This window comes from Gordionus sp. m RMFG-2023, chromosome 5 (assembly GCF_954871325.1).
Source record: "Gordionus sp. m RMFG-2023 chromosome 5, tfGorSpeb1-WG-v2, whole genome shotgun sequence".
Lineage (NCBI taxonomy): Eukaryota > Metazoa > Nematomorpha > Gordioida > Chordodea > Parachordodidae > Gordionus > Gordionus sp. m RMFG-2023.
In genome coordinates, this window is record NC_088779.1 from 20,270,423 (window position 1) to 20,342,511 (window position 72,089).

At 26.1% G+C, this 72,089-nt stretch overlaps 1 protein-coding gene across 1 annotated transcript; it reads left to right on the forward strand.

Moving 5' to 3' along the window:
• The first annotated feature begins 6,192 nt into the window (after positions 1–6,192).
• Positions 6,193–54,718, forward strand: LOC135930233 (probable serine/threonine-protein kinase clkA). The gene is made up of 4 exons (XM_065467016.1): positions 6,193–6,312; positions 51,123–52,301; positions 52,397–52,566; positions 53,647–54,718. Exons 2-4 carry the CDS (start codon positions 51,185–51,187, stop codon positions 54,613–54,615), a joined length of 2,256 nt encoding a protein of 751 aa, XP_065323088.1. The 5' UTR covers positions 6,193–6,312; positions 51,123–51,184; the 3' UTR covers positions 54,616–54,718.
• Positions 54,719–72,089: the final 17,371 nt, after the last annotated feature.

The window sequence follows — 72,089 nt, forward strand, 5'->3', positions numbered from 1 at the left end:
CTTCACTCACGATATTAGCCCAACTATTATATTATAACAATCCTGTGATTTTAAAAAATCTTAATTGAGTCACCATTTATAATAACCCCATAAAATTCTAATAAAAACTCTTTCAGGCATAATGATTTCGGTTATAACAAATAAATATTAGTTAGTAATAATTAACTAGTTGTTATTTTAAAAATTCTAATAATATTTAATAATGGCTAGACTGACGATGCATTCATTAAAAACTACATCAATAGAATCAGCCGAGGGCGCCATTATGACGCCATTTTGATTATGCATAGCATATGTTTAAAATGTTTAAGCGAAATAAATTAATATCCTACCTCACTATTTCAACAAACTATTATCAAAAATTGGCATTTAGCAGACCAGATTCAAATAATTTAATGTATTCTAGATCCTATAAAATAAATATATATATTAATTAAACTATTTTTATCAGTTATTTTTATCTTTAAACTACAAATATTGTTTATTTTTACTTTATCCTTCAACCCAGAGAAAAAAGAATTCACATAAGGGTGTCTCTTAAAGATTGTAAAATTTTTTTTATAGAAGCAAAATATTATTTAATATAATGTTCGAGATAAAAGCACCTCCTAACGAGAAAAATTAATCACCAAAGCTAAGACAATATTAAAGACATGAATTTATAGTATTATCACGAGTGTGTGTATATATCTAAATTTATATAAAAGCATATTAAAATTTACTCCAAAGTTTCTCTTTTTATCATCATTTTAAGTATTAACAAAATACTTTCATTTCCCCCCCTCATATTTCTTTAAAAAAATGGTTTTATAAATATGATATTATAGTTGATTTTTGATTTATGGGATCTTCTAATAACAATATTGATACAATTATTCTTAAGTAAAGATGATTATCTAAAAAAATACTACATTTGAAAAAGTTGGACGAAAAACACAACACCTTACTTAACAAATTATGTGACTTAAAAATGAAACAAAACAGATTATAATTTTTTCATCACAATTATTAAACCCGTTAATTATATTTATAGTATATATAATCTAGGATTTTTCGAATATAATATAATATAAATAATTTAATTATATTGCAATTGAATATTAGAAATTATAGTATGTAATTTGGAACCTAGATAACTTTAAAAAAATGTATAATCATTTTTTTATAAGGTATAAAGACTATTTAAAAAAAAGTTTAAAGGCCTATTTTTGGAAGTTATGTATTTTTAGTGCCTGCAAACATTTTTAAAACGAAAATATCTTTCTTTATAGACCAATGGAGTGGAAGTTAGAAATTTTTTTTAAAAAAAACTTATATTCAAATTATGATAAATATGATATAAAGATAAAGACATATATGGTAGATCACTTTAAGTTTACAATTTACTTTAAATTTAGTTAGGTATAAACAAAGACATGATTTCAAAAATACTTATGTTAAATTAAAAAAAAAATTAATAGCGAGATAATCTTTAGTTACCCTAAACTTAAGGCGGGACTATTAATATGTTAGATTTAGACGTGCATCTTTAAGCGTATAGAACACGATTCTGAATTGTACACTAAGAAGTAAGAACCATGCATTGCAAGAAGTATAAATTTTCTTTTTTTAAATATTAAAGAGAGGTATCATATTAAAGCATTTTAATATTTTAAAAATAGGGTTGAATAAATTGTTGTTCTTCGAACCTAGACTCTTTATAATCCACTCCACGTACTTAATAATTTATATTATGAGTTTATTAATAAAATAGACATTTTTTTTTTGAAAAAAATTAATAATTTTATTATGACCCTAAATTTATATATTTTTTAAACTCCTTATAAACCATAAATAATAATATATTATATAATATATTAAATAAATGAATACAGTAAATTTTTCTTAAACGATCATTTATTAAGATAGCCTTATTCACACACAAAGAACCCCATATTTCCATTCGTTTCACATTATTCTATAGATATATTATTATTAATGAAATAGTATGTTTTTTTAAAAAATAAATTTTCAAATATAAATTTTACCGTTTTTTTCGTGACTGTATAAATTTTCATTAATTATTCATTATCGTTTAATGATATTCTTCATGATAATTTCTTCGTGTGTAGAAATTATAGTATATAGAATACCATTATTTAAAGAATATACTATTGGCATAACTAGGGGGGGGGGTTCCTTAGTAAATTTGGCAGTTCAATTTTAGCTAATAAAAAAAGGTTCCCCTAATATTCTCCCCTCCAGACTTTCTTCCCAAAAAATATATAATATGGCATTCATATAAAGAAAGTTTAAAAATATATATAAGTTAAACAATATTATGACTAATAAAATTTTTAGAGAAAATGTTTTGAGTAACCCCATTATTACTTTCTCCACAATCCAAAGGCCTTTAAATAAGGGCCTAAAGCTTTCCAATGAAACTTGTAGAAAACGACAGCCACTCTGGATATGCCTAATGGAATAAAAAATGTGAATTTTAATATCAACTAAAATTATAATGAACAGTATTTATAACACCTTATATAATGTAGCACATAAATAAATTATAACCTCTAGAAGAATGAAAAATTAATAAAACAAATTTCTATATTTTTTGTTAAATTGGCATTTATAAGCAAGGTAATAAAAGAATGCACCGTTCAGCAAGTTTTTCGGAAATTTAATTAACTTCCCAACTTTTGGAAGAGGGTTAGGGGCTTAGCGAAAAATTTTAACTTATGGAGGCTTACTTTTTAACAAATTTTTAAAGCATATTTTATATAAAATCAACAAAAAAATTATGAAAATCTAATCTAAAATGAGAAAGAGAAAAGTAACTCCAGATCTAAAATATTTAAGTTCTCCATAGTTTTCAGGGGACTTGTGATAGGTTTCAGCATTAAAGTACTGTTTATTTCCCTATGGGATAGAAATTCATCGTCAAGGAAAATGGACACTATTTTAAAATAACTTCATAAGGGTATACTTGGACTTTTATTTCACGAATGAAAATATGATTATCATGTAAAAGTTAATTAAGAAAATAGGAAATTAATTCATAAAACCAATAAAATAATTAATTAACACAATCCTAAAAGAATTTTTATGTTGGATCATCAATTAGACAGGAATATTTAATTGTTTTGGCACTATGACGCTATTATAAATTCATTATCTTATTGCTATAATTCGAATTTCTAAACCATGCAAAATTATAAAAATGATGTAACAGGCATGCATGACATGAAGAATATATGTAAAATTCTATCCAATTCCAGTGAAAATAAATTTTATAAAACGTCACAATGACACGTAACGATGGCATGTGACGTGGCAATCGGAAAAGCATAATATAGAAATGGATCTTTTAAATTAATTTTGGCATAATTTCAGTGACAATTAAATTCAGAATGGTAAAAGTATTTATTAGCAATGCTATTAAAAGTATTTTTATTGGCTTTTATTAGATGCTCAGCCAAAAAATTAAAATTTTTCAAAATGAAGACAATGACTATTAAAATATATGAGAAATATTCATTCAAAATAATTTTAAAACGTTTTAAAATGATGATTGTGACATTTTGAATTTCATTATCTGTGAAATAATACCAAAGTTTATTTAAAATTCCCAATTTAATTGTAAATCACAAAAAAAGTTTATAAGTATATATTTTTTAAAGAATATCATTATCATTTTCATGGCCCGGCTAGGATTTGAAAAAATTTTCGGGGTATGTAAATTTTTCTACGACCTTAGTTTTTAAAAAAAAATTAAAATATACCATTCGACATTTTACGGATCATTTTTTTAACGAATACGAAATCCATATATAATAACTTTTCCAATTATCATCTCCCCAATTGTCGTAAACGTGATTTTAAATTACCACACTTTCAATTTAAATGGTCGATTGTTTCTATCATTTCCTGTTACTCTTGTAACTTTATATAGTCTTTTATATAAGTAACAGTCAATACTCTCTTTCTGGCAACATACGTAATTGCCTGAATTTAGGATAGAGAAAAAGAGATAAAATTATGTTTATCTAAAATAAATTTTTTCCTTAAAAAGTGTATTATATTTTAAATATTGAGTGTATCTTTGTTTCTTTTAATTTGATTGAACAAGATACCGATTTCGGTGGGTAGCATTTCCGTTCTGCCATAATTGGAGCAATCGCGAAGTGGTGGAAAAAGAGCTCACACCTTGGGACTCAAAAGATGTTGAATTATGCCTGGGCAGGATGAAGTCAGAGGAAACTCTGGCGGAGGTCCGTGACGTGCAAATCGATCGTCAGACCTGGGTATAGGGGCAAAACACTAATCTTAACATCTGATTCTCTCCGAAGTTTCCCTCACGATAGCTGACGTTCGGAATAAAACAGTTTTATCCTGATTAGTTGAATAATAAATTTTGATATATTTTACTAGAAATATTTTCTAAGGATCGAAAATATGGAAATAGGAAATATGATAAATGAATGAATGTGATATGTTGTTACATGATACACAATTTTAAAATATATTTTATTTGTTTTTAATTTTTATTTAATAATGGAGATCTAAAATATTCAGCCCGGCTTGGGTATATTTTAAAAAAAATACTGCAGGTCTCTGATTTATTTTAATAATTTTTATCTTCATTTAAAATTTAATATCTAACTATTTTGAAATTTAATATTTTATATATCTGAATTTGTATTTAAAATAAATTATTGACTATTGGATTATAAAAATTGATAATTATAATGATATTCAAATACAAATTCAAATTGCAGCTATAAGATTTCAAATGTAAAAAATCGGTATAATTGACTAATTTGTAAAATTTATACCATTCTAAATCAATAATTTTTTTTGAAAGTGATTGAATAAAATAAATATAATTAAATTATTTGTTAATACATTCTAATGCAAAGAAAATATCGATTTCAATAAGGGGTTTTCTACTGAAAGGAAGTTTTTTCTAATTTACCATTTCACTATGAGCATGGGCCTATAAAATCAGAGACTTAATGTAGAAGAATTTATTAATATATTTAAATAATATAAATTTTTTTGGTCTGCCCCCTTATTCATCCCTGAAATTTGTGATGTGTTTATATTTTATAACCATTGCAAGTATTTAATAAATAATATTTTTCATCAGAATTATATTAAACTTGCTGATGCACAGAGTATGATGGTCAAGTTATTAAAATTTTACATTTCCATACATAAATTTTTTGCAACCCCCTCCCCCCTCCCTTCCCTTGATTTTGATATAATTATACCAGAATTTTCCCTTAATTTCTTTTCAGTGTAATAAGTTATAAATCTAATTTATAGAATAATATTTTTACTATATTTATATATAATTACATAATTTATCTTCCAATTATTTTTCAAACTTAAATTTTAATTATTTATAATTATAAATAATTGTTATTTAATCTGAGGGATGTTGGTAATTAACTTCTTTATTTAAAATTTAATTTTAAGGGGGAAAAATTATTAAAAATGGAAGGATGTTTCAAAAAATAAAAATATATAAAATGGGTTGGTAATGTAATAAGCTAAGGTAACAACTAACAAGATTTTAATAAATACTCAATATTTTTTTTATGAATATTATATACTTATAAGAATCTAAAAAAAATTTAAAAATTTAATATAAATTTTAAATGTTTTTATATTTAGTTTCTATAAGAAAAAAATTTTAAATTATATAATATTAAATAAATTACGGATAATTTGATAATATCCTTTAATGATAGTGTTGTTATAATGATAAAGATGAAAAATATAATGCACACAAGTTATATAATTTATGCTTCCCTCAGAGACAGAGATAATGATATATAATTTAAAAAGAAGTCCCCTTTAATAAATTATTATATAGAGAATATTATACGGAAAATTAAAAAAAAATATATAGGATAATTAATAGTAATTATTTGATAGCAATTAATATAAAAATACTAGATGTGGATTTAATTGCTTATACAATACGAAGTTATATTACAGTAATATAGATAGTCATAGTGGAGTATATATATTGTATTTTATTTAAAATAAAAATAATATTGAAAAAATTGAATAAATTTTATATTTTTTTGAAATAAAAAGAAGAATTTTTTTTTATTATAACTAAAAATAAATTTCATCAAGTTTCTATACAAAATTTAAAATCAATTTTAAAATATTTAAGATTAAACAAAAACGATTATGGAATTTTTAAGCACAAAAAAAGCTTATCCAAAATATCAGACAATATTATATTTCAGACGACTTTACCTATTCAAATCAAAGAAAAAGGTTCTATATTCTCTTTCCAAATTCCGGAAAAAGGTACACTTATTATAAATAACGCTTTCTACAATAAAAAATATTTTAAATTATATTTTTCAATATTTGGTCGTGTGAAAATGATGATAAAATATCATTTAATTTATATATTTATTTTTTATTTTTTTACAACGCAAAAAAAAAATATGTATACATATTTTTCGCTGTCATCGTAATTTTATTAGCATTTAGCTTAAAATTTTTGATGGGATAAAAAAAAATATTAATTTTCAAATTTTGCCAAAGCTGCAACCTTTTTTTCTCATTGGTAAATTTGATATAATAAAAAATAAAAAATTTTAATATCAGAATGCAGACTTTAAATAATACAAATTTAATCTTAAACTAGTAAAATCTTATCATTTTAGTAGAAGGCAGATGGTTGAAACAAGAGCATCTACTGGTAAAGTGAAGGGGCAGGAACTAAATACTCAGATAGGAGTGAAATTAAGATCTATCATAAAATTATTTGTTAAAATATAGGCCGCCAAATAAATATATTATCAAATTTTTTTAAGCAATTTTTTTTAGCTATTATTAATTTGATTTCTTTGAATAAGAACTGCGTGTTAAATACATTAATAATATGATTTGTTGAAAAACATTTCCATATATGTTAAAAAACATTATATCCGTAATTATTGTAAAAACTTGTTGAGAAAACCCCATCCTTTTTTAAAAAACTTTTAAAAACTTGAAAGAAAATGTTGAGAAAAACATTATTATTTTTAAAAACTTCCAGTAATTTTTTTACAACTTAAATTAAAACTTCTAATATTTCTTTTTTAAATTTGTGACATTTATTTTAAACTTCTAATAATTTTTTTTCCGATTAAAAAACTATATTTCTATTTTTTTTAATTGTCAAATTTTACTATCGCTAGTATTTTGAATATATCTCCAGTTTCAGGTTTGTTATTTACTAACTTTATATACATAATTTTAGAAACATCTAATAAAACTTCATGTTCTCTCGGGGGATTAACTGAAATAACAAATAGATACCAAAGTGATTCACTATCCCATCAAATTCCCTTAGATGTCAAACTGATATTACAAACCGATGTCAATATTTGAATATTCAAAGCAATCAAATTTTGATCCTATTTGTTTGCGGAAAAAAATGGTAATTAGAGCGATGATAAAATGGAATTTGCTAAAATATTGCTGAGCAAACCAATTGATGATCAGCACAATGCAGAGATAATTGCCCATGATCTAAATTCCATTGGTTCAGTTTCTCGTTTCAAGGCAAACTTTCTAATATTACTACGGCCTTTTATCTAATAATAAAGCAACGATCGGAAGAAAAAAAAATAAAACAGAACTTCAATCGAATATAGCTGAATTGTTTGGTAAATTAAATAATGATCATACCATCAAAAACATATATCTAAAGGTGAGAGAGTCGGCTATATCAAAATGTATTAAATCAGGGTTAAAGCCAGGAAAGGGTTAGAAAAGAATCCAATAGGAAAAATGCTCCAGGTGTATTTCAAATTAGAAAGGAATATTGTGACAAGATGACAAATTTTTCTTTGGAAATTGTATTCTTCCTGGACGAGACAGGGCTTAATACCCATATTATTTCTCACTACGGTTGTGCCCCCTTGGGGAAAAGGCCATCGGTTAAGTTACCTCTCTCCAAGGAAAAATATATCTCTATGCACAATAGGAATTGGATTGAAAAAATTCACAATTATAGATGGGACTTCACTGCCATAAAATTAAAAATATACCTCAATGAATTATATACAATTTTACCATTGTATTCAATGCTAATAATGAATAATGCTTAAATTCATCGAATGAGGATAATTAGTGAAATTATCCAAATATAATATTTTTGCCACCCTATTCGCTACAATTAAATCCTAACTAAAAAAAATTTGGAGTTCTTAAAAATCAATACTTATCAAATTACAGTTATTGCTACTGTTAAACGTATTTTGAGCAGTTATTTTACATATAATTTTTCAAATTTTTATTCTTACATCACAAAATTCATTGAAGATGGAATTCAATGCATTCCTTTATGATTGAATTTATAATTGATTGGTATTGTATAATATTTTATATACATAGAATAAATAAATAATAAATAGATTTTATTTATTTTGGTGTCTCGAATTGATCATACAAATAAGAATGAACTAACCTTAAATTCGAATTTTCATTCATGTTTATTAAGAAAATATCCTGATTTCCAATCTTAAGATAATTAAAATTAAAATTAAAATGAATAATACTTTAAATTAAAAAAAAAATTATAATGTATTTTTTTTTAAAAAGTTATTGTAAGAATACAAGAAATATTTTTTTAAATTCATTTTCCCACTTAAACCTGTTTCAAAACATATATTCGAACTTTTTCACATTTTGAAAATTTTCATAACTTTGACCTTAGCTTCATTAAAGTTTTTAAACTTTCATTATTAATATTTTTTTAAAAAAATTATATTAGAATGTTTTTACAATATTTACGGAAAGTTATTTAACAATATAAGAATTTTTTTCACATTATGGAAATGTGTTACAACAAATTATATTATTACTGCTTACTTTTCTCTCTTTTATTGTAAATTCTATCAAATATTTTGCCCCCCTCCCCTTATAAAAAATCTAAATTTTATCCAACTGGTCCCTCCTACCAATACAAAATTAGCAGCAAAACAATAAAATCCAAATTAGCACAAAAAAAGGAAATCAAACCCCCCCCCCCCCCCACCAATTACTATTCAAATGATGATAGCTTCTTCATACTACCTAGCCTTTCCAATTTTAATAAAAATTTTGAGTCATAACCTCTCTGTCTCCACGGTTGAAGTCTCTAATTCATCCATCTTCAATGAATTTTATAGTGTAAAAAAATTTAAAAATTATAAGTAAAGTAACTGCTTAAAATACGCTTAACTAGCAATAACTTCAATTTGGTTAATTGGTTTAGGATAATTTAATCGGTAATGATTTTTAAGAATTCCAAAAAAAATTTCGATCGGATTTCATTATGGCGAATAGGGTGGTCAAAATATGATATTTAGATAATTTACACTCATCCTCGCTCGATGCATAGGAGCATTATCCATTATTAGGCAATGAATTCGATGGTAAAATTGCTTATAATTTATTGAGGTATATTTTGAATTTTATGGCAGTGAAAGCCTACTATAATTGTAAATTTTTTCAATCCACTTATTCCTATTGTGCATAGGACTGATATATTTTTTCCCTTGGAGGGAGGTAAGATGGCCTTTATCTCAAAGCCCCCCCACCCCCCAATAAACGAAATAATATGGGTTTTAAACCCTCTTTGGTCCAGGAAAAATACATTTTCAAAAGAAATATTTTTTATGTCACAATATTCCTTTCAAACTTCACAAGAAATATGATACAGTATTAATATGATTTATTGTAACACATTTCCGTAATGTGAAAAACATTCTTATAAGGTTAAATAACCTTCCCTAATTATTGTAAAAAACAATTTGATATAATTTTTCTAAAAAAATTTATTAATAATAATAGTTGTAAAACTATGAAAACTAACGTCAAAAAGTTATGAAAAATTTTCGAAATCTGAAAAAGTTCGAGATATTTTTTTTTATGTTTAGGACAAAAGTTTAAGTGGAAAATGAGAATAAAATAAAATTCTATAAAAAAAATTTAGAATTTTACAATAACTTTTTTTAAAAAATATATTCTAAATTTTTTTAAATTTAAAGTTAATTTTACTTTTAATTAACTAAAGATTGGAAATCCAGGATAAAAAATTAGAATAATTTCTTAATAAACAAGAATGAAAATTCGAATTTAGGGTTAGTTCATTCTTATTTGTATGATCAATTCGAGACACCAAAATAAATATAATCTATTTATTATTTATTTAGACGTATATAAAATATTATACAAAATTATAAATCCAATCATTAAAGGAATGCACTGAATTCCATCTTCAATAAATTTTGTGTTGTGAGAATAAAAATTTAAAAAATTATTTGTAAAACAACTGCTCAATATACGCGTAACAATAGCTATATTCGGTTAATTGGTTTAAGATAATTTGATCGGTATTGATTTTTAAGAACTCCGGAAAAATTTTCGATCGTATTTAATTATGGCGAATAGGGTGGTAAAAATATCATATTTGGATAATTTTCCCTAATTAACCTCGCTTGATAAATAGGAACATTATCCATTATTAGCAATGAATTTGATGTAAAATTGAGGTATATTTTAAATTTTATGGCAGTGAAAGCCCCATCTATAATTATGAATTTTCTCAATTCACCTATTTCTATTGTGGATAAGAAGATATATTTTTTCACAATATTTCTTTTAAATTTGAATTATATCTGGAGCTTTTCTTCTATCGGGTTCTTTTTTTAACCCTTTCCCGGCTTTAACCCATTGATTTAATACATTTTGATATAGCCGATTTCTCACATTTAGATGTGGAGGTAAGTGTTATATAATTTCAGCTATATTCGATTTAAGTTCTGTGTTGTTTTTTTTCTTACCATCATTGTTTTATCATATAATGAGATAAAAGGTCGTCGTAATATTTAAGGAAAGTTTCCCTTGAAACGAGAAACTGAACCAATGGATTAATTTAGATCATGGGCAATTATCTCTGCATTGTGCTGATCACCAATTGGTTGGCTCAGCCATATTTTATCCAATTCCTTTTTATCGCTCTAATTACCATTTTTCAGCGAAAAAATATAGGATCAAAGTTTGGTTGCTCGTGAATATTTGATTACTGACATCGGTTTCTAATGTCAGTTAGACATCTCAGGGAAGGAGTGGATAGGTGAATAACTTTGGTATCTATTTATTATTTCAGATAAACCCCCGTAGAATATGAACATTAGGGTATTTAAAATTATGTATAAAGTTAGTAAATAATCGAATATTCAAACCTGAAACTGGAGATATATTCAAAATACTAGCGATAGTAAAATTTGACATTAAAAAATAGAAATATAGTTTTTACTGTGATACGAGTGCATTATTAAATATACAATATAAGGGGGAGAACAAACTAATATTTTAATTTAATACATTTTGAAATTAAATATGGACAATTAATTAAGATAACGTCATGTTTAAATAATAAAAAGAAATGTTGTATTTGTGATGAAAAATGGAAATTTTTTTTGAACTTATTTGAGAATGCTCTGTAAGATTTAAAACTTTTTTTGTAAAAAATCTTTTTATTATTTGAAGTTTTTAGAATTTCTTAAATATAATCTATTTTGTATATTTCGATAAAAATATGATAATATTATAAACTTTTATAATATTTCCAATAAAATAAAAAATACATATAAAATATAATTAAAATTTATCAAATAATTCCATTTATTCCTTTAACTCGATCATGGTACCTTTTTAGAACATAAAGAGTTCATATTAAAATATTATTAATACAAATCAATTATGAGATTAACTAATTAATCAATTGTTCGCCATAACCCAACTCCAAATAGCTTTGTATGTGATTGTAAAAGTTAGTAAAATTTTAAGGAATAAATCCATGTAAGAGCTGAATAATATTCCCAACAATTTCATCTCTTGAATTAGGGCGAGGATTGATTGCTCAAAAAAATTTTTTTTAAAGACTCCAAAAAATTTTCTATGGGATTTATCTGAGGTGAACATAAGAGTAGTATTCAATTCTACCTTTATAAGCATCAAGATGACTTATATGGATAGATGCAATATCCATAACAATGATTGTATCCGGTGGTAATATATTAATAAGCTCTATCATAGAATCATCCATTATAAGCTCCTTCGATTATTTTATGTTTTACCCCTCCAATTCCAATTGTACAAAATATGCTTATATTTTTATCCTTAAAGAATGGGGATTTTTATTATTGGAAGGACAGGTACAACATGCAAGTTTATTCCAATTTCATCTAAGATTCTCTTGGTATATTTAAGATCTAGATTTGACGAATATTAATTGCCCTGGGAGTATTCTTTATATTAGACTCCTTGCCATCTTTTTTTTTAGACCAACCTATATTTAGATATATTTACTAATAATTTTTTCTTTTTCGAACTACCAGAAGGCAAATTTTCTATTATCTCCTGAATAGTAAGAGTGTTATTTTCTATAGGCTAATGATGTATCTTTCAATTATGGAAGAATCTTTTTCTTACTTCCTCTTTTTTGAATATTGTATTCTTTTAGAGGATCTCCATTTATTTTTGAGAATGTGGCGCGTCTAAATTTATGAATCTATGCCGTAGACATTTCAACGTATTTTGCGATGTCTTTGATTTTTTGTTGTTTGAGGCATTGATAACATTTTAATAACTATATCCAATCTTTGTTCCAATGTTTGCGTATTCTTTTTGGTCTTTGAATTCTCGACCAAGATTGAGAGTTTTCATTTTCATTTAAATTGGAAAAATTAGTAATACTATTGGATAATAAAATCTATACTTGCTTTTTTCTATTACTTTAGAAAAATTTTAAAATATTTAAAAATATTTTAACACATTTTTTATTTATTTTAAATTAAAATTACAACATAATTTCTTTCTACATATAGAAATGTTTTTCAAATCATATTATATTTCTGTAGTTAAACATGACGTTTAATCTTAATTAATTGCTTGTCCATTCAATATGTATTAAAGTAAAATAAAATTTTACTTTCCTTGCCCCCTTAATCGTTTCAAAAAAAATTGACCTGATTTATTTATTGGAATATTCCCGTGACTGAATTCTCTGGCCCAATCCGTTACAAATTTTTTTTAAAAAAACCCACTTAAAATTTTTTGCTTATTTTAAATTATCAAATTATTTTCAGGAGCATAAACCAGGTACGTTGCATATCATTAGGCTAGACCCGGCTGTAAATTATTTCCACTAACCATTAGGTAAGATAGAATGAGATAAATTATGGACCTCACTGACTCCATTAGGCATTTTTATCCCACTTTCGCAGTTAACTCGAATTCGCGGAGTATCCAAAATGAATGTATAATTATTATATTTATTTTATTCATATTTTGAATTCGCGCTAACTCTGAATTCGGCTAAGGACTTCTTAGAGGTACGATAGAGGTTTCGGTCTGCTGTCATGATTGTTAGGATACCAGATAAATTAAAATTATTCCTTTTACTCATTTACAATATATTTTATATTACATATTCAAATTAAATCTACACCTTAATCTAATTATGCTTTTGAAAAAATAATTAACTGATATTTTTATTATCTATAAAAATTAAAGATTAATATAATATATTTTTAAAAAATCAGGAACAGGACGGACCTAAAAATATAAACCCAGGCTGGGTCGGGTAGGGAACCAAAGTTTAATGACCGGGATATTAAGAATTTTAAAAAAAATCCGGGCCAGGCCATATAAATTCGGGCCATGCCGTGCAAATGACATCTGCAGGTCTAAATATATCATAGGAACAACAAAAAAATAATGTATAAAAAAAAATTATCCCGTAGCACTGAGAATGCCGAGGATGCCACGTGATGTAGAATCCTTTATTTGAATTGCTCCTGTCTATGCCATTAGTGAATAATTCTAAAGTATTTTTAAGAAATTCGCAATACTTTTACACATTTCTCAGTTTAAAATTAATAAATTGGTCAGTATTTTTTGATCAGTAAAAAGATAAAATTTGATCAGTAAAAAAATTATTTGCTCGGTAAAAAATAAGATTGCGATTTTTATAACTAATTATGAACCTGGCTATAGAAGCCATTGAGCTCGTCCTAACCATGCCTTTTTGCACATTTCTCATACCGATTGATGCTCAAAAGAATCTATCCTCATCATTTTTTCTAGACCGATCTATTGTACCATATAGTTGGACTTGGATTATATATGGTTCAACCAAAACTGTAAATCAGGAGGATTCGTTGAGATAGAGATCTCGGGTCCGTGAAGTGGCTTTTACCATCATTAAAATAGGTTTCTAGAGGAATGTTACTCCAGTACTAAAAAATATCTTTCCTTTATTTAGGTTGCTAAAGAAATGTGGGAACCTAAGTCAAAGGACACACGTCAAGTAGGAAGATTTTAATGTTGTTTTTAAAATCGACTAATCTAATATTTTAATCAAAATATATTAAACAAGCGTTGAGATTTTGCTCATAGATTACAAATTTGAATTGAATATCTATTAACAAAATCTCAAGGCTTGAGTAATACTTTCCTTTAATTTATCTATGTAAAAAATGTAAAATTATATTCTAAACACAAGATTTCAATGTGATTATAATAAAACTAGTAGATAGCCCGTCAAAAATGATGGGGTTTGAAAATTTTCTCCTTACTTTTATGATAGTTTTTGTTACTTGATATTTAATATACAATTTTTATTCTTTACAACCCCCCCCCCCTTCAGGCCAAGTTCAATCCATTAAAACTAAATGTAAATTATGATCTCCCCAAGAACCATCAAGTTAGATTAAGAAAAAAAATGATCAAAAAAATACATTGTTGGGATTCGAACCTAAGTCTATCAGGTTTGTAAGCAACGTTCTTGCCGATTGGGCCACAGACATTTTTCAAAATTATCGATTTTTTAAATATATATTATAAATTGTGAAAGTGTGACTGTCACAGTGACAAGACTTTTATATATATTATAGATAAATTAAATTCCCAAACAATAATAAAAGGTTTTTGTTAGTTTCGGCCTAAATATAATTTAAGTCAAAAGAATTAACTCCAAAAGAAAAATGTATGTCTCTAAAAAGACTCCTCTATTTATAAATATTTATGTGTACTAGTTACCAAATCACATAACGTAAATCATCCTCGGGATGTTATATGTAATTTAAAAAGATTTGTAATCTACATATTTACATTCCGGATAAATATGACAAAAACTTGATATATATAAAAAGGCATATAAAATATAATTATTAAGAGTTTATATAAAAAAAAATTTATTCATTCATTCATCACCCACCAGGAGTTGAAGCGTGCATTATGTATTTTTACTAGTATATAGATCCCATACATGATGTCTACCCGTTTTATTATAGTGGACGCCAGTTAGCAAAGTGAAGAAGGAAGAAGTACAATAATGGTGATGTATTAGTTCCGTTACCGGCAGAATAGTGTTAAGGAAAAAAAATAATATCATATAAAAAACGTACCTGCATCCTTGGTATTTAGTGAGGCAACAAAAAATAATAACCCTTATATCTTGGTAAGTATTGAGTAAAAAAATGTAGAAAAATATTATGATAAATACTGCCAAGTCAATATATAATAATTTTCTAAAACACAATCTAATTTGCTAAACAACGACCAAAAATGCAAATCCATTTGTATATATATTAAGTGGTGGAATAGTGCGGTGGCCTCTGATTTAGTTTATATTATCCCCCTAGAATAGAACCGCCAAGTTGGATTTAGGAAAAAAATTCTTGCAGAATTCGAACCCAAAACCATCGGATTGGCAAGCGGCGCTCTTATCAATTAGGCCACAGATGCTCTCAGTATGGTGTCATCCAGGGTAAGAGTGGATGCTTAAGAAGTTAGATCGACACATTTCTAAGAAGATACTACGTCTTTTATAGAATTCCTTATTTAAATTTTCAGTGGGTGTCTTCTGTTATTTTTAAGGTTAAAAAGCCTCGTCTCAAGGATTACCAAGGTGTTGGTAACTATGGGCATTACATTTTGAAGGTTGGAGTATTTGTTACTTTTTAAATTTTTGATGTGGACCAGAGCAAAGTGGGAATTGTTTAATTTAGATGAAAAATAAATACAAGCATAGTCCCAGGCTAGGGGAAGGCAGTTAGACCAAGGTATTAAAGTTTAGGACTCTCCTTAAGGGGACTAACTGGTTAGAGGGTGGATGATATGTTAGCCATTTTGAAAGCTTGTATCTGTTGATTTATTTGTGGCGAGGTAGGCCTCCAGGAGAATATTTAATTACAATGTATTGACCTTTATTGTCAATTATTTTACCATAATCAACACAGTTAGATGTAATTACTATGTTACTTAATAGACGGTGAGCGATAAAGATTAGTTACTGCCGGGAGCCCCTATGGTTGGAGTTGGATATTGCCTCTAGCCATTTATATCCTGTTTTCGCCTTAAAAATGGTTCAACTTCTCAAGGTGACCATTTGTTAGGAGGTAATCAACGGAACGGGTTACACATGAAGAATCCCAGTCTTTTTGTGCATTGTTCTTATATGGTATTGAGAGCGGTTTTTGTTCTTGGTGTTAGGTCTGCTTGTGAGCGGTTGGAGATCAAGAATTTATAGGTGGAAAAATTCGATGAAATGAAGGATAAATAGGCAAAAGGGTGAGCGGATGCCAATTCCGCAAGAGGTCGAAGTCAAAAACAAGGTTGAAAGCGATTCCAATAGGACTTTATTTTAAGTTCATGCGAGCCTATTTAAAAATAGGTGTTGATATTATAACAAATAGAATTTTAGGTATATTAAAAAATGATATTTAGTAAAAAAGGAAGCATAATGAACAGGAAGGGCTTTTAATAACATGTTAGGTAGGGTGTTGAGTTAGTTAAAAAATGTCAACAGCCTCCTTTCCCTCTATGAGATTCTAGGTGGATGAAATCATCTGGAATATTTGAAGGAAAGGAGGGGGAAAATGCGTGTGAACTGTCACATTTGGAGATAGTTAGTGAAAACCAGTTGGTTGTTAAACAAAAAGTTTTTACCATTTGATATCTTTCTCACTCTAACAATTGTTGTTTACAATAAATTATTTAAATGTTAAACATTTTATATTTGTAACTGAAAAAAAACAATATAATATATGATTGGTTTTACTAACGAATATTTGTATTTTTTAAATTTAATTTATTCGAATCGAATAAAAAAATTTATTATTCGATCTTTAGAATAATTTTTTTTAATATTCATGAATATTATCTAATAGTATGATATAATTTTGTAGTTTACTTAATGTTATTTTTAAAATGTAAATCATGTTAATTATCTACTAAATTATTAGTTGTCATTTTTATAAAATGATTGAAGCTTAATTATTTAAATTATAAAGATAAATTTAAATGTATAATTATTAATAATTTATGGGTGTCTTATTATTTTTGGGAACATAAAATATTAGAATAATTTTTTAAAATATTACATGAAATTAAAGCGGCATTAGTGTATATAGTAATTTATTATGGAAAAGGAGGAGGCAGGGAGGAGTTAATTTTTTAAAAAAATAGGAATTAAATTACTAATATCCAGTATTTATAATTTTGAGATGAGACACCAGATTATAATAGTTTTTTTAATTAAAGTTATTTTAGAAAATTAAATTAGATAGAGGAAAAGAAAGTTTTGCAAAATAAAATATTTTAAAAATAAATTTATTTGGTTCTTGCTCAACGTTTTTCTAAACTTTTGAGTTGGTTTAATGGTTCATATTTAATCCCATTTCTAAATAAAAAATATTTCGGATGCCCAGTTTACCCCTTTCCTTTAAATGCACTTGGCACTATTGTATTTGTTTTAAAATATTATATTATTTTAAACAATTTTGCCCTATATTTTATTGTTATTATTGGTTTCATTTTATTTATCCATACAACTTCGGGAAGAATAAAAATCATATTTTTTTTAGTATCATAAAACATTGATTGTGTTTAGAATAAACATCGTCATTTTCAAAAAAGCTGTAAGTTTGAGTGTTCTTGTTTGTTTGAAAAGTTTTCAGAGTCATATTTAGTTCTGATTCTTTATATCTTTCGCTTCAATTACATATACATAAATAAATAATTGATATTATGTATTTCTATATATACAGTAATATGGCCTTTAGTGATACTAAACTTATATAATAAAAGGGAATACGAGATATTATTTAATCTTTTGAAAGTGTAACAATTATTCCACCAATAAATTTTGCGGTAAATTTAAACAAAAAAAAAATACATCACTTGGTAAATTAGATGTATAAGGAAATTTTAGAAATATCCGCGAAATGAAATCAAAAAGAAATACACTAAATAAATTATAGAATATAAGGTTTTGTACAAATCAATTTTTAGAAAACATTGCTTACAATATGGCTTTTTTTAGTTACGCAGCATCCTTCTTCATACATATAGTGATTTTTTTAAAACATAGTCTATTACCCATTAATATAGAAAAAGTACACTATATTGCAAATGGTTACTGTATTTAAAAAAGGATAAATACATGTCTAAAAGAGCGAAATATGATTACTACTCGATTGATATCAGCCTTCGGTACTGGCACTGAGTGGTATTTTAATCTATTAAACGATTTTAAAGGAAAGAATAATAAAGATTAAAGCGAAGTATACATGAATTATTAAAGTAGTATGCAAGTGATATAGATAAATTTTAAGCCAGTAACGATATAATATATTGCAAAAACTAAAGAACAATGGATATTATTACAGGAAATACATCGAGGGATGTGAGAGTCAAAAGAATGGCTCAACTGACAAAAGAATGGTTCAACTGACAAAAGAATGGATCAACTTATTGCGACCCGGAATAAAATAAAATAGGTTGTGCAAAATCTGCAAAAGAATTGGCCAAGCTCCTAAAATAGCAAAATATTATAAATAGAGACCAACGATAAAACCATGAATAAAAAAAGTATATTACCTATTGTGGTAGATATTCAATCTAAATGAGTGGAAGTAAGCATGCTACATAATATGATTAGTGAATCAGTGACTTAAATATGTTCAAGGTTTGGAAACCCAGAAATAATAGTATTCAATAATGGAGGAAAATTCAAGTCGAGTCAAATAATCAAATTTTATAGGCGGCGAGGTATACGCCAAGTATTTGCGCCGCCGTATCATCGCGTTTCAAACGGACAAGCGAAATACTCAATAAAAAGGAATCGATTATGAAAAAACAAAAACAGATTATCACTATATAACTTCTTGGAAAATTATAAGGCTACCATACATCATGAAACAGAATCTATACTTGATGAATTGATATTGGATAAGAGTATGAGCAGTTTCGTCAGGAACTAAAACTTTTCCCCAAATTTTTTTTTATTGTAAATAGGATTTTATTATTAAAATATATATATGTGATTTTTTTTTTGATTCCCTGGAAACAAAATCCTTACTTATACTTGAGGTTAGTAGAATAAAATAAAGCCCGATTGGTATGAAGCTTAGAGAGGGGAAATATTTATCTATTGTATTTTTTTAAAGCTATAAAATTATTAATTTAAGATTATTAAAAGTGGATTAAATAGGTGCAATAAATAGTTTACCCTTTATTAAATTTTTTTAATTTGGGATACCTCCTGATATGGGTGGGGAAGTGTGGTAATAATATGATACCATTAAATATATGTTATTTATATAGATAATAATAAATCTCAACTAATGATAAATACAAAAAATTCATTTTGTTTCAAATTTGAAGAGTACTTTCAAATGTTGAAATTGATTGAACAAAATTTAATATTAAATCGCACTACTTTAAAAAAAACGATTATTTTATATAATATCTGTTTTGGACCTTTTTTTGGATTTGGGATCGCCTTAGCTCCTACAACTAAAACTTTAATAGACAAGGTTTCATTCGGTGTATAAAAAGTTTACATTACATTCCAATACTGTGCCACGCATTAATTTAAGATATCCTGTTTTGTTGTTATTTTAAAAATTTTCTTATTAAGCTAAATAAAATCAACTCCTTACACTCTTTTGCCACCTCTCCCTAAAAAATGAACACAATGTCATTATAAATAATAATTTTATTATAAGCATAAGTTAATAATATTTTAAAATAATTACTATGATTAAAATTAATAAAAGTGTAATCAAAATTCTAATTTTTTTAAAAAATCAACCCGGCCAAGGGTATAAAAGCGCACCTTTAATAACATTTTTGGGGCGAAAAGACACATAAAATGCTGAAAAGGCAATAGAACAAAATCAGAAAATAAAATACAACTCATAAATAAACGACTATCGTAATAAAAAAAACATATCTAATATATTTAAAAAAAACACATAAAGGTCAATCATATCCTTTATTGCAGTGTTAATATTATTTATATGTAATCTAAAGAAAAAGCACAAGATTATTTTGATGCAAATACAACTGAAGGCTAAATCTAAATTGATTAATAAAAATGTTCATGCTCTTCTTTTTCAAATGAAAAACCCTCATAAATTTCTTTTCAAAAAATCTTCAAAAAATTATTGAAACTTGTACAGATGATTTAATAATTGAAGATGGATTTGAACTGTTTCCATAAACATTGGTTAGTTTTTTTAAAAATAGGAAAAAGATATAATAAAAATATTTTAGATATAACAATTATAGATTCTTAATTTGACAATTTAAATAATTTTATAATAATTTATTATATTCGATAGATTTTTAAGAGTTAATTATTATTTCTAAATCATTTTTTGAGTGTATCGATATATCAGTATCTAGATACATTTATAGAGTATCTTCTAATAACTTTGTTAGGGATTAATACTAAAAACACTTAGTAGTGACAAAACCATATAAGTTGGAAGGAGTCCTAAAATAATTAAAATATAATTAAGAACACGAATACCATTTGTATACGTATACTACCCAAAGTTATTAATGATAGGTAACTCATATTTTATTTCATGATTACAACTTCAAAATACAAAAAATATATTTATATAATCTCTATTTTTAATTTTTTTTTAACTTAAATAGATAATATAATATTGTTAGATATATAAATGCAAAATTTAACAAATTTTAATATTCTGGAATTCAATGGTTTACATTTAAAAAAATTTTAACACTTCAAAAAATACTCGGCCACTTTAAATTTTTTCATGTTTTTAAAAATTATATTTTATCTTTTGCCTTTATTTATGTCATATTCTTAATATAACTGTTCATAGGCGTAGCCTTGGGAGGAAGGGGCAAGCGAGGATTTGCCTATTCTCATAAATACCATTTTAAACTAATAATAAAATTTCCGCTATACACCCCCAGCCACCTCTTCACCAAAAATGTATACAATAAAAGAATTTGAAAGAAAAATAAGGAAAAGTTATAATTTTTTAAATTAACAACTATTATTAAAAATTTCAGAAATAAAGCATTAAAAAAAGCATAAAGATATAACATTTCCATTATAAATTATAAGGAAAAGCCCACCCCCTCCCCCAGCAACATTCTGGCTAAGTCATGTAACTACTTTTAACCAGGGTAGTATATTTTAATGTTCAAATATGATACCGTCAGTCAATATTACTGGTCAAATACAATCAAATTCAAATAATTGCTTTTCACCCTATTTTCTCCTACACCATATCAATACTTTCAGTCAATCCTATCATTAACTCTAATGATAAAATTATTCAGGCCAGCAAATTCTTCATTAAATTCTCAGCCAATGGACTTGATGGTTTTAGGGTATCTCTTTTTTAAAATTCATTCTATAGATAATGTTTCGTTCTCCGTGACAGAGTCTTGTTCTGACTCATATTCGATATTATGATTTAATATTTCTTATCAAGGTTATGATAAACTCATACCAATTTTATTGTTGTCTAGGTCATCAATCGATTTCTGTTTTTCATGAATATTATCCCAAACCGACCAATTTCATTCAGTCACTTTTCTTTATGGGCAAAGTTTTTTCCACCAACTTGAGGCCGAAATCTGTATGATATCACTTCTTTTTATTATCAATGTAAAATGCCTAATTTTTGTATATATCAAATGCTTCATCAAAATCACTAGATGCTTCCCTTATTAGGGATCCAATATATAAGCGACATTGTGAGCACATTTATTTATATCATTTTTCTTTTTTTCTTCTTCAGATGTTTTAGAGTATTTAATCAGGGCAACTACCGGTCAATTGACTGAATTACTGCTTTTAGTCGCTTTTAATTACAATTCTATTGATCTACTGTAAAGCTTATTTTTCAGATACATCTAAAAGAAATATCTGTAGGAAAATTTGAATTTTTATTATGTAAGTTAACTGTTAAATACTTCATAAAAAAATTAAAAATGGTCTGTAGCCAGAATTATGCTAGGGGGTGGAAGCACTATTTTGAATTGTAGTCATTACTTAAAAAAATGATTAACTTTTACTTATTTTTCTATCAAATGATTATTTATAATATAATATATTATATATATTTTGGAAAGAGTGGGGTAGGAGGAGTGTTGGGGAAAAAAATCTGTATTAAATTAAATGATATAGAAACATGCAAATTTTATAAGGGGGGGGGGTGTAAATATCAACACGCACTATGGATGTAATATAAAGGCAAATCAACCACAATAATAGAGCTTTAACCAATCATATTAGATCATCGCCATGCCAATTCAATAGAAATATACTCAGAATAGAATTCAATAAGTTCAAATTTCTGTTAGTACCTGTTTACAGACAATTCATTCGATGAGTTTACTTAAAGTAAAATGATTTATTTCTAACATATTATCAGGCTAATTAATTGTATACTTTCAAAATAAATCAGAATTTTTCATCCTCATTTTCTTCAAAGAACAACGAAATTCCCATAAAAGTATGATGGTGGGCGGTTGCGTAAGAGGAGAGGTTCAAAATTACATTTTTTAGTTGTGGCCTAAAATATAATGATATATCAATTTATATTAGGTCAATCTTTGGTTGGTTCCATTAATATTTTCTTTCCTGAAAGAATTTTACATTCCAGTAGGATGGAGATTCATGTTACACACCCAAAACGACAAAAATGGTTACTAAACAACAATATTAAGACTATCTAATGGCTCGCGGCAAGTCCTGACCTAAACCATATTGAAATCATAATTTATAAAGGTGTTAAGAAACGTCCAGAACCAAAAATTTTCTTAAAATTAAAAATATTTGAAATTTTATATCTAAAAATTAATGTCAAAATCTAATTTGATCTATACCTCAAAGAATATTAGCAATTACTAAACACAATTCAGTTTTAAAGTAAGGACGACCAATTATAAATTTTTAACGCTAGAATAACTTAATACCAATTACGTTAACATCTATATTTTATTTATTTTTTTTGATAAATATTATCAATATAATTAATTTTTTTAGCAAATCAACGTATACAGCAATTTTGCCATAAAATAATGACATAAACACCATATAATTTTTTTTATTAATTATGTAATAATACACTTATGTTATATATAACTGAAAAAAATAGAAAACTATTGTTTCAAAAGGTTAAAAATTAAGTGACCAAACATTAATGCGTTGAGTTATAGTTATATAGCTAATCGATTAAAATCAATGATAGATATGAAACAATTTCTGATTTATATCTTTTTTGGCCCGAACCAGGCCCGAATTTTTATTTTAAGCATGAACTAGGAAATTTTTAAAATTTATTAGAATTTTTATTAATAATAGTGTGGACCATAAAAAACACTTTAAACTAAAAAAAATGTCCTAAAGGATAACTTTATTAAAAACAAGAATAGTGTATGCAAATATATATTAATGAATATTAGTAAAATACAATAGGTGGTCTATTACTTGCCATTTTCTAACGACGAAATCATAATATATAATACTTTTACAAGTTCACTTGCGATGGGATATATTAAACAGATTCTCTTAGATCAAAGAGATCTCTCTTTATTTAATCTCATTACTTTGAACCAAAATAAGAAACAATTACTGACCATATTTTAACATTATCTCCAAATCTTGACTTATCGAGGCTGTTCATGAGACGAAAGATGAATGGAATTCATAAATACGAGCCCCATATAAAACAGTCAGTTTGCATTGAAGATGATTGCAAGAACCTAATAGGGACCTACAAATTATGGAAATACGTAATTTTTAATATATTAATATATCCAATGTAAATACTCTTGTGAGTATCATTTTCTTTTAAGTACCTATGGCGTCGATGGAAACATCCAAGGATAGACGGGATACCTGCGTGTTTAATCTAAGAAATTTACTAATATACGCGAGAAAATAGAGAAATCTGCATGACCATTTTAATTTCCTTTTACAATGCACGTTCTTAAAACCTTCTGGTAAATTACATTAACAAATTATATGTATTTAGATAAGATAAGCAGAATGACTATCCAAAAACTTTGCTAGCAAATTTTAAGGTAGCTCAGCTCAGTGTCAACCAATATTAGTACTGTTTGGTTGATTATAATTGACAACTCACCTGGAGGTATGGTGGATAGAATTATTTCTTTCACTTCCTAAATATACACATTACTTCAAATCCTGGATAAGATATTTGATCTAACATTAATTACTTGCATTTACACGATAAACCAGCAATAGACATCTAGGGAAATAAAAGATTCATAATATAATGCTTAACATGCCGGCCCTCAATATCCCTTATCGTAACATAACAATTGCCATATACAGTTTTATCAAATCTGTCACGATAGAAAAATTGCAGACTATTGTATCATAGAAAGGTTCACGCATTTTATGACACAACCGACGATGGTGACTAGGCTTTGTGACTACTCAGAGGTCTGCAATATCAGGCTTATTTACTTTAATTTGCTTTCTCCACTACTCCTCGATAACATACTTAAATTGCAATGTGACAACTTCCCAACAGAAAGTGGTCTAACTTGGACAAAATATCCAGAGATTATTACTCTTTGGAGCTAAACTTGAGTTCATGAATTACTAGTATTCATATAAATATAAGTATAAGGTGTCCCAAAATTAATGGCAATAAAACAAATGTTTCATTGGAATAACTAAAATCCTAAAATATCTCACATTTAATAATAAATTATATCAACATGAGAATAAATTTAAGAAAGAGTTGGTTTCTTCGAAAACTTTTCACATCAAGAAGATGAAGCTAAATTACTACACCAAACGTAAGAATAAAGGCTACCGGGTGGAGCAAAATAATAAATTAGAAAAAAGTAAGGCTGATAAAATAGATTATTTTCTAAATTTCAACAACTTAAAAAGCAGCAAAGATCTTTTAAATGCACTGTTCATTGAATTGACTTAATCATATTATACCATAAAAATATCAAGTAGTTATAAATCGGTAACTAAAGGGGAGAATTTGGGAGTCTTGCCCTCACAAAATTTCTACCCCCCCCCCCCTCCCCCTCCCCCCGCCTCCTTAAATATTTATTGTTTTAAGACATTTTTATATTAGAAATGAGTTTAATTATAAAAAATAAATATATCTTAATTTTACATAATCAATTATTAATATTACACATAAATTGGCTAATATTACGCAGATTATGCTTAGTATTATTACATAAATTATCCTTAATATTCATAAATTATTACTAATATGAATTAATTTAGTTTTTTTGTCAATTACTAATATTTCTATGATTGCATATTTTATATGCCCCCCCCCCCCCACACTCATTCTCCTCAAGATTTTTTTTACTATTCTGATCATCTTTTACCAAACTATCTTAACCCAGAAAAAGAGCTATATCAAATTTGAACCAAACAATAACTAAATAAATTACTAAACCTATTATTACCTAATTTCCCTTTCATTTGATTTCAAAGCATATGCATAAAAAAATAGCATCAATAACTTTACGAACGCTAATTTAGATAAAAAGTCCAAAAGTTTCCCCCCTTAATCGTTTTATTTCTATAAGTATTCCCATGAAATGACAGTGGAAACATATATAAAGTTAATAGTAATTAGTAATTCATTAAAGATTAACACAGCCCGATATGGGCATAAAAAGTACGGATTGTACGGTTAATAATTGATTAGTGTAATAAATTGTTTTTATTTTTTAAATGCAGATGGTTTTAAGTTCTGGATCAAACTCGGACCTCCGAATCCAGGTTGGGTCTCATTTTCCTTGATTCCGTACCAAACCTGGACCCGACAAATTTAGATATATGAACTTGGACTCTGTTTTACTGGACTCGGGTCCAGACAACAAGACAAAAGTTTATATTCGGTTAGGTTCAAACTTAATTTTTTGTATTTACTTCTAATGCAATAGGATAAACCTATCCTAACTTGATTAGAGTTTCAAATATTTTTACCAGTAAAAATTTTAATGTAAAAAAGATAGCTATTGAATTCTCTAATCTCATTCTTATTTTTACAAAATAAATTTACAGTTTGCATATCTCATTCTATTCAATAGATAGTTTGGATAATTTAATTGTAATTTTTATATGGACCGGGCATAGACCGAACCCGTTGCTATGTCCGCTATGTATGAACATCCCCCCATTTTCATAAAAGATTCAGACCTGGGTCTATACAGCCCAAATTTTTGTTCCCTAAAGGCAAATATTGCAAATATTTAAACTTGATAGCCGAGTGTATATATGAACGAGGCAGTAAAGGTCATGGAGATTTTTAAAATAAATTTTAAAAAATTTCATAAATTATTTCATTTCTTCGTTTTTTTTAAATTTCTTTTTGAATAAAGTAGATATAGTGGAAAGAATACTAAAATAAGTAATTTTATTAAAATTGATTTATGTAATTTATTATCGCTTCGCTATCCATTAAACGGGGCTGCATAATGCTTTCTGGAGAAATTGAATTGGTTTATTTTTAATCTCACTAATTTTATTGTTTTTTAATAGTATATTTTTAGATAAAAGTGGAATTTCTAAATCGAGCCATCTCTAAATATTTACGTACATCAGTGGCCCCTACACTTTCTGAGCGAATGAAGCAGAATACTCCCCTGAAAAGTACCCCCCCCCCCTCGAAAAAATGATAATTATATTATGACACCCATAAATTTCAAAAATAATTTTTATTGCATCAATTTTTAATATATAATATGAATAAAATGCAAAAAATATATACTTTATAAATATTATTTTTAAATTAATAATTTAGATAAATTAGGGGAAGAGAAAGCGAAAGATTTTATAATTTCATCAATATTTAATTGTTTAAATAAATTTTTTTCCATTGATAATATGGTTAAATTATTGAGAAATGAATTTCATGGTACTACGAAGTCTTGTTTTAATTAATTTAATTTTACTCATGACTCTTTCGGCAGTACATGAGGTTGTAGGAATGGCTAATAAATGTTTATATAAAATTGTTAAATTAGGGAAAGCAGAAAAATATAAAAGTAGACGATAAGGTAAAATAAATGAATAGTTTTCCCAATCTGAATCGCAAGTCCCTGAATTATCATCATCATCAGAAGAAGCTAAATAATGTAATGGTAAAAATATTTTAATTAAATAAATTTACAATTCTCAGAATCTGACAAATCTTTCGATTCTTGAATCTTTAGGTCATGAATAATAATTATATTCCCCATTTTGGCCATCTTATAAATATTTCTAAACTTTAACATTTCTTCGAAAATTGATTAAATTGTAAAATTCACAGATATCCTCGATATCTTCTTTAATAATTGATTTTTCTGCCATTCCCTTTGGCGTAAATAAATGATGTTTAATGTAAAAATTTCATCGAATCATCATTAAATCTTTCATTAAGCTACATAATAATTAAATTGAGTGCAGCATAAAACACACCTATTTAAAAGCTAAAAAAAATTTATATATTTAATGATGAAAGTATATACTCCTTTTTGGATTGTAATGTTTGAAGTCTAGAACTTTCAAAATCAAAGGTAGATTTCTCTCCTTCATAAAATCTTGTGCCTTTGAAAAACATCCAAAAATTCAGTGTTATTATCTATTAGATTAAAAAGTAATTAAGACAATATTTTTTATACTTCTCAAATTAATCAAGCAATCTTTTGCCAATTGAATTAGATTTATTGCAAACCCTATATCCTTCAAAATGGTTTGCAATTTTGTACAAGCCAAACTTGTTATCAACAATATTTTATCCAGAACACAAAGTGATAAGATAAAATCAAATTTTTCTATTCTAAAGACTATAGCACTAGCCATAGTGGAAGTGGCAGGATCTTCAGAATCCTTTAAATTTGTTAAAGCTGCCCTCAAGGCATCATAAAGTAGAAAAAAATTTACAATAGCTTTATATGACGATAGCCAGCGTCTAAATAAAAAAACATTATAAATAAATAAGGTACTATTACCGAGTGGTATTCTTGATGCGTAGAAATCGTTGCGATTTTTCCAGATTATTACACTGACATTCTTTGAGTACCTCATATCTTTTTACACCATTAAAATAAATATAAATCTCATCTAGTATTCCTAGAACATTTCGAAGTTCTTTAATTGATTGGCATAATTGAACAATATTAAATTTAATATATGACAATAACACCAAATAAAAGCAGCCTTTGGCTCCTCTGCTCTAATCAAGGCTGTCACACCATTGATTCTTCCTCTCATTTTTGAGGCGCCATCATAACTTTGCCCAACTAGAAATTCAAGGGGTAAATTCATCGAGCCAAGTTTGGATATTATATTATGTTTAATATCGAGACCTGTGGTATTTCCCGTACAATATATGTCAATCAGCCTTTCAACAGGCTTCGGCGTCTCACTATTTTCAACATATCTTACTATCAAAGCTATTGCTTCTGATTTCGAAACATCATACGTGCCATCAACTATGATTGTAAAGCACCTGTTAAATGTAATCGGGGGGGGGGGGGGTTATTATTACATTTATAAACCAGAAATCACTTGATCATGATGGATGTAACAAAACTGTAAAAGAATTAAATAATAAAGAAAATTTTTAAAAAAAGTACCCCCACTCAAATTTACAGAAGCAGTTGCTTCGGACCCCCCCCCCCCCATCCGTTGTAGGGGCCATTGACGTACATTACAAAGTCACATAAGAGAGAGGGTAGGAGCGATTTGTATTCAAATTTTTTAATTAGGGGGGGGGTAGAATAAAGTAAAAATAAACACTATTTGAGATTAAAGTTAAAAATAACTAATAAAAAAAATTTAATTTATTAGTAATTTCTCATTCATTTACAGATAACATTATAGTACAGTTGGATGTTATACACACTCATGGCTAATATTTAGAATACAGTTATTAACAACTAGTTGATTATCATCAACTAATGATTATTTATTTCTTGGCTGAATAATCATGAAGACTGAAAGAATTTACTTAGAATTGTGTTGAGGTTATAAATTGTGGCTCAGCATAAGATTTTAAAATTAATATCTTGGTGTTATAAATTGTGGAGAGGATTTGCTTTCAATAAATTTTCTTTCATGAAGACGCTGCCTACTTAATTTATGTTATTGTCAACATGTTCCTAATGGTTTTTTTATATATTAATCAATAAAAAAGGGTTAATTGGCAAAAGCAATTAAAAACCTGAAAATATTTTTTAGTAGTAAATTGATTTACCCTCAACTTACAACCTACCTATTTGAAGATTTCAAATTCATATTTAAACATTTTAAAAGTTTTGTTAAAATCGAATTATTTCTTGTCTATGGTATTTTTCGGCTAAATCCTAACAGTCGAAAAAATTCGCTAAGTCTTGAGGTAAGAGTATATTTCAAGATTGAGTATCCCTTCAGTTTAAACTTGATTGAGGCTAAGATGATAGTTTTCGCTTAAAAATTCTGTTCTGCCTTTTTAGAGTTGACTTGAAACTTTAAAAATTGAGCTATTTATCGTCACTATGATTACATTCTATGCTACTTTAAATAAAGCAGAAGTGGCAGCGACTTATAAAAATTTATTTAAAATAATAAATATTAAAATATTGAAAAATGAAAAATGAAATTTATGCTTTTCCATACTCTATGTGACTATAAAAATAAATATGAAAAAGATTATTAACTATAAAAATTTTTAATTTTAACATAATAAGAAGAAAGAGGGTTCAAATTTAAAACTTTAGAAAAATTATTAAAATTTTTAGACTGGAAGGGGGCTTACCCTCTCCTCAAAATTTGGGAAGTGTGATAAAAATTTTAAAATAAATACATTTACGTAGTATGCATTACCAAGAATATAATAATAGCGAAAAAATTATAGCGATCGCATGAGCGCGAGAAGCCGCGAAAGAGTTATCGCGAATAATTACAGCGAATGAATTATCGCGTAATTACAGCGAATGTATTACCGCAAAAGCATTATCGCAAATAATTACCTTAGTTACGATATCAGGAATGCAGTCTAATGAAAATTCCATTTTTATATATTTTTCATTAAATTTAGAATACTCTAGCTTAGGTCTAAAATATAAATTTTGCTGGGCTCGGGCAAAAATAAATAAAAATTTTGGGTCAGGTGAGTAAATAAATTAAACTTGCAAGGCCCTAAGAGAATGTCTTATTTAAAACCATTGAGCCAAACAGATAGTTGGTCCTCGGAAATATTTATATCTTTAACAAAACGGGCTTTAATTAGTGATGGATTTTCTATAAATTCGGTATTTTAACAATAGAGATATAAAATAAAACCCGGGCCGGGCCCTGCAAATGGTATCTCTACAGGTCTCTGATATGATCAAAGGCCTACAATAAGTGGACTTAAGAACTCCAATAACATTTATGACGGAAAACCCTACCTAATAGTGCTTACCCTCCCTATAAGAAATTCCTGGTATGCCTATGTTTATGTGAAATATGTCACTTTCGCCACTTTATCCCGTACCCAGGGTATAATGGCAGCAATAAGATTAAGTTATTAAAATAAAATTGAACGCAATTTTATGAGTTATTGAACAAAAATAATTCTGACATTATTAATTTATTACTTTTAATTAGGAATAGAAAGAGCAAAAAATACAAAAAAAGATAGAATAAAAACAAAAAAAACTGTTATTTTCAAATTTAAATAAAAAGGAAGAATTAAACAATAAAATGCTTTAAAATCATTTTAACGAAATTGAAAAAGTCAAAAATTAATTTTCCTGTAAAAAAAAATAAAAAGTAGCTATTTATTTAATCAAAATATAGGTAGATTAAAAATTCGTAATAAAATATTTGTAAATTACTTTTATCAGGATTGTTTTGTTAGTATTGTAATAAAAATTGAAAAAAAAACAACGTTTAAAAACGTTATAATTTTTTTCTTTAACAAACCGGTTTTCTTTAAAAAATAATTTTTTGCATCCCTACTTTTAATTATAAACTAATTAATACATTAAGGTAATGTGATGAAATTATCACAACTAACCGTATTGAGTTGCTCATTTTAGCCTATCGTACTTTACATTATTTTTTTCCTTTCCGACAATTTTAAAATTTTTATGGTCAGGTTACGTTATTGGGTAAAAATTCAATTTTTAAAATTGTTTTTTTTAGGACATAATCTTTTCGAGTAAAAAATTAATATATATTTTTTTTAAATTAAATATGATTCTTTTAGAAGAATGATATCTTTGAAAACTAACCTTTCTCTACTCATTTTACAAATAAAATAGTAATTTTTCCTCAAGTTAACTTTAATTTTATATAAAATTCAAAAACTTTTACAAATTTAATTAACAAAAATTTGAATAAACTATAGATCCAAATGTTTCAAAAAAATAGTTTAAACATGTTTTTATTTTTAGAAAATTAAGTTTTTTGTCAATTTTATATACCTTTTTACAAAATTATCCAGTAAAATTTGACCCTTCCCCTCCTTCTCCAGTTCTACTCCAAATAAACAATTATTTTTTTGTAGCCTATAGAAATAACGAACGCAAAAAAGTATTTGTTTTCATTTTTTAATAAAAATTTTAAATGTGACATTTTGATTTGTTATTTGTTTAGAATAATGAAAATAAAAAAAGGCAGAAATGATAATATTTGATTAATAAAAACTGAAATGTTAAGTAAAATATCAAAATAAATGTAAAAATATTAAATCATGCTTTGATTTTTCAGATGGTCCCATGAACTTCTGTAGTTGAACAGTACGTAAGGTAGTGTTGAAAGACGTATTTTACATTTTTTTTGTTTCGATTGTCATTGCCATGTAATATTGTCATAATATACTAATAAAATTGTTTTTTACTGGTGTGCGTGGCTCAGATATTAGAGACTATTGTTGCATAATCTCATAATTTTAGCCATCCAAAACGCTTAGCGTCTTTAGCTAAAAATCGGCTAAATCTAATAAGGTTTACGATATTCGTCAAGATTAGGCATCGGCTAAGTAGTTGAGCTAATTTTGAATCAACGTTACGTAATAAATATAAATAAAATAATTATAAATAAATAATTTTAAAAATATAAATAATAATTAAGGCTAGCGAAGGATTAGCCGAGCTTCTTAGCCGTTGCCTAATTTTTGACAAAGTTTTTTTAGGGTAAACTTAATTAGGGTTTGGCCATATTTTAACAGATTAAAACATTACTGGAGACCCTAATTGAGCAATCACTATAAAGTTCGACCGGTTAAATTCAAGATGAGATCAATTTTTTTTGAAACTAACCTATGTATTTCGGTGCTATAGGATGTAGATATAAAGCAAGTGCATGAAAGGGGTGAATGGCCATAAACTTTCTCAAAAGCGCGAGCACCCTCTAATCGTGCAACTCAAAATACAAATATTAATTTCTTGTAAGCAACTTAAAAAACCAATTGATTCTACAAACACCAGATTTGGAGCTTGTCGGGGCAAAATGTACTTTTACTAAAATCGATCTTCTGAATAATTTTAGAGGTGAGAGCTTGAGTTAGCTCTTATGTATTTTGTAAATTTAAATATAAAAATTATTTTTAGATATATGATTTATAGATTGTGAATATATTAAAGAAATTAAATTTATACTTTTCCCCCAAAAAAATATATCACTAATCTATCTTTAAAATAATTAGACTTCCATACTTGTCAAATAGTGTTTCTTTTTACGAAATTTCCCCCTTTATAAAATCAATATAATAATGTTCTGAAGGATAAAGACAAATTAATTATTAATATTTTTTTCAAAAATATGGTTTATATATAATTATGAATTTGCCTATATATACTATGCCACTATTATTAAGCTGATAAATTATTAACAGGCTCATAATAAATTTATTCGTTAGCGAAATTATTCATAAATAATATTTTTATTTTTTTTAAATTTAACGATCAGATTTTTTTTTGACAAATTAGTCACTTCGATTAAAAAAATTTTAGACAGGACGGGGATATAATAAAAAATATATATTATTTATTATTATCGTGTTGGTTCTGTCTGTTTTATAATTAATTTGTCATTATTATATGTCCTATGAATAACGGGCATAACATCATCGAATCAAAGTGTTAATCTTTTTTTCCCCTTTTAATATACCTATTCTGTATATATGATTTTAATTATTTTATAAATATAATTTGATAAAGAATAGCAAAATATAAATTTTATCCTAAAGTTAAGTTCTAGAATTTTTTAGTTTGATTAAAATAAATAGGAAATTCAGTGACATAAATAAGAATATCTGGGGTGGTGGACCGAGTATTAATTGGAGGGATGGCTTCATCTCCAAACCCATATTTGACTAGCCTTTGGTCATATCCTTCACATGAAAAATTATGTTTAGATTATTCATTTTTCCTTGGTTACCTATTATTTTACTTTTTAGAATATGTAATATATTAAATCATCTCTGTTAAAGTTGGCTGCACAATTGGGAGCAATTCTAAATTCGATATCAAAGTTTTGTGTATTAATGTCTTTGAATGCTTTAACCACTATAGTAACCAAACTATTGGTAACAAAAATTTGCCCAACCTTACAATTAAAATACTACTAAAATTAGTACTTATTCAATCAATTTTAAGAACCACAAAAAAAGGAACAGAGTTATAAAAGATTGAAACTATGTCGTCAGGCTTTAAGTGTAAAGTGAGCTATATTTTTGGAAATACTTATTCTGAAACATATACCACACCATTAAATCGTGCTTATTAGTATATTTTATTGCTCTTTTTTGTCTGGTAGTTGGTTTAAAAGGGAAAACAATTAAGATAAATAAGAAAAAAAATTCAAAATTGGCTTCATGCAGAATAAATAATGTAGAAATTCTAAATATCTGGATAGATAATTTAAAGAAAAATGCCTTGGCAAGAAAGAAATTGCCATGATATAGATTATTTAGAAGGAAAATTATAAAAGTACTGACTATCTGGGTGAGCCAATCTATAATACCTGATTATCATACTTACTAATTTATCATTTTTTCCAGCCAGTAAACAAAAACCAGTTATATGCTAAATAAAAAATAATGAAATACCTTTAAGGGAACGCCTTAGGCTGATTCTTAAATATCGAATTTTATTGCGGTTCAAAAATCAATCATCTGATTAATTTTGTATTTAATACATTCTATTATTTATACAGATTAAATATTCGTTTTTTACTGGTAAAAATAAAGAAAAATATGGTGGTCAAAAATACTAAAAATTTTGTAAAAATATTGAAGATTTTTATTATTCGCTATATTTTGTAAATCTTATATTACTTAATTTTACACAATATATTAGGTAAAATTTTAACAACCTTTTTTAAGTATTTTAGAGATAAAGTACTATGAATAGAGATGGAAGCTGAAATGCTATATGTTTAGTATTGATGACGTCTCTAATCTGGGCATCTACGTATTTCTTGTGAATTATCATTATATACATAAAATTATCGCATTTTGTGTGACAACTGGCGTTCCGACTACAGAGGGTTAACATAGTAAGCCATTTTGACAGAAGTGTGGTCCCTGGGGGTATTTTCTTCTGGAACCAACTTCCTTGATCAAGTGGCTTAGGAAAAAATATAGGATTAATATATTTAAAATTAGTTGGATAAAATTTGGTAGTAGTTTAATAAAAATACAATATAGTGACTAGTTAACTCTCTTTAATCACTTTCCTACAGTGTGCCAATCAACCCCCATCTCACGCCAATTTCTCTTTTGATTATAAATTATAATCATTAAATTTATCATGTATAATGGTTATGCGCCTTAATAGGAAATTGAGACGTGCCGAGCACCCCTTTGCCTTCTCCAGCCAATGATGATCAATCAATTAATTTTTTTTTTCAATTTTTAACTTGAAATATATAATATTAATGATAATATAGTCAGTAGATATTATATCAAAATTACGGTCAATACTTCAAACCCCCTGGAAAGTTCTTATATAAAAGATTATATATACATATATATACTAATTATCAATAATATACTGGATGCCTATAAATTTCGTGGGAAATGTTTAAAAAAAGACGTTGTATACAATATTTTAGAAAAGTATAATTACAGGTTTAAATAATTGTGAAATAAGAAAGAAAAAAATTATAATAAAAGAATATTAAATTTTCTTTAAATAATATATATTATCATTTAAGGATATATATTGTATATATATGTAATTTTTTACGCTAGCTATATAATGAATTAAGTTTGAACTCAAAAAAATAGTTAAAAAAAAGAGAAGAATTTTATATAGTTTTTCTTATATTTTTATTGTGTTTTTGGTATATTTTTTATAGGTTATATATTACTTTTCAAAATTCATATTTATGAATATATTATATTTCATAATCCCCCCCCTTCCTCCCATTCGTGAACAAATTTTGGTCTTAGGATCATTTGGTAATTTAATGTTTTTTCACTCATCTGTGTCTCTCGACAAATAGCAGATACAAATCTCGCGTTGCATTTATTCTAAGGGCTCTCAAATACAGAATGTGATCTTCATTATTTATGTTTAAAAAATCATTTTTTAGGCAGAATATATCAAATCAAGAACCATTGCTATCCGATGAACAACTTTGAAATAAATTTTCACACCGAATTTAAAGTTCTTAGTTATTATCATTAAGATTCTATCCCCGTTGATCGCTTTCCGCCCTTCGACCTCCTTTATTAAAATATATTATATAAAATCATGTTGTTAATAATTTAGGAAACTTAAAGTGCCTAAGGGAATGTGAAACAATAAAACAAACACATCCTTTTTTTGTCAAGAGGAGCGGAAAAATGTTGCTTACAATTTAGAAATTCACTTAGAGCTTAAAAAAATGTTTTTCCACTGGAGTTTCTATGACTAAAAAACTTTATAATCTTTATAAATAATTTATACCATTTCTGATTAAATTTGTATAATAATTTAAACTGTCTTTTTAATATATTACCATTTTTATATAAAAGTTTCCTAGTATAAATTTATTTAAATTCCCATTTTCTTAGATAGAGGCTATATATAGGGAAATGTTATCTAGGCCATACATAATATGTATATTAAATAAAGGAGGCCAAATGACTTTATAATAAAGGTTATACTTTAATTATAACTGTGGACAGTCATATTTACAAAGGCATAGCCAAGATTTTCCTATGGAAGGATCTTTGTAGTCTTGCATTCATCATCTTTATTTGATTTTTTCTAAAAAATGTTAATTCTAGTCATTATTTGAAAAATATTAACAACATAATTAAACTATAATACACTTTTCCAGAAACTAATTTATATAATGACATATTGTCTTTATTTCCGAGAACTGGGGGGGGGGGGTGGAGGAGGGAAGGGGGTTAAAATAGAGTAGAGATAATTTTTATTAGCTAAAATGATTTTCAAAAATTTGAAATTTCCAGGAAGAATGTCCCCATCCCTCTTACGTCTAAGCATGCACATTCATGATAATCTTGTGTCTATTTTTTAAATATCATTAAAATGGACTTAAATTAATAAAAGAATAACACATTATTAAATAAAAAATGATTTTGAAAAGATTAAGGTTTAAAACTTTGATTTATATTATATATTTATTATCATAAATTTTATTCAAACCTAATGGTTGGACCAACTTTAATTCAATTTACAAAATTGTATTTTAGTAAGCAATGTATTAGACATTAAATATGATTTAAAAATGTATAAATTCATTCTATTGTGTTAAAAATTATATAATTTGACTTTTATTTAATATATGATTTGTTATAAAACATTTCCATATATTTGTAACAACTTTCTTATAAAATTGTTTGACTTGCTATAATAATTTTTACAACAAATCATATTACACGTATATTAATATATAAATTTTTTTATTAATAAGTTAAAATAACATTATATTCAAAATAATTTACAAAAATCATGCCATATACTCTTTATATTATTTAATAAGTTTCTTAAAAATACACATTAATTTTTTTCTTTCCATTTTCAGGGACATCTTGCCTTTACTAGTGCCTGCTAAAAATGAATTGCATGGAGATATATATTTTAAAAAAGTAATATGGGTCAGATATCTTGGACTTTATTTATAAGATTAATGGGCCTCATTTTTATAATACAGTTTTTTTGTGTGTGAGCGCTTTAAGTTTGGCCAATTAAGCCATTCTTATATATATAAGGTCATGCCAATATCTGCTATTTCTTAGACATAAAATCTGAACTGGGATATTGACAGTTATTAAAGAAGACCAAGGTTAGTCGGCAAATAAAGCTTATCAGTTAATTTTATTTTTTGTTAAAAATAATCTAATACTTTTCTTTTTTTTAAAATTTATTCTTTATTTTATTAAATTTCTTTTTACATAAAACATAGTTAAAAAATATATAATTTATAAATTTATAATTATATAATTAAATAAAATTCTATTTCATTTGTGAAAAGTCGTATTTTATTACATGCTTAGATGATCAATTTTTTTGGAATTCTATAAAATATATTATTTTTGGGTCATAAATATTATAAATTCATCACTTATGAATTTTTGATGATAAAATGTGATTTTTTAGCCAGAAAATGAAAAGATTTTTACATCTCAATATTTAGCTTGGTAGTATTACAATTTATAAGGTTGAAAATCATAAAATGAATATTATATGAAATTTTAAACCCTCTTCTAATATTTATAAAAGTTTCAGATCATTTATAATTGTTTTAAAGTTCTCATAAATGTAACAAAATAACAGTTAATGAAATATCAACAGAAATAAAATAAAAAATTTATTGGGGGAAAGTCTAGCGTAGGATGTTTAAAACCTGACCGAGTGGAGTTCCCTTCTATAAAGTTAAATTGGTTTCAATGATAGAATATAAGAGATAAAATTATCCTTTACATTGCATGTTAAACAGAGAGGGCTTAAATAGCTTATATATGTATAGTCCTAATACAATATAATGTAAAGTTGCATTTATACTTAAAACAGATTATTCTTTTTGATATTCGATTCGTAAATTAGTAAATATTTGAAATTATTCGTGAATTTTCGAAATATATGTAAATATTCGAATTTATTAGTGAATATTTGAAATTATTCGTTTAATATTCAAAATAATTTCTAAATAATTATTTCCAAATATTTGTAAATATTCGAAATAATCCCATAAATATTTAAGTTATTCATAAATATTTAAAATTATTCTTGATTATTTAACATATTCCTTGCGGAACTTTTTATTTTTTTTACGTTTTTTTTACATAACTAATAATCTAAATTTTAATCCATTTTTGAAAATATTTTAAAAATTTAATTTTCGAATCGAATACTCGAGGAATCAGATCAAATAAGGTTTTTATCATGTAATATGAATAATACTATTCGATATTTTTGTTGGAATTTTTTTTCAAATTTTTTAAAATTTCGATTGTTATACAATAAAAGCTTAGATTTTAATTATGAACTGATGGTCCTTTATCCAATGTGTCCCGATTCTTCCCACTAAAATACTATTAATAGAAATTTTAAAAGTCCAGATAATCTTTTCCAAAATTAATCGGAACCAATTGATAATAGTATATAAATTAAGTAAGGAGGATGAAGCGTTATTTGGATTACAAGCGACGGCAAAGCAAACCTCAATAAAATTAAAAATAGTTTATCATTTTAGCAAATGGTTCAAAATATAACATCCTGGTTATGCAAGCCCCGCTATTACTAGCTTTATAAACATTATCAAAAGATTATTTAGACACTATAAATATTCATAAAAATTTCTCGTATTATAAAAAAGGGTTCGAACATTGCTAAAAAAGTTAATTTAAATAATTTGATATAAATTACAGTCTTTTTTAAATTTGATATCAAAATTTTTTTTTCCTCGATATTAAATTTTTAATAGTCAGTCATTTCGAAATATTTTTTGTGATTACTAAAATCAATATAATGACAAAATTTAAATATCCTAGTATAAATTTAAAAAAGAAGGATCAAATAGTTTGTCAAACCCCACTGCTCAAATACTCCTATATGCCAAATAAAAAAAAAACATCATCAGAATTCATTATAAGCTTTAGAGAAAAACAAGGTTTTCTTCCATTTAAGGAGCATGATAACTGTTTCTCATACTTGAAATTATAAGACTATTATTTAATTATATATAATATAGATATATTATATTATATATATAGGTAATATAAAAAAAATACCATATTCTTATTGTAAATTATTAATATATTAATTTAGGGTGTTTGTTATTTGGTTTCAATAAAAAAATTTAAATTATGCAGGTATATTACTAACTCTGGTTTATATATATACTTGTATATTTATGTATATGTTTTTTTTTTTAATTTACCTTTAAATTTTTTTTTATTGTAAAATAATCCTATAAAATGAATATATTCACTATTTTTATTACTTTTAGAGAGAGAGAAAAAAATTAATATTGTCATAAAAGAACGCAATTTTTATTAATATAAAATATCTATATACTTTTTACCTTATCTTCTTCATTTATATACCCTAAAATACTATTTCAAAAACTTTTTTATTTATTAAAATTGTAATAGTAGTAGTATAAGACGTTATTTGAAAGGTAGGTATATGAAACATTTTGAATTATTTTATACCACCACTTAGCTTTTATCTTCCATAATATAAAAATGAAGACATTTGAAAAGGTAGAATGTCTGACAAAATTCAATGTAATATTTATAAATTTAAAATATTAAATCGTATAAATATTATTCATTTAAAATTATCGAATATAGTTTTGATTTTTAGGCGTTGTAATCCCCGGTCTCTCCTACCCTTATGTCTAAAGCCATCATAGTTCTTATATAACCTTTTTAAGAAAACTAAATTAATATCAAACTAAAATCCCTTTATGCCCTTTGACGAGCTTTTCCCAATTTCAATGATAAAATAATATTATTAACAAGCATTATTTCATAAAATAATACTAATTTAAAAAAATTAAGATAATATTTATCTTTCTGTTTAAAAGTCGACGCAAAAATGAAGATAATTCTTTTAAATAAATATTATATCTATTAAAAAAATTATCAAAAACTATACCATAAATTTTGCTTTATTTAAAACAAAAAAATAAAATATTTAATAATTTATAAGTTTGCCTTTATACTGTATATTTTTTGATTTGATTATTCAAGTTGGTTTTTATTAATTTCTGTTATTATTGGTCTGAGTCCTAATTAAGTGCAAACCAGTCGCGTAACCAATGGGGGGGAAAGGGGAAAATTCCCCCCCCCATCGCAAATTTGACTATTTTTATAAATATCATTTTAAGCTAATAAAAATTTTACCCCCCCCCCCCCCCAGGCCCCCCCCCCCCACAAATCAAAATTTTACAAATATTTGAATATCAATTTTCCAACATATTATTCAAAAATATTAATAAAATGTAAAAATATTTAGTCAAAGAGATTGAAATCAAACGATAATTTATAAATAAGGCTGAGCATGAAAAAAAGTAATGTGTCGTTAGCAGCGATATCATTATTGAATTCAATTGATCAATCAGAGTTTATCATTGCTGCTAGTTGCATCAATAAATTATTTTTAGCTCACTACTTTGTAGAAATTTACAAAAACCAAATTTAGATTTGGTTCAAGTTATTGATTTGGCGGAAAATATACATGAACAGGTAGATACAATAAGAATGAATGTAGATAAATATTTTCATAATATTTATCTAGACGTTGAATCGAAGGCTAAATTTTATGATATAATACTAATTAAACCTCGTCTAGCACCTAGACCATTATTGAGATGAATAAATATTGGCTCAACTGAAGAATATTATAAAATATTCATTTTCATCCCATTCTTAGATACTTTTTTATAGCAAATAAAAGTACGGGTTTTAGATAAAAAACAAGTCTTTAGCAATCTTCAAGTTTTATTACCCAAAGATCCTTCTTCATTTTCTAATGCCACTATTGGTAAAATTAAATATTTAGAAAAATTTTATTCCTATGAGATTGATAATGAAATAAATTTAATCAGTGAATTCGAATCGTGGTATAAATATTTATACGTTTAGCTATTTTACCTGAGCATGCTATTGATGCGCTCAATCGGTGTAAAGAAACCTTGGCTCAATTTCCTAATATTTCGAAGTTGTTTTATATTCTTGCATGTTTGCCTATTACAACATGTACGAATGAAAGGACTTTTTCCAACTTGAGAAGGTTGAAAACATATTTACGAAGTACTGAATCTCGGCTAAATGGGTTAGCTCTGTTAAATATACACAGAGATTTGGTTCCAAAGACAAACGAAATAATTAAAAATCTTGTATTTGATAAGAAGTTAAAAAAAACTTGTTAATTTAATTATTTTCTAGTCAATATTTTAAACTACTATTCAATAAAAAAAATTATATTCTACTTATATTGTATGAGAATTTAAGCTGAGGCTAGTTTTTAAAGCAAATTTTATAAAAAAAATGACATTACACTTTATTTCAACTTTACATATAAATAAACCTTTACATTTAAAAAAACTTTATTAAATATAATATACCTAACTTGAAATAATAAAAAAGAGGCTTGTAATATCCTATCCATAAGCACGAATTAGTAAATAATAGTTAAAAATAGAAATATAATTATTATTAAATTATTCATAATTTAATAGAATAGCTAAATAAGACCCGGCCGAAGGCCAGGTAAAAGGGGTTTGGGGGCGAAGCCCCCAAAAATTTTTTCCCCCTATAAGAAAATCCTGGATACGCCACTGGTGCAAACAGATAATAATAATTGTATATTAATGCCAATTCACGATTTAAAATAACAATTAATTTTTTTTTGCAAATATATTAATTTTATAATTAGCAGAACAAGAGGCTTATATAGAATATTTTTACATTATTAATAATTTTGTACAATATTTTTCCCAAATATTGATGGAAAGGGTGAGTTATAAAGCTGCATCTATTTATGGGGTTGTTGTGAGATAGAAATAGTAAAAATAATCTAATATATTAGGAAATAAAAATGGTATTTTTTTTTGTCTATGGTAAGAAATCAAATGATTCAGGAAGCCCCATAAATTGGCTTGACTAACCCCTGGGTTTGAGTTTGTTCATTAAAACCCGCAGAAATTAAATTTAAGAAAAATATATTATTGGGATACTGTCCACTAATAGAGTTTGTAGATTAGAGATCTGAAAATCCTGACCAAACCCGGCCCAGGCCTATTTTTTTGAAATAATTTTGGGTTCAGGCCTAATATTTTTTAAAAAAATTCGGCTAGCGGGTTTAATTTAAATTTTTAATATAATATCACTCAAAATTTTGTGAAATAACTTGAAATATTTTTAAAATACTCGCAAGAAACAAACGCCAATATTTTTATCTGTATAATATTTTTTTTACAATTATAAAAATATTAATTTTATTACAGATATCAAATTTTAAGACTCGGCTAAAAAGTTTTTATATTCAAGCACGCTTTTGGTTGTATTTTGCAAATTGTTTCAAAAGGAAATTGAAAATCTAGGAGCGTAAATAAATATAAAACGCTCAAAGATTTTTCAAAATGTTCTTACTGTAAATAAAATCAACGATTTAATTTTTTTAAAATTTTTGAGCCCTACCCCGATTTTTAATCTTTTGTATTTTAAAACCCGGAGCGCATTTTAAAATTCAAATTATTTTAGACCCATTACAGGCCGAGTTCAGCGGGTCTGCAGGTCTCTTAATATTTAAGAAAATAATCTTATATACCATAATTATTGTAAAATAGATGCAGGAGACCGGATAAAATTGATTTAAAATATTTAAAATCCGGCATTTTTTATATATTTTTTATTTTACCACTCACAACTTACAAAATTTAATTATTTTGACTCTATTTTGTAAATCGTTTTAAAAGAAAATTAAACATATTCTTAAATGAAAATAATATATTAATCAACCATTATCTGATTTTCCAACTACAAGCATCTGATGCTCTTAGAATAGTCTACTTAAAAGGCTTATACACATCCACAAATAAAAATATTTAATTCTTAAAAAATATTGTCATTATTTTTATATATAAAATTGAGGTGAAATATTGAATTTGAAAGACTTTTATAAAAAGTTTATTAAGTAAAAAAAATGCTAAAATTTTAAAAGTTGCTTTTTTGAGGTGCAAAAATTTTAAATTTTCTCTTGAATAATTTTTTTATGAAACATTTTTAGAAGCATTTAAGCTCATTGGTTTAAATTTAGAATCTCATGGTATATTTTAAAAATGTTTGAAGAGTAAATTATGCCCTGGAACCAAACTATTCATTGTAAAAATTGTTGGAAATTCACCAAATATACATTAGGTCTTTAGAATTAAAACTTTATAAACGATTTAATTTTTTAATTTGCTAATAACCAGGGTAATTATGACTCTGTTTTACTATTTCTAAACGGTTAAGAAATCTAAGATTTGATACAAATTCCATAATTTTATCTGCTATTTAAAACTCCTTATATTAATGGCCATTTAACCGATTATTTTTAAATTTAAATTAAAAATTATTATTTTATCCAGTATACCTTAAAAAGTGTTATATAAAAAATTAATCATTTGTCGCTGACAAAAAAAAAGGAACATAAATGTATAGTGATATAAAAAGATATTAAAAAAAATTTTCCCCACATTTTGTGGACTAAAAAATTAATATTTTGGATATTTTATTTTTTTTTTCAAAAATATGAAAAAGAGAAAAACGTTTTGTTGTTAATAGCTTTTTTTAAAGAAGAAAAAAAATTCTCTCATAAATATAAATTAAAAAAAAAAATTGTTTTGAAATATATATTATATTTTTTTTTGTATTTCGTTAATCAAAAAAGAAGAATGTGAAGGGAAATGTAGAGAAGAGGTGGCAAAGAAAGTGATGGCGGAGCATGAGAAAGGAGGAGTCTAGTTGAAATTTTTTTTCCTTGTCAGAATATTTACAGATTTATATTTTTTGTCTTGAATAAGGCAAAAAATAAATTAATTGTTGTTTTTAAAACACCACATGAGTTTGGACTCCATCTTTCTATTATAAAAAATTTTGTTGCTATAGAGTAAAATAATATAAATAAATTCACCCTTTTTTTATCTCTCATCCAATGAAAGTTTTTTTTACAAAAGGTGAGCAATTGCTATAATAAGTTATTCAAACTAGAGGTCGGTATTGGGCGGATTTTTTAAAATTATTTTTAACATAGGGTGGGTAGCGGGCGAGTTAAAATTGTAAAGTAATTGGCGGGCAGGGGCATGTAGAATTTTTATATTTATTTAGCGAAATGAGCAGAACAGATTTCAATTTATTAAAATATGATATTACATATTATATATGTTTAATTAAAAATATATTTAAATAAAAGAGCCAAACCAGCCATTAATTTTTAAGCATTAGGCGGGTGGAGGGGTTAAACAAAATTTATAGATAAATTGACGGTAGGGCGGGTAAAATTTTTGATGGGCGAGCGATCGGATTAAAAAATATAAAACAACGAGTGGGCGAACTTTTTGGCTAAAAAACCGCCTATTGCAGAGGTCTACTTCTAACATCGAGGAAGGGGGAGTACGAGAAGTCATGTCTATATATTTTCAAGGTATAAATCAAGTGGGCATACAATTTTATATTATAATAGTCTGTCTATTGTTTTTATAAATGAATCATATTCTTGGTGTTACGAATTGATTTTATTATATAATTTTTATTAGAATGTAACTTCTAAGAAAATATTTTAATTTAGGCCTTTTTATATTCCATTCGAGTTGAGCGGATTATAGAAATATAACCGCCAACATTGGAAGTCATAATCTTTATTGATAAATTTTTAATAAATTTTTTAATATTTTTTTAATTATGATACTTGATTTTAAAAATATTTTAACATTATAAAGGACCTTTATAGAGTATAGTTTTAGGTATCCAATCATATATTATTTTTTATATTATCTATAAAACAACAAGAGCTATAGTTAATAAAATTGGTTCATAGAATTTTTGACTATACGCGTTTTTATTTATTCTATTTCTTTTCTAAAAAAATTGTTTGTTAGAAAGATAACAATTTTAATCATGAAATAAAGAAAGTTGTGGCAATATCAATTCCAAATTACTCCCAAAAGTTTTAAAATTTTTATTTATACTTTTTACCGGGTTAAACCTAAGTTGTTTAAAAAATCTACTATATCTTTATGGAGTAAATAAAAATGGAACTAGCAATTTCAAACTGCTTTCAAATTTGCAATATACTGGCATACTACCAGGACTTTTTATCCGGTCAAAAACTGAATTGTTTAAAGTCTTTCACATTTTTATAGAAATAGAAGGCGACCAGATAATTACAGCCGAATAAATTACTATAATTGACTTAAGAACCATTTAGCAGAGAACTTATCAAAACTAAAAAATATTTATTTCCTAAATTAATGCACCCTTTCTGGAAACCCTTAGCACTTAGGCTGAGCCCTAGTTCGTTTTTTTTATTTTTAAAATTCTTAATATATTCTGAAATGTATTTTTTATATTTTAAATAATAGGAATAAGCAGACCATTAAAAGTATTTAAAAGACATATCACTTAATTAAAAATCTATCATATAAAAAAAATGTCTAGAGGGTTCATGCGTTTAAAAATTATATAATACATATGCGGTTAGAATTTTTTTTTATATTGGGAAACATGTAAGAAAGATTTTATGAATTTATATCATTTATACCTCTAAAAGTAACTTTTCAGAATTGTATAAAAATTAAATTAATATAAATTGGAAAATTTTATTTAAAATTATTTTAAGTAGTAAAATTATAAACATATACACGTTTTCTCACCTGACTTTAACTTTTTAAAAATCATATTAAAATTCTCAAAGAATTATTTTGAAGTTTTTTTTTAATATTCTTATAGAAAAACAAAAATATTCTATTATTAATTTAGTATATAGGGTCTCGAGACAGGCAATATTTTTCTGGTAATTGAGTTAGCTGTTTATAAAAATCGACTCGAATCGAGGTTTACCAATACTAATCAGGGATCATGCTAGACTTAAATAACAAACTGCAATAAAATCAAAACTACACCATAATTTTTAATTAGTAATATTACATTTTGTTCCGAAAATTTATTTCTATTCCACATCATACAAAAAAAATGTATGATACTTTTACCACAAGTGATTAATTTTTAATAAATTATTTTTGAACCTGAGAAGGTTGTGTCTATACATGAGCGGGCCTAAAATATTTATTAATTTTTTTACAATAAGATAATAGGTTATCTTATATATATTAAAATTGATATGTAAATTCTGAAAACTAGCCAATAAGATCTAAAATTTTACACACTTATTTTATCAACATTGGTGAGAATAAATATTAATTTTATAAATATTACTCAATTAGTTTAAAAATAGAAGTAGTTAAATATTTATTCTGGAGGTATTAAAAAATTTAGTAACTTTCCTTTATAATTATTTTGTAACTATCATTTAAAAAATATTAGAAAATATATTTTATTAAATCAAAATTGAATCCATCTATTTTTGAATAAACATTCAGGATAAAACATTTACCTTATGACATTGGCGTACTAAGCGGGGGGGGGCAGGGGGACAAATCCCTCCCCCCCCCCAAGCCAAAAAATGCAGATGCCAGATATATTTTTCAAAAATATATATTAATTTATATTTGTTAATATATATTCGTATTTCATATTAAATATATATTTTATTACATTTATTATCACATTCATAAGTTATTTTATCAATTAATTTCGATTTCAAGTTTTCCGGCGTATTATTTACTTATTATTCTCAAATTTTTAGTGGCGTAATATTTATCTACCATCAAATTTCTAGTCAAATAATAATTATTTCTGAAACTTCTGGTCCAATAGGAAAAAAGAAATTGCAACCTTGTCCAACGAGATAGAACCTCTTCCATCAAGCACTAACAGCTATTAAGGAGTTAGAAGAGCCAATTATTTGCTATTACTGAAATATCACAATGGCCTGAAAGAAATATTTCCTCAGAAGCAAGAAAATTATTAGATTCAATGCTTATTCCAAATTTTATTTCTCATTAGAATGTATAATTTAATTATGCAACTATTTTAAGTATTACTTTTCAAAAACATGACATTGATTTGATTAAGAAGATGAATAGCGGAGAGCATTTTATCAGAACTCAAGGAAATTAGGGCTAATGTTGATGAAGAATTTCATATTTTATATTTTATTGTTGAGTCAAAAGCAGAGCTATAGTGTTTAATATTTGTCTCCCTCGACTTGTAGCAAGGCAAGCTCATTGTTAAAACATTAATATAGGATCAGTAGAAGAGTATATATCTTAGCTGCAGATACATTTATAACCCAAATAAATGAATTTTTAATTCATCATGCAGCACTTACATCTGCAAATATTACTTCCACAAAAGCCTCTTTTTTAAGAAGAATAACAGAGGGCTGCAGAAGTACCATATGCAGGGCACGGCCCTGATTTTTTTAAATAATTTTTTACGCCGGCTCGGATATTTTTTAAAAAATTTCAGGCTCGGCCCGGCTTTTTTTAAAATAAAATTTTCAGGCCCGGCCCGGATTTTTTAAAATAAATTATATTTTTTTTTGATTTTTATAGCTAATAATAACGATTTCAAATATAGGCTGTTTTAAAAAATACAGCCCAGCCTGGGTGTTTTTTAAAAAATAATTCAGGCCCGGCTTGGGTGTTTTTTTAAAAAAATTCAGGTCCGGCCCGGGTGTTTTTTTAAAAAAATTTCGGGCCCTACCGGATATATTTAAAAAAATTAAAATACTGTCCACCCCAGGGGCCGGGCCTGCAGGTCTTTGAAAAACATACCAAGAAGTACAACATGTGAAAGTATATTGAAATGTTTGGATCTTTTGAATATTCATAGGCATTTGACGACAAGCAAGGATGAGATAATTAAAAAATTAGCTCAATCCCAACGAAGATTGGATTTTACATTGTAAATATAACATACAAAATACAATTATTCCTAAGAAACTTTTTGTGTAAAGGTTCAAAAAATTCAAATTTCTATTTTGGGTCATTTAAGTGATTCTTTACATATGATTTTTTTTATAATTCACATTAATTTAAAATTGTGTATTAGGAATAGTTATTAGTCCTGATAAATTTATGCTTGATATTTTTAAAAAACAATAATATTTCTTAAAAAAATTTATTATCCCCCCCCCATACCAAATTCCTGCGTCACACGCCTGCCTTATGATGAATATACATAGAAAAATTAATCTTCCTCTTTTACTAATATGCAATGAGTTTTACTTCATTAATATTGGGAATATCCCTATTGTTATCTTTTAATGATCAAAGTAGTGGCAAAATCTCATGTATAATAATCATGAAGGTGCCTGCTATCATAATTAGATAATGTGTTGGAAAATCGAAGATACAGATCTATTCAGATTTATGTTCTATAACGTTTACTAACTGGGGTAACATTTATGCGCTAAAGAGTTAAATTTTTATATATGATCAAATACTAAAAAATATATAGAGGCGGAAATGAATAATATTGATATATATTTTGGGTAAATATAAATTAACCATTAGAGTTTAATATCCTAAAAAATCCAAGGGTTCGCAAGAACCTCCCCCCCCCCCTCCCGTATCCCCTACTAAATAAATATTAAACTCTTTCTAGCGTGAAATCTTTTTTTTTCTATCTTATAATTATAATTATTTCAGCATTATTTTATAATTATACTATTTATTTTCTGAATCAACCTGTCACACTGTCCTGCCTAACTAACATTAGATATTATATATTATTATTATAGAAAAAAGGCAAAATATATATGTTTTTAAATATAATAAAAACCTTAAAAAAATTAAATTATATATTTAAAAAAATGTTTAAATAAAAACAGAAAATATCCACTTGAAAAATTTTCTTTATCACAATAAAACGTATTTATTATTATTATTATGTAACTGGCGTCAACTTCTTAATCAACTCGTCTAACCCTTAATAATGTATTATATTATTATACGTGTTTTTGTTTTAATTATCTCATTTACCTTTATTAGACACAATACACATAATATAATATTATAAATATAAAGAGAAGTAACAGTAAAAATAAAGGTAAAAGTAAAATTACATTTAAAAAAAATTAAATAAGTGGCCCTTTTGTTATTTAAATTGTATTCACTGGTGTATCACAATAGTTCTAATAATATATGTTTGTTTTTGGTATCTCTTAAAAGTAAAAGAAGAAAATAGAAAAAAGTAAGCTTATTACATCACTATGATTTAAGGAACAAATTTTTGATATTTTTTTAAAAACTTATATACACTTATTTATGAGATATTTGTTGTCACGATCAAAAGTCATGGGTTTTTTTCTTTCCTTCAAAACTTATACTAATAAAAACACTTCTTTAGTTTAAAAAATATATATTATATTATATATATATATATATATATATACTTTAATTTATTAAAAAATTGTAGTTTAGGTTCAATTCTCTATAAAAGCTTCTTAAAATATTAAATTCTTTTTAAAATAAATATTTTTATTTTAATGCACTTATATGCAATATATACTTATTTAGTTTAAGCATTTAAATTATAGCAAGGTTATAATAAAATGCATATCTCATAAAAAATTATCCAATTCTAAAATAGCTTGCCAAATATATATAAACTAATATTATTTATATTAGTTAATTCCACAATCCTAGAATTGTAACATTCTTTTTCAGATATTTATTTAATAAAATAATTCGTCGCAAATCACATTTTTAAAGTTATGTTAAGGAGGTATATTGGCATTGGCTTAGGTGAATGTAAAAGTCCCTATTTGTATATCTCTGCGCAAATACAAAATCTATACAGTAAACAAACAGAAACCTAGTTGATGGACAAAAATATGCTTCAGAAGAGACTTATTTAATTTAAACATGAAATATTTAATAGGCCAGCAAACTTAAATCAATCATATTTTTTAAACCTTTTTACATGTTAAGGGATAAACTCTAAAATTTGTAAAAATTCTGTTGGAAGGATTGTATTCTGAAAACCTGGTTTCCAAATGTGTTACCTCTTTATTTTTAGTCTGTCCTCTTTAATAGAAGATAAATCTTTTTTATGTATAATATATTCATATTTTTATAATATTAATAATACTAAATTTATTTGCAAAATTCTAAACATGTCCATCATATTTATGATATACAAAAAAAACATAACATTATATTTTTTTGTGACTCGAAAGATATTATATTCTACTAAAGTTAATAAAAAATTTATAAAATATGCTTTTCATTTTGACATTTTTTTTATAATATATTTTTTATTTCCCAAATTATTTTTCCATTTTTTTTAAAAAAAAGAGAAAACTTATATAATAATAATTTATTCATAAAATGGTAATAAATAATATAAAATTATATTAAATATTATAAAGGTGTTTAATATATCATTAATAAATATATTAATTGAAGTTTAGTTGTAAAAAAATATAATAAATATTAAACCAGATTTTATTTTTGTCATAATTAAAATATGGAATTTTGTTTGTAAAGTGAATTTTATGTATTGTTGTATATAATTAAAACAATTAAAAAATAATAATAAATTTTTTTAACTTAGTAAGCTTTAAAAATAATTGAAAGTAATATTAAAATAAAATTCCATTCGGGTCAAATATAAAGCTGGCTAATTTAAAATTACATTTAAAAAACTTATATTTATAAAAAATACAATAATTATAAAAAAATTTAGACATAAATGGGGTTACAAATAGTTGTGTCCCCTAACATTTTAAACAAAGCAAAAAAGGAGAAATGAACATAGGAATGATGAATAATCAAAGTCTGTACGAACCAATCGTTGTTCAAAGTATAGAAAATAATCCGACGCTCTCGTTAGACAATAAATACGGTCAACAACCAGCGAAAGATGTGTCCATTAATAATATTAATAATAACTTCGGTAATATCAAGTTCAAAAGTGATCCGATCATCTTGCAAAACGATAATTTCATGCAATACCCTTATCAAAATTACGGCAGTTCGACCAATTCTTTCGACTATAATTCCTACGGTGGACCGTTCGACAGTCATCTTGATGTACCACAGATGATATCTAAGAGCGACAAATCGGAACTATTTCATATCAAGGATATGATGAATCGAAAATTTTCGGAAGGCAACGAAACGCACCACGATTTTCGCAAAAATATTTCGGATGAAACGAAATATTATCATACCATATCCCATCATCATTATCAAAATCAATTAGATCCCCTGACAGAACCACCGCCGACCCTAAAAAATAATTTTGCCAATTCTACCGTTCCTCAAGAATTGGGCTATAAAAATGACCACAATGGCTATGACATTAATTCTTTTAAAGACCAAAATGGAATCTATTCTAATCACTTACCCAATGGACCTTACTTCGGCCTGAATTATAGACATAATGTTCAACACAAATTTCCAGGATTCAATAATAACTTCCCATCCACCACGACCTTATATAATTATAACTTAGGCCATACTAACGGTCTCAAACAAAAGTCGGACTTCAAAAATAAATCTCGTTACGATTGTTTTGCTGATTCTAACATCGTATATTCACAAGATAACTTCCATTCCAACAAAAATCTCGTCAATAACCATATCATTCATCAAGTATCACCGAACGATAAATATCAACCTTACAATCCAACTAATGGTATTTATAATTCTCCTTATCACAAAGTAACAAACGTTCCGTATTCGCTTCCTCAAATCTCCACGGCTACTAAGCATCATAAATCTGAAGTAACTACTAAGAACGATTCATTTGATGTGAAGCATTCAGTGCAACTCGAGAGTAATATAGTTCAGAAGGATTTAAACAATTCTTATCTGACCGGTGATCAAAGTTTATCCAACAATTATGAATCCTTAGATCTAAGTGAGTTAAGCTTCTTGTTTTAAAAATAAATTATATTCACACTTATGTAAATTATTTATAATACTAAACGAAAAAATAAATAATTCAATTATTAGATGAAGAAAAGCCCAAAATCAATAACAAGCATAAAAAATTGAGGAAACCCCGAACAATATATTCCAGTATCCAATTACAACAATTAAATAGAAGATTTCAGAGAACCCAATACCTCGCTTTACCTGAAAGAGCTGAATTGGCGGCTACATTAGGATTGACCCAAACACAGGTTTATAAATAGCTATCTATAAATATAACCATAATTTAATTATATATATTTAGAAAAATTAAAAGTTTTTTAAAAAAAGTGTAAATAAATCTTTCCCTTTTTTTAACGAAATTATTTATATAACTGGGTGGCACAAAAAAAACGTTACGTTTCAATAAGACTAATTTATTTTTGGAATTTGATCAAGTCGGTTTTTGAAAAATTAAGATCAAAGATGCTAAAATTTGACAAAATATAACTCAAAACTTTCGATTAATTTATTCCAAAATAGACTAGATGGGATTTTGTTGTATTATAGCCGAACCCTAGCCCTTTTTAAACATATTTCCCAATCATAAATTAAAATACAATACAAGATATTTGAGTTATTAAACGCCCTTTTAACATCCAAAAAAAATTAAGCTTATTGTAAAAAAAATGTTATCAAAAGAAGTTCTTATTCTGATAAAATGAGAGAAGCAAAAGAAAAATTGGAATGCATCAAATTTGATCCTAAATTTCCTAAAATAGTGAAATCGTGCAGTTCATACTTATTCGGAAAACTAAATTTATTATATTATCAAGGTGTGGAACGAATTAAAAACTTCAAATCTTTAGTCAAACTTGAAAGAAAAATTTTGCTTGTGTTTTGCCTTAAAATTGATGGTTTAGAAAATATTTTATTACAGTGTTCAGCTACAATTCAACATAATTGGAACCTCTCTTGCCCGTTTTTAAGAAAAAAATGGCACTTGAGTTATTTTTTGTCAAATTTTAGTACTTTTTATCTCAGTTTTCTTAAAAATGAATAAATCAAATTTTTATAAATTCTATGGATATTAAGTCCCATACATTCTTTAAAATATGGAATATGATTCTTGAAAAAGAGTAATTTTTAGGGTAATAAGGATTTCAAAACTAGATTTTTTTGAGTCACCTAGAATATTGGCTAGAAAAGTAAGTATATAAAAATCTCTGTAGGTAAAAAGTCCTACAATTCTAGTCCTTCTTCTTAGTGTGTCCAGATAAGAACTATTTTTAAATGGTTAAATAATGTAAGTTTCCTTATTATTTTAAGATCACTAATATTTTTTTAAACAGGTCAAAATATGGTTCCAGAATCGGAGATCTAAATACAAGAAAATCATTAAACACAACCCTTCTAGATCCGATGATTCTCCGTCTTCCGATATTAATGAGGATTCGGAGGAAATGAAGAATATTCACGATGCATCATCTCCCATTTCCTCTTCCGATCATCTTAACGCGTCCTCTGACAATTATAACGATTTTGATAATTCTAATAACAACTTAACGCAAATGAATCAAATTAATCCATTTCAAAACCGCGAACAGGGATTACACCCAAACGCTGCTTACAGCCATTATCCCCCATTCGTTTATAACAATAACAGGCCAGAATATGCCAATGACAACATTGAATACAATAAAGAAATTTCACCAGATACCGTCACAAACGTTATGGGTTCGCCACCTTTTTCGCTTTACAACATCGATTGTGCAAGAAATCACGTTAATGAAAACATATTGGCGAATATGGATGGTAACAAATACTCTATGGGTTCTCCCGTCAACTCATTACTCTTAAATCAAAATCAAACTTTTCCAAAACTAGATAGAATAATGTACGCACCAAACATCACAGATAACCCTAAAAACTGTGTAGCGAGATATGATCCGATGAGCTCCATGGTTCAATACGATCATCATAGCCTTCCCAAGTCTCTGACCAACGATAAAAGGATCATTGCTTGTAATATGTCAAATCTAACTACTAATATATCCAATCAAAATACTATAGTCGAACACCAAATAATCAAGAAAGAGCGGATTTTAAACTCTGACAGCTTAAGTAATAATAACGCGCATGATAATAGTTATGATTTAGCCGCCCTAAACGAATCATCATCACTTACGGATACTTCCCTAAATTCGTTGGAAATCAACGAGGCCTGTAACCAGGATGTGAGGAATTATACCATTCACGAACAGCAAGAAGATTATATTCTGCAAAATAATCGCATGATAAGAGATCTCAAAGCTAACTAATAGTATTATGTAATATGAATCAAAAAAGTTAAATACAAGGAGGAAGGAAGTTTATTGGCTTAAACTTAGTCGTTAATTTTATTTATTAACTCAATTGAAATTTGTTTAAAAACATTAGTGCACCAAGAAAATTTTGCAAATGTGTGTATATGTATATAATATAAAATTTGAACATTTTTTCTAAAAAAGAAAACAACCCGCTTGGCTAAATTTCGTACTTACCTTATTTATATATTTTATATACTATTATACATATACGCTATTTCAATAAATTAAATTATTTAATAATTTGGTTACTTATTTAATATACACATAATCAAAAGAATAATAAAAAAATTATTTTATAGGCCGTTACTTTGAATAATATAATGTTTAGTAATCGGTTAACCGATTTTCTGTTCGATACTTTTTGCTTTAAAGTATTAGTAGCTTATGGATTTTTGAGAAAATACTATTGATTGCCTAATTTTTATTTATAATCTCGACCTAACAAATGTATTTGTAAAATTAAATAAAAAATAAAATCATACTAATTTAGAGTTGAAACATTTTTTTAATTCTCAAACGGTTCCTATTATATTATATAACCAGAATAAAACTTGTTAATACGTGGTTTAGGTATTTACATATTTATAGCCATAAAAAAATTTTGGTCTGAAAATATTTAGACATAAACTAAACCTAAATAACAATAATTATATTATACTCGGGATCAAAAAAATAAAAACTTTATATTACTGCCACGTTTCAGCTTAATTTTAAATAATTATAACATGTCTCACTTGTAAATTAAATAACAGAGGTATAATATAATTAAAGAGACCTTTGATTTCTATAAAATAGATATTTTAAAAAAATTAGATTTTCAACTATTTTGTCGTTGTTGTCTACTTTGTTATAATAATAATACTATAAAACGCTAAAATAAAAATAAAAAGACCCATCAATATAGAAGGGCTTATGTAATATATATTATTACGAAATATCGTACCTATCTATACATTTTTAAGTCACCTGCCACCATATAATTTTTATATATTACTTTATTATTATAAAGAAATCTTTTAAAATAAAATATGGCAAATTTAAATTAAAAATTTTTTTTTTAAATAAAAAAATATCTGGGGAGCGGCTTAAAAATAATATATACATTTTAAATAAAACGAGACTCTAGCATCTGTATTATGAATAAAATCTTCTTAGAATATCTTCCAACTTTTAACTCTTCTAGGACCCCTTAATAATAGTGGATTTAAATTCCTAATAATATTATCAAATATTTTCATAATATATAAATTTATAATTTCTTTTGATGATAAAAGAAAAAGTAGATTTAATTTAATTTGTCTTTTTAAAGGGAAATAGAATTATTTAAAAAAATATATATTTCAATTTCAAAGAATATAAAGCCATGCCATTCGCATCTAAAAAACTATACTACCTCACCTTTAAAAAAAAATACAGTTTTATTATATTTATAATATACTTAAATATACAATAAAATAAATATATATTTTTTTGCATATATTAAAAAACGACAAAATGAAATTTATGCTAATGAACATCTTGAACAAAATAAATATATCATAATAAAATTATATCACGACTTTAGAAGAACATAATACCTAACATCATATAATAACAAAATACATTGGAAGATTTATTTACTACCTTTATTAAACAATATTTAAAAAAATTTTTTTTAAATGTTAAGATTCTTTGCTTTTATCACCAATAAACCAACCTCACCACCACAGCTGTAAGGAGGTTTTATTTTTCTAAAATGATATTGTATAATTCAATTTATTTAATATAATGTATAAATTTCATATAAAATCATAATATATAATGGATATTGTGAAATATATTAAAATATATCTTAAATAGCGGTTATGGCCAAATTATTTTAAGTTAATAATGATATGTACAGAAGGGAGATCTTCCCCCACCCCCTTCCAGAACTAAACGAAATTGTGGCAACTTTGCATAAAAAATTTGAGTTTGCGCTAAATATTTTAGGACCAAGTCCCGCCAATACGGATTTTTTGAATTTATTTTAAACCTTGAATATAATGTAAATTATGATTTTTAAATATAAAAGGTAATTACGGGCGGGAAAATTATGCAAAATATTTTCTGGGGGCAGTTAGAGCTGAATCTACGGGCAGGGTTATGAACTTTTTTAAAATTTTCACCAGCCGAGCTGTGCTGATATCTGATACAGGAGTATCATATCAAAAAGTATTTTAGTAATATTAGATGGGTCCAGATTGTCGGACAAAGCATTCTCATCCAAGACGGTCATGCTTATATTCTGGGCCCTGAACTCGCCAAATTTTTTTATTTTCTTAATGTTTTTATATTCGCTTAATATTTTGGGGAAAGAATAAAGGATCATAGGGGGACTAGCTAACCGCATTAACTTTTTATTTTATGAATTATTTTGTTCTAAAATTTCTTAAAATGTGTATTCTGTTTATAACATACCCTGTTGAATGCAAATCTTTTTGTATGGCGAAGAATTTAAAATTTATAATATTTTATTTAAATAGAATACTTATTAAATCATATTCACAGAAAAATCGGAAAATGCTATAAAAAATCATAACATACGAAAATAAGTGTCGTTTTTGAAACGGGATTCGTGAATAAGCAGCTTAGAATATGAATTATGTAATATTTATATAAATATTATAGATAATTGAATTCGCTAATATTAAGCATAATTTATGATTTTATATTTTATTTTAAATTACCTGCTTCATGTTTAAAAATAGTTTAATTGGTTCACCCATCTGTAAGGGCCTGTCTATGTTTGATAATAGATAAGTAGAAATCTAGCAAGAGGAAGGGCTATCTTAATCGTTTATAAGATCCTTACTCAAGATTATAAATGCCAATTATTCCTTTTTAAATATATAATGTTTAAAATAGTTCTTAAATTATAGGTTTTTAATCAGAGTTGTTAAACGCTACTTTTAAAAGTAGCGCGCTACCGCTATCGCTATTTGTCAAAAAAAGTAGCTAGCTATTAGCTACTATTTTTTTAAAGTAGCTTTAGCTACTTTTTATAAAAAAAATTTACAAACAAATTTTTTATTTTTTGCTTATAATGTTATTGTATAGTAAATATATAAAAATCAACATTTATAAATATTAAAATATAGTTAGTTTTGATTATAAAAAAATTTATGTAATAAAAATAAATATTTATGGTAATTTGTTGCATTTTGATAATAAAATCATTTCAATATTATCATCTCCAAGTCTAGAGCGACGATCAGAAAGTATAAGTGTTGCCTTATTAAATAATCTCTCGACACTAGCACTTGAGGGTAAGGGCGTATTTAATCTTATATACATATTTTTAATATAAGATAGATTATCAATAATTTTATTTGCAAGTACATCGTATGTCTGGCATCCTATTATCATTTTGAGGGCTAATGCCACAGATCTTCTTTTTAAAGTTCTAGGGTCTAACCAATGGGCTGTGATTCCAAAATAAGCTCAAAAATATTTAATCAGATCAATTTATAAATATAAATAAATTTTTACCTTCAGTTATGTCATCAACTATCTACCGTGGTACATATATATGATATCTCTGATAACTCTACTATTAGTGCATCTTTCATAATTTTAAAGTTATATGCTATTTTATTCATTAGTGTCTGGCGGCATAATCATCATGGTAAATGATGGATTATCAACTAAGGACATTGGCTGAACTGTATAAATTATAAAATCAACAATAACTTTAACAGCCAATTTCTGAGAAATATTGTCATTTGCATTATTAATTAATTTGGTTTGAAATGAATTAGTCTTTTTGGAAGAGTCGCCTATACCAAAATTATTTAGATGTTTCTCCATTTCCTTAAAACACATGAACAGTCATATAAAATAAATATTATTAGAATGTAAAAATGACAATTTACCTTTATCTTGAGGGTATAGCTACTGGATTGATTTGAGGAAATATTTTTTTTTACATTTTAAACAAATAAATTTGAAACCAGTTTTGGTTATATATTTATTTAAAAAAATTTTCAAATCTAGGGAATGGGAAATTTGTATTATAGCTATTAAGAACATTTTCTTCCCTGGTATCTTCCATTTCATTAATATCATTGTCTGAATCACTTTCAACGATTTGGATATCCATAGGCGATGAAATTTTAAATTATTAACACGTGATTTAGGTTTATAATACAAATGAAAATATAAATTACAAATTGAAATTTTATTTTAATTTCAAAATTAAATAATAAATCATAAAAAATATAATTAATTATGATATTATATTTGAATTTTCATGTTTACACTACCTTCATTATATTTTTTAAAAGTAGCGAAGTAGCGGCTACTTAGCTACTTTCAAAAAATGTAGCACGCTAAAAAATTAAATAATTACAAAAAAAGTAACCGCTATTAGCTATAGCTACCAAAAAAGTTAGCGTGGCGTGCTACTTTAAAAACTCTGCTTTTAATAATTGTCTTTCAGGAATCCTAACCAAAATTAATATGGGTTCACATAAAAATGACGCTTCAGCAGGCGCGTACGCAGTGGGGGGAGACAGGGGGACAAATCCCCCCCCCCCCCCAAAGCCAAAAAATGCAGATGCCGGATTATATTTTTCAAAAATATTATTGTTAATATTCATTTATATTTGTTAATATTTATTCTTATCTCATATATACATATATATATATATATATTTAATTACATTTATTTATCACATTCATCTACTAAGTTATTTTATCAATCAATTTCGTTTCAAGTTTTCCTTGGCGTAATTTACCTATTATTTTCAAATTTTAGTGGCGTAATATTTATCTAAATTTCTAATAAAATAATAATTATCTTTGAAACTCCTTGTCCAACAGGGAGAAAAAAATTGCAAGCTTGTGCAACGAGATCGAGTCTCCCCCACAGTAACAGCTATTTTGGAGTTAGAAGAGCTGATTATTAATGCAATTACTGAAATATCACAATGGCTTGAAAGAAATATTTCCTCAGAAGCAAGAAAATTTTTGGATTCAATACTTATTCCAAATTTTTTTTCTCATTAGAATGTATTATTTAATTATACAACTATTTTATGTAATACTTTTCAAAAACATAACATTGACTTGATTAAGAAGATGAGAATAGCGGAGAGCATTTTATTAGAACTCAAGGAAATAGAGCTAGTGTTGTTGAAGAATTTCATATTTTATATGTTATTGTTGAGTCAAAAGCAGAGCTATACGTGTTAAAGATTTGTCCCTCTCGACTTGCAGCAAGCAAGCTCATCATCAAAACATTAATATAGGATCAGTAGAAGAGTATTATAAAACAAATGTCCCCTCTCCCAACCTTTTTCATATGGTGATAGAAAAAAAATATAAATATTTGTTATATTTTTATCATGAAGATGTTAAAATATCTTATGATGCCTTATTAGCTGAATGACTATGATTAAAAGATTAACTATGGTTGATACAGTCCCAAAAAATGCTATGGATGCTTTTTATTTCAAACACATTTTAGATTATACTCTCAATTATTAAAATGGTTATATATATATTAGCAGCGATTTAGTAAACTAATGAGAGAACATTTACTTTTTTAAGAAGAATAACAGAGCCTTGCAGAGGTACCATTTGCAGGACCAGGCCCAGATTTTTTTTAAAAATTTTTTCCGGCCCGGGTTTTTTTTAAAAAAATTTTCAGGCCCGGCCCGGCTAGCCCAGCCCGAATTTTTTAAAATAAATTATATTTATTTTTGATATTTATAGCTAATAATGGCGATTTCAAATATTTGGTTTTAAAATATACAACTCGGCTCGGATATTTTTTCTTAAAAAATTTTCAGGCCCAGCCCGGGTGTTTTAAAAAAAAATTACGAGCCCGGCCCGGGTATATTTAAAAAAATTAAAATACGGTCCGGCTCGGGGGCCGGGCCTGCAAGTCTGTGAAAAACATACCTATGAAATACAACATCTGAAAGTAGATTGAATGATTTGGATCTTTTGAATATTCATAGACATTTAACGCCAAGCAAGGATTGATAATTGGAAAATTAGCTCAAAACATACAAAATACAATTATTCCTAAGAAACTTTTTGTGTATTAATTTATATTTACAACATTTAAATTTTTTATACTTTATATATTTTAAAAGCTCAAAAAATTCAAATTTCAATTTTGGGTCATTTAAGTGATTCATATCGTGGGTTATATTCACTTTATATTTTATGATTCACATTTAAATGCCGGTTTATATATATAATTTTTTTAATTCACATTAGTTTAAAATTGTGTATTAGAAAAGTTATTAATCCTAATAAATTTATGCTTAGTATTTTTAATTAAAAATATTATTTCTTAAAAAAATTTATTATCCCCCCCCCCCAGACCAAATTCCTGCGTACGCGCCTGCGCTTCAGGTTAGAGTTAAATAAGTTTATCAAGATAATATATATCTCTTATTAGTGATAAATCAGGAAAAATAAGTATCACTAGTCAACATCAGATATATGGTCAGTCAGCACAGGGTATTGGCTAAAATACATTATGTGGCTAGCTGGTCAATAAAATGAATTTTACCTAAAATGATCACCATAAAATAATGATAGATTATAGCTTTGAATTCTATTTTATTGGTTAATGTGTGGGTAACACATTAATATCAAATTTATTTGATCAAGCAATATTTAATCTTTTTATCGGCGAGCAAGAAGCTTCCCAACCTGCTTCAAAAATTTCCTAAAATCTTTTCAGATTGGAACCTATTTCTAAAAAATAATAGTTTAAAATTAGTCAGATTAAGATTTTAAAAATTTGGGGTAGGACTGGACCTGAGAAACGAGATCCAGTACTTGGTTTTAGTAAAAAAAATACATTAAATATAATATAGAGAATAAAATAAAACAGTTAAAAAAAATTATAACCTTTTTTTGTATTTTAAGCTATTGAGCTTTTAAAAAACACTTTTTAAAGAATTATATATTTTAAAAAAACAATTTTTTCAAAAATTTTCTTTAATAAATCAAGATAAACAAACTTAAAAAGTAAAAGTGAAAGAAAATAATTTAGCCAAGAGCGATTTTCTTAGAAAAAAAATAATTCTTAATTTATTTTTTTTTTAATTTTTACCAATTTTTTATATTATTTTTTTAAAAAATTAAAATAATATTTTACATTATATAATTTTATTTTTGGACTTTTTCCCTTGTAATATTTTACCGACAAAAGATAATTTATTTATTTATTTATCAAAAAACGTTTTATATGAGTGAAACTCCGAAGGTGTCCACCTCTACATATTGACTATCTCCTTATCTTGGGTTTCTTTATGTTGATCCCTCCGTGTTATTATCCGTTAAAAAAAAGGCTTATATCTATATATTGGCTATTTCTCTAGGTTAAGAAATAAACAACTTCATTTAAGTGATCATCTTATTGAAGTTTCAAAATGTTATATTTATATTATTATTAATTAAAATAATAAAATTTCACATATTAAGATATAATATACTATAAATAAAGTAAATAGCTCAAAAAAATCTTCATATAGATATGGGAAAAGATTAAATTTGTGAATTTCAAAGTTCTTGGCTATTAAATACAAATTCTCCAAATATGTGTAATAATTTTTTTTACCATGGCATAATACCTATTACATACCCTATTTTTTTCAGGAATTTCTTAGCGCATAAATAATTATTATTGTTTGTTAGACTTAGAGAGTTCGACAATTTTTTACAGAACAAAAAAAAGCCGATTGTCGCAAAATTTTTTATTATTATCAGTTTATAGATAATTAAGATTTTAGACACATCGTTTTTTAAAGAAATTTTTAAAATTTATTATAAAGTTTTATATGTGTATCGACGACGATGACTAACTTTACAACGGACCAAAATTAAAATTGTTTTCAATAAACATTTATTCATGTATAATAGTATAATTTATTCGTATTTCAATAATAAATTATAGAAAGTTAATATAAACTCATTAAACTGATAACATAGATCTAGAGCATATATAATATATCATTGAATTCTAGTTTCCAATAGTTATATATAAGCTGGGTTAGTAATATCCAATCCACCCTATAAAAAGATAGAGGATAGTTAACTAACATTTATTCTTGTGGAGGGTGAAAATACAAGATCAAAGAAAATTAAATATAATATCTAATACCTATTCGAATTTTAGGGAAGACCGATGAGGACATATTATTTATTCAACAATAAGTCCCATTCTTATATTATTAAAACCAATCTGTATAAATAACATATATGTATATTCTAAACTAAACTATTCAAAATAATTTAGTTAAATTTTTTTGATCCGCTCACAAAAAATTTAAAAATTGATATTGTCTTAAGACTAAATACTTTAAAGAATATAAATTTAATAATGTTATATAGAAATACATTACAAGTTTTCCAAAATAATTAGGTAAAGGCGTTACTATTTGAATAAATTAAAGTTTAAAAGTAACGCTTTTCCTTTATATTTTATTATTATATTTTAATAATTTTTGTTCATTATTATTTAATGTTTAGGTCTAAAAATTGTTTAAAAAAAATTATCAATATATTTATAGGATAATCGTAATATTATAATAATTATGAATATTCTGCGCAATTTATTTGCATTCTGGGATTTCTCATTTCTGTAAATGTATGTATCGATTGATGAAATATTAAAAAAAACAATTTATTCGATCTTTTTTATAGCAAAGATAATAATAGGAAGGACGTAACTTTTTTAAAAAATAAATATAACGGCGGCGTTACTTTGTTAAAAATTAAACTTAACGGCATTATACTTTTTTTTAAATTAACGTAAACGCAACTATGGTATTATTTAAGCCTGGAATGTATTAACTTTATTTTTGGGAGAACGTTGTAGTAAAGTGTTATAAATTTTTCTCAAAAAATAAGGTAACGGCATTACTGTTTTTAAATAGTAACGAATTAAAACATAAATTTTATGTTACTCGTTTCTTATTATCTTATATTAAAATCTCATTTTTTTTTAATGTTTAGGTTTAAAAAACCTATCTTTGGAAAACTTAAAACAATCAAACAATAAAATCTTGTTTTCCTACTTAGAGGTCTGCATTGGGCCACGCTCACCCATCTAAGTGGGCGGGCGGGTAGGCGGGTTAAAAATTTCAAACTATGGGCGGGTGGGTGGGCGGATTAAGAAATTTAAACATGGGCGAGCAGGTTAAAAAATTTTAAATCATTTACTTTATATTAATTAAAAATTGTTTTTATGAATATTTTTGGATATTAAAAATTAAAATGTCCTATTTTGGTATCATAAAAACTTTTTTCCTAAAATAAATAAACATTTTTTTATATTTGAAACTACTTTGGTGGAAACAACAAGAAAGAGATTTGCCAAAGCTATCAAGATTAGCAAGAAAAATATTGATAATTCCTGCAACTAATGCTTCTTCTGAACGAGGATTTAGCATTGCTGGAAGATTTTTAGACAAAGTAGAAAGTGTTTTAATCCAGGAAATGTCGATTCAATATTATTATTGCATTATAATTATTTATAATAACAATTTTATATTTATATTTTTTTCATAAATATTTTATTTGATCAAATAGATATCCATAATTTAAATTGAATATTTTTTTTATGCTTAATATAGTAATTTCCGAAATTATAAAACTTTGTGTGGAAGTGCAATGCTGATTTTTTTTTATTAGATGCTTAAAAAATTGAAAGAATGACAATAATTAAGTTTTATAATAGCGGGCTTGGTTTAAAAAATTTTTTTTAAATAATTGGTGGGCGGGTAAAAAATTATAGATTAATGGGCGGGCGAGTAGGCAGGTAAGAAATTTTAAACTAATGGGCGGGCGGGTATATTTTTTAGAAAACTATGGGCAGGCTGGGCGGTTGTAAATTTTTTTAAACATTGGGCGGGCGGGTTTATGGTCCAAAAACCCGCCCATACTCCTACTATCCTCAGAAAATATTGAATATGTGGTACAACATGATTGTTTATTGAGGTAAAAACTTTTAAAAACATTTAACATTGATAAAAAATTGTTTAAATATTTTTTTAAAATTTTATTCTATAATAGATATAAAAACTTGACAAATAACATTTGCCTTACGTCAGACATATTAAAACTTTTATAAACAAAGATATGTTTTAGCCAAAGTCTAAAAATCTTGTTTTATAGCCGGAAAAATAGAAATTTATAATGTATTATTTACTAAAATTATCATATATATTAGACAGGCAAGTTAGTTAGCTACCTTTTGATAGTTAATATTTTATTATTAACAACGCTTATTAGAGTTTTCCCGGCCCCCATGTGCCCTCGATCTCCCTTATTAAATTTTTGAATTAATTTTTTAATCTATTATGTATCGGTTTAATCTTAGAGCTGGAGTTGACTAGCATGCCGTAGTTCCAAACGTATATCACACTCTCTCTTAATCTTAAATTATATGTTCAAGCAAATGTTTTATAGTCCTCGCGCCATTTAACCCCTATCTTCCCTATATATAGGAAAAAATAATAATTAAATCTCATATACGGAACAAGATCAAAGGCAACTCTCTATAGTATACTTTTCCACTTCATTAATTTCTTTTTATTATATATATACGCATATATTTACCTATATATAATTATTGACAATGTTAATAAAAGAATTATATAATATATATATATATACAATAAAATGACATCTTAAATTTATTTCTTATTCACTCACTGTCACTATTTATTAAAAGTTCTTATTGAGGGCTTATAATCCTTTCTATTTTTCATTTAAAGTTTCTTTTCCCCCTTCGTAAACGAAACAAGTCAGATATATATTCTATTTTCTATAATGTTTTAGTAGTAGTATATAAAGATAAATTTTTGTAAGAACTATTATTTTTATTTGACTAAAATAATGTTTGATTTATTACTTGTTTGCTATGGTTAATTTATTTTGTCAAATAACTTAATCATACTATCTATATTATTTTTTATATAGATGTATACTATAATTATAGTATAATATGTATATAATAAATATATATTGTATAAAAAAATATTTTTTACTTATATATTCTTTAATAAAAAAAAATCACCATTTCCTGCTTCATCTTAGCTTTTAAAAGTTTTTATATATATTATTTATTAACAATACCACACTTTTATTTTAAAATGATGTTTATTATTTAAAATATAAGGTAAGTATAAGAAGGAAGGAAGAATAGACGTAATACATATAGTAATTTGAGATATAAAATATAGTCACTGTGCACTTACCTTTAAAAAAATGTATCTATATATTTATTTAAAGTTCATTTGAAACGTTAAAATCAAATATTGAGATAATGATCTTATTTATTATTTTTATATTTGTATTATTATATAGTGAATTTTATATGGTAGTTTTATGAATGAAATATAATTTCTCTATTGGAGAACGAAGTGTCATTTAAATTTTTTTTAATATTTTATTTTAAATACATATATTCTGTCATCTGAAAAAAAAATTGAAGATGACCCCAAAGTTTAATATACATATATTATATTGATAAAAAAACGGAAACTATATTATAACTATTTATAATTTGATTTTGTAATAATAAAATTATATTTATTATATATATGAATAAATAAATATTGTATGTAGCTAATATTTATTTAAATAGATAAGGTTAAAAAAATCCACAGTTAAAGTAAATTTATTTGTAAACTAAATCAATTATTTGATTCGTGAGAGCCCCGGAAATATTAAGTGAATATATAATGATTTCTAATTTTTTTAAAAAGAGCATTATATTATATCTTAAATGAATAGATTAAGAGTCTTGAATCGGGCAGTGTTGTTAAAGGTTCGATTTGAGCCAATTTAAAAAAACGGCTAACTTAATATTTTCGCCAGAAAAATATTGCCTATAATCCTCGAGATTTCGCTAATACATGTCATGATCTTTGTGCCTTCTATGAACAAAATCTTCAGGCATGCGTAATATTTTTTTGGATAAAATATTGTGTTAGCTATTTTTAAAAATCGGAACAACACTAGAATCTGGCAAAATTCTTTTAAACCTTTTTAGCAATATGGTACTCGGCGTGTCTGAATTTAAAGTCTAAAATATCATTTCACAAGTCGAACCTCCATAAAAAAATTAACGTTAAATTGTGTTTCGTCTCATTAGTTCATTAAAAAAAATTAAACACAATGGGGTGGAGCTGTTGAGTAAATATCAAATATCTTTAAAGAAAAAATTTTGAAATACCGCCAAGATATGATAGATGTTACTTATATTAAACTTTATATTTATTCAATAATTAAGGTGAAATTTGTGAGAACGGAACGGAGCATATAGTAAGTAAAACGCCGCTCATAAATATGAATATGCATACTCATACTCCCTCTGACGAATAAATGGTTTTTTGAGCAAAAATATTTTAATTTTCTCTTTTTTAATGGCGCTAAAGTTAGTAATAAGCATAAAAGCTTCCGGGTAAATATGCAGAAGTATTGATGGTAGACCAAACATTTTGATGTCATCCCGTCAAAATAGTTTATTAGCTTTGAGATGCGCCTTTCAGAGAAGTCCAAACTTCTCTTGGGAGCAGGACACTGATTCTTTCAAGATTATCATCCTTGGGGATCCAATAGCATATCCTTCGACGCCTTCCATCTTTAAAAAAGACTGAATAATTAAAATTAGAGTTTATTAAAAATTGAATATATATTTTTAAAACATGAAATGGGTCTTACATCTTATGAAAAATAAGTATATCATTCATTTTTATCTTTATTTTCATAATATATTAGAGAACTTTTTAAATAAAATAAGAAATTAACGAACGATCATAGAGAAATAAATGATGTAATTGATGAAAAATAAATGTCGACGGAGTGGTAACCTAGCTCTTTACAAGATAAAACTTTTAAAGTTACCTTCAAATATTTTGTATTTTTATATACAAAAGTGTTAGAACTATTATTTTTGTTCTATTTTTAGGTGAATATTCCTTTTTTTCGCTCTTTCTTCTCTAATTTTATGATTTCCAAAAGGTAAGCCCACTGACTTCAAAAAGCTAGCAACGCCACGGTTTAATACCAGAAAAAGAAAATTGTAATGAACAATAATATATTTAAAAACAATCATTTTTTATTTGTTAATGTTGAATTATTATTATACAATATTTAAAAATGTCCAATATATTTTTTATTTTTCATCATCCAAAACATACAAAGAAATCAATTTTTTATAAAACAAAAATATATTATTATAATATATAATAATACTATAAAAAAAAAGAACGGAGATCGTGTGGCGCAGGGAAATAAAAATGAAAAAGGGACGTAAGTGTTGTTTAGGATAGCTCTTTGGCTAGAAGACTACCATTGAAACTGATATAATTAGCTTTGAGAATCGCTATGGATAGTCGTTGACGAAGAAAAAAACCCTCTTGAAGTTCTTATGAGAGTTTGCTGATTTGTGATCCTAAGTTTTTGAAAAATAGAGTGGTTGATATGATTGGGATGAAGCAATGATCGTTCATTATTTCTGTGTATTTAGAAGTTTTAAGTTGTTCCTTCTAGTCAAGGATGTTGATGGCGTGGTTGGATGGGGCCAAGGGGTCAATACAGGAATAGTCCCATACCAAAAGTTGGCCTCTCCTCCATGGGATTTGAGAGATCCCGTCAGGACGTTTACCGTCGGATCTAAAAAGACCCTGTGGAATTTTAGAATATTATTTAATATATTATGTTATAGAAAATCTAGGGCGTACAGATGTCGAAGTGTCCCTTCCATAGTGTCCTGTTTATAGCGACATGCGTCCAGCCTCGGATATAATGTGTTCTATTTTAAAAAATAACTAGGTAGGAGTAAGATGCATCGCTACACCAAGAGGGACATTCTCCTTTTATAAAATAGGCCAATTTTGTAATAAAAAAATATAATAACAGGCATCACTGGGCGCAAAAATACAATATAATATTATGTATAAAAATGCAAACATTATAATAATTATTGTCAGATTTTATCTGCAATTCACTTGTAAAGGTAAACCCTAAACTCAAAAATGATGAAAAGTTAAACTCTCATAAAAATAGCAAAACTGCCATTTTTTATAAAAATAAATATAAGTCAAAATAATTTTATCTTGTTCTATTTTTTAAAAAAAGGGTAAAAATATTTAATCTAAATGAAAATTAAAAGCAGGTCTTGAATATCCTAATAAAGTTTATGGCTAAAAAAGACAATTAAAAGTATTTCCTCGCTTACAAGAATCCTGGATATGCTGGCACGTCCATTTCGTTTAAACCAGGATGGTCGGGATGGTCTTAAATCTTATTATTAAAACCCCAGCAAGATTGGGTAGAAAACTAAATAAAAAATATACTAAACCCGAGTGAGGCCTAACAGATTTTTTTTCTCGACTTCTCTAAAATCATTGACAATAGTGATGCAAAATCGCTCCATTTGGGCCGATTTATAAAAATGGCTTACTCAATATTCTATCCCAGAAGAATATTGCCTTAGGCCTTGAGCGCTAATAGATGTTCCAAACTTTGTGCTAACTAGGACCAAAATATTCGGGTTTGTGTAATATTTTTCCTGAATAAAATAATGAGTTAGCTAATTTTTAAAAATCGTCTTAAATGGAGCGATTTTGCAACACTAAATGACACAAATGACGAGTGATTTTCGGGCATTAAATAGGAAAATTTTAAACCCGTGCCAAAATTCTTTTTAAATACCGGGATTCGCAAAAAGCTCAAACCCGTGCCAAACCAAACTCGATATACTTTTGCATTTCCCGTTCAATTTAAATATAGTTTATGGTTTATTTGTCAAATGGCATTTTAGAGATCTAAGTAAAAATTTAACATGATATATGTATATTTTTTTTGATGCCAAAATTTTTTCTGTAAACTAAATGGTTTATCACTTTATAACACCAATTTCATAAATATGTTGGCCATTTTTTCAAATGATTAAAGACGAAATAAAAATTTCTTATATATCCTTCTCTATTATTAAAATACTTTGTAATTTTTAAATATAAAAATAATATATTTTTAAAATATAAATCAAAAAAAATAAAAAGCTAATGATTTTGAGAAGCAATAAATCAATTGACATTTTGGCATATCACTACAATTTAAAATGATTGATGGCTTAGCAAATTAGCTCAAATTATTGTTTTTAAAATTTAAAAAGAAAATATCATAAAAATAATATTTAATAAAAAAATAGGCTGCTTTTTAAATTCTTTTTTTTACGGATGATAAAACTAATTTTTATTTTGGGGAAATGTGCCATGAATGGCCATGTGAATAATGCTAAATGCCTAAGGCTAATATTTATATAAAATATCAGTAATCTAAATTAGTAATTTTTTCACCAAACAAAAAAATGTGTAACGTGATTTTTCCAGAAAGAGGTACTAAAAACAGTTAATTTGAAATATTTTTTTATTGAATTGCTCTATTCAATAAATGAACTTAGGTAAGGTACATATCATAAATATACACATTTTGACCAATTATGAGAGAAATTGGTCCAATAGATAAAAAGTTAAAGGGTGGTGGCCAGTTTTCACACATGGCCATTTATGGCACATTTCCCCTACTATTTTTATTTTGCGATATAATATTTTTAATTTATTTTATAACACGTTGGCGATAATGTTCTTCACAAGCAACCCTGGGGTCAGGTCTTATAAATGCTATGATTTTTTTTATAAGGTTGTCATTGACATCCGAACAATTAAATTAACTCTTATGAAAATTAACGAAAAGGCATTATACATTAATTTTAATATATCTCTTCTATACTTTACGTAAGGGCAGTGAGTTTACGACCTAGTTTCGGAGTGTCGTTGTCATATCAACCTAATTACTCTTTTGTTAAAAATTTATAATGAAGTTTTTTTTAAAATGAAATATTCGATTAATCAGTGGGGTGGGGTTAGAACGGATTCAGGGAGGAGATTAAATATTTTAAGATATATAATCTAACTCAATTTTTTAAAAAACATTGCTTCTTTGATTTATTTTATTAATCCTTCTATTTCTTTCTAGGTATATACTATAATAAAATTATCTCAAACACCTTAAATAACATTTCATTTCTAAATTATTAAACACACGAATCTGTCTGTCGGCACATCTTGAGGGTATGCCAAACAAAGAATTGAACTTCACGTTGTTATTTATCATGATTCATGTGAGAATCACATATTGATATTGGGTTATCATATTATAAAGAGGAAGGGTGATGGGTGTTGTAATAAGGGCCTATGACGAGCCCTGTTTTTAAGTATACAAATTTATTTATTTTACCTATGTAACTATAAAATGCATATGATATATCTTTTAATGATATGTACATTACAGTGGCGTAGATAAGTGGGGGGGGGGGGGTTGAACCCCCCCCTCCCATAACCTCCGAAAATTTTTTATTTAAAATCTTTTTCTTATTGCGAATAATTTTATTTAAAAACGGTTTCAATTTATAAATAAAATTATATAAGATATGAAAATGAAATATATTTAAAAAAACAAATAAGAATTTTCAATTTTAAATGATAACATGGTTTAAAAATATATACTAAAAATTATATGTAAAATATTAAATAACAATAAAAATATATTGTAAAATATTAAATAACAATAAAAATATATTGTAAATCTAGCATAGTTAAATTAAATATTTATAAATTTAATAATAAAATTTATATTGTTAAACTAATTAGATTTTAAAAATTTTAATTAATTTTTTATAATTTTTAAATAAAAGAAAAATCATTTAATTTGGTAAATATAATGAGAAAGTAAAGGTGATAACTAATATGTTTGTGATTAAAAATTTTAAACCTAGAGTAGTTTCTAAATAGTCCAATCGCTTAAATATTGATGCATCTACGATTGAGGATTTTTATAAAATAAATATTTTTACTCCTCTTATTGATACATTTTTATTACAATTAAAGGAAAGATTTATTAGTCACAATTATATTCTAAACAGCTTTCATTATCTTTTGCCGGTCGAGTCTGAATACACTTGAAACGCGAGAGGATATTAAGTCTCAGAGTTTTATTCTGATGAATTATTAGGATCGTATGGTAAGTTACTTTGTGATGTCGAATTTTGGTATAAAAATTTTAACAGAATAGAGTACTCTTTGAGACCAAAAAATACTTTGCAGGCTCTTTCCATGTGTAATAGCACTTTAGATTCCCTGCCTAATATCAAAACATTGCTTTTTATTTTAGTTACCTTACCGAGTAGCACCTGCACTAATGAAAGGTCTTCTTCAACTTTGAAAAGGTTAAAACCCTATTTAAGAAATAGCACCGGTGAAAGCCGTTTTAATGATTCGTAATATTCAATATTTATAAGGAGATTATTCTAGATATATTAGTCAAATCTCAGTGAAAAATACACCTCTCTTTATAAATTCAAATCATAA

What these genes read in the sequence shown, in the direction of transcription:
- LOC135930233 (XM_065467016.1), top strand. Translation starts at nt 51,185, where the DNA reads ATGAACATAGGAATGATGAATAATCAAAGTCTGTACGAACCAATCGTT. An exon ending in TTATGAATCCTTAGATCTAA is followed by an intron (nt 52,302 to 52,396) that starts GTGAGTTAAGCT and finishes TTCAATTATTAG; the next exon opens with ATGAAGAAAAGCCCAAAATC. An exon ending in TAGGATTGACCCAAACACAG is followed by an intron (nt 52,567 to 53,646) that starts GTTTATAAATAG and finishes TTTTTTAAACAG; the next exon opens with GTCAAAATATGGTTCCAGAA.